Below are 53,849 nucleotides of genomic sequence, written 5' to 3'. Positions count from 1 at the left end.
AACATTATTTTATATAAACCAAAAAATGGAAATAATGTTTTAAATTCCGTAATTATACCTATAAATTAAGGATATTAAACATCCTTTCAGGACATGATATAAGCACTAAATATTGTTTAAGATCATCTACTTGTGTTTTTATCGCTTATATTGTTCTTATATTTAAATTATATCGTTTCAAACTCTTATTTTGAACAATCGTTTCGAATAATATTTTAAATTCTCAAAAATTAAACTCAAAATGCTTAGTCCTCACATCCAACGAGGACAACATCCCCTTGGACATATGAGACAAAAAAAATAAATAAAAAAAAATAAAAAAAGAAGAGGATCATATTTCCTTAAAATCTTATCAAAGTGCTCACGCTTATATTATTTAGGTGGGATATGAACGTGGGTGTATTATTTCCATATTTTAATTTTAAGATTCTTTACCAATACAAATGTACAATATATAAAGATGAAATTATTATTTCTTATGTTAAAATCTAGAAGCCAAGACTATGTTGGTTGTATATGGAAAACGAGAGTCGGGCCAATTTTGCTCGCTTCATCACTCATCACATCTCCAACTCCAATCTATATGAATAACCAATTACTTTATACTTTATGTCATGTCACGTAAAACGAGAGTATGACATTTCAGAGAAAAACAAATAAAGTTGACAATGAACTTATAGCAAACATCTTCCCAAGTATAACTTGAGGTAGTAAAACCTTCCATATTTAAACCAGTATAGAAACGTACACGTAACGAGTGTTATACTTTCTCTCGTGTGACTTTTTAGCATGCGAACAATTACTATGTGAGGGAAGTCGGTGCATTCACTGTCACAAATTCATAATGCTAAAAGCATTACCTTACCTCCCTCACTTTTTAACCTACCTAGGCTTGTTAGTTGTTACTAATAACTAATAAGTTTTACATGTTCGTCATCGTATTCTTTCTTTTCGATCGTATGAAAGGATCCATTTGGTATCCTGCTCATAAGGATAGTCTCAACCAACGCAAGTTTCTCGCTTAGGTCTATGGCTTGAAACCCTCAAGTTGAGCCTAAAATTAAAACATATGGTGATTTTACACCCGATAAATCGGTCAATCAACGTCAATATCTCCATGATAAGAGAATGCAATTTAATTGGGCCTGGATCCGGAACTTTTAATAATTATTGGGTCCATTGTTTGGGCCGTGGCTTGATCTACTGAAGCACTCATGGCGGGAAAGTAAAAGCCGAACGTGTACATTTGTTGGCCAGAAAAACCCAATGATAGGGGTAATTACGTCATTCCAAATATCCAAATAAATAAAAAACCCAATCATAACCGGAAGAAAGAGCGTGTGAAAGTAGACTTTAATGGAGTCACCGACCTTTTGTTCAATCTCAATCTTGCCCTCGGGAAGTTCAGTTTTGTCCTCGCACTCTTTCGCTTCACCTCCTCCACTCTGCTTCGTCCCTCGGATCCGCCGGAAGCCCTGCACTCTCCTCTCCGGCGCCCACAGAAGGGCTCGCCACCGACGTAGAGCCCGCCGGAAGCCTCCTCCGGAGAACGACATGTCCGTCGCCGTCCCCATGCCCTCGCCCACTCGCCGGCTCGACTTGGACGACGAGCCGTTCCTCAATTCCAGGATTAGTATGTCTCTCTGTTTCGTAAAATTTTATTCCGTTTATTGAAACGTTACAGCGATTATTCAGCAATTAAAGTGTAATTATGAATATCTATGTATGTTTTTACAATTGGGTTTTAGCTAAATGTGATAAAAATTGAAGCTTTACTTAGTTTTGGTTCAATACGATGAGGTGCAGGAGAAATGGATGTGTTGATAACTGATAGGGAAAGGGCGGCAAGCATGCCTTCTCCAAGCAAGAACAAACATAGAAAGAGCAGTGTGAAAATTTTCGGGGTCGAATTGTGCCCTGACAATGTGGCTGTTGCCATGGTGTACTTTGTTCAAGGTGTTCTAGGCCTTGCAAGGCTTGCTGTCAGTTTTTATTTAAAAGACGATTTGCATCTTGACCCGGCTGAGGTACATTTACAATCACACTTTCCGTTGTTTTTCGGAACTGGTTTGCTCTATATCTGTAGCTCTAGTTATTAAAAGTGGCATGCTTGATTAACTGTGAACTTAAGAGGACATTGGGATGCACTGATTGGTAAAGAATTTATATTGAGGATTCTGATTAGCATGAAAAAGGTGCTAACCCTGTTACGGATAATGGGATTCTAGTACGTCTCTGGTGTTTATAGTTTTGGTTTTTGACAAATTTATATGTGTTTGACTAGACAGCTGTGATTAGCGGCTTTTCTGCGTTGCCATGGCTGATTAAACCTGTATACGGTTTTATTAGGTGTGAATCTATTTGCTATCTCTATCTCATTTTGTGATCCCTTAGTTAACTTACTGCATTCTGCTAATTGTTGTTTTTGAACAATTTTTTGGTCCTGGCAGCGATTCTGTGCCACTATTTGGTTACCGAAGGAGGTCGTACTTGATTTTGTCAGGGCTTCTTGGTGCAGTATCCTGGAGCTTGATGGCCACTGTTGTTGATAGCAAATTCAGCGTTGCTTTCTGCATAATTCTTGGATCACTTTCTGTTGCCTTCTCAGACGTGGTAAGTATCTACTAGCTAGTGTCTTATAGGTTTGATGAGATGGAAGGTATATCTTCTTACGTGTCACAATACGTGCCTAACTTAGTTTTTTCTGCCAGAATTTGAAGTTGACCATTTATTTAGATTGTTTTCTACATGGAAAGTCCTCTGACAAAATTAGATTATGTTATGAAATAAAAAAAATAAAAAAAATAAAAATCTATATTATATGTATATATATGAAAAATATGGAGAGAATTAGAGATATTAGGAAATAAAAACATTGAAATGCTCCCTAAGTGAATATATTTTAGGAGGTTTTGATCCTTAGTTCTCTCCCTTGAGATACAAATAATACAACATTTTTAAAATTGGGGAGAAAAAAAATCCCTAAAATGATTCCAGAGGAGGAAAGAGTCTAGACTCAAGAGTAACTGGTTTAATTTTAGGAATGAATTTAGGCAAATTGTCTTCATTTTTCAGAAGTTTCAATTTCAGAATCACAACCTCTAGTTTGAAATGATGATTGCCTCTTTTTTAAGTTCAGTTTCTTGATTCTGTGACATACTTTATAAACCATGTCAAAACTGATGTATGGTGTAGGTTGTAGATTCCATGGTTGTGGAGAGGGCTCGTGGTGAGTCACAAAGCATGTCAGGTTCTCTTCAGTCTTTGTGTTGGGGATCTTCTGCTTTTGGTGGAATTGTGAGTTCTTATTTTAGTGGCTCCTTGGTGGATGCTTACGGTGTAAGGTACACAAAGTTGCTGTTGAGAATGCAGTTTCCTATTGCTGAATCATCTGAATCAGTCTTTTGTTTCTTTCTTTTTTCAAATTTTTATATTTCAGGTTTGTTTTTGGTGTCACGGCTTTGCTACCACTGATGACATCTGCAGTTGCTATTATTGTGAATGAGCAGCCTGTAATTGATGCAGCAAAGGAGCAAAATTTTCCTCTGGCTGGTCAAAACTTGCTTGAAAGCTGGAAACAGAATGTTCTTCAGTTAAGGGATGCTGTTAGGCAACCCAATGTATTTTTTCCGACGCTGTTTATTTTCCTTTGGCAGGCAACCCCTCACTCAGAGTCTGCCATGTTTTACTTCACGTACGTGCAACTTATGAGCGCAGTCATTGTTCTTTATTTTGTAAAGGTGTTGGTGTTTCATGGTTACGTGCAATTTGTTTCAATAAATGCTAACAAGGGTTTTTCTCTATTTGTTTTCAGCACAAATAAACTTGGTTTTACCCCAGAATTCCTTGGACGTGTCAAGCTTGTTACCTCAATAGCGTCATTGCTTGGTGTTGGACTGTATAATGGATTTTTGAAAACTGTTCCACTGCAGAAGACTTTTCTAGTAACAACTGTTTTTGGTTCAGCTATTGGGTTGACTCAGGTTTGTTATACGAGTTAATTTCTTTAGACTTCCTGTATTAACTGTGCCTAATGTAATTAATGTGTAATTGTTATTGATCTTATGTCTCAGGTTCTCCTTGTTACGGGATTAAACCGAAAATTTGGTATAAGTAATGAGTGGTTTGCAATGGGGGATTCATTGGTTATAACAGTTCTTAGTCAGGTACACTATCAAAACAGGTGTAGTGGTGATTTTTTTCTGTGCCCTGTAATTTGTTAGAAATTGTTTCATTTCCTTGGATGCTTGCATTCTGATTATGCCATGACAATTTGGTTGAATGCAGCTTCAAGCCTTGGAAATAGAAAGACAAATAAATCAAACTGATGAAATCACTCTTAGAAAGATTTAAGCCTGCAACTTCTATACGTGGTTCCGTTGTCTTTAACAATGTTTCATTCTTGATATATTCAATCTAATTGTAACGACATGCATGATAGGAGATATATTTATTTCTCGTTGTGTGCAGAACTGATTTTGATATATTCATACTAATCACAATATTTCGTTGCAGGCTTCTTTCATGCCTGTTCTTGTGCTGGCTGCTAGATTATGTCCAGAGGGAGTAGAAGCAACACTTTTCGCAACCCTCATGTCCATATCAAATGCAGGGAGTGTTCTTGGGGGGCTGATGGGTGCTGGTCTGACCCAGCTCTTGGGTGTAACCAAGGACCAATATGATAACTTATCCCTTTTGATCATCTTGTGCAATCTCAGCTCCTTGTTGCCTTTACCACTCCTTGGCCTCCTTCCTCGGGATCAACCTGATGTGAAGCCGGAGGAGAGTGGATCAGATATTGAGATGAAATCTAGTTGAGTTTTGGTTGTTTGCCGCTACCTCATCCAGTCAGCGGTTGCATTTCCCCTTTGATGTGCTCCTTGATCCCTAAGCTAACTTGTAAGTTTTTGCCACGTACTGTAGCGTACACATAAACAGGAAAAAAACTATAGGGTTTTGTAAATATGACATGTTAGTAGTATAGATCGATCATTGCTTCTCTGTTTGAAATGATTTAATTCGTGATAACTTTTAAGCGCTCGTATAATTTTTCAATTGAATTGGTTAGTTGAATTCTGTTCTCTCGAATCTAAAATTGTAAGCAGAAATATCCTTATCAGGGTTGGAGTTTAGATATCATCCTTATATAAGACTCACAAGGCAGCAGAATAAAACACAAACTCAAGTGGAGTTCGCACAGACCTCTTAATCGATTACTCAAAAGTTTAAAGAGAAAACTGTAGCAAAAAGTGAACGGTTTCGCTATCTTTGGCGATAAGTGTATGAATCTAATGGTCTTTGCTAAATAGGTCAAAGACAGTATATGGAGTGCAAGTTTAGTTGGAATGATGTTTCAAATGAGATAGAGGTGAGGATTGAAGATTAAGAAGTGCCAAAAAGTGAATGGTTTCGCTATCTTTGATTTATTTTGCAAAAGAGCGGAAAATTAGTTGAAGATCTCGGCCATAAAATACAAATTTGATGAACGCTAAAATTTGAGAAAGAAAAGCAAGGGAATGACTCTGATGATGAGAGGAGAGGCATAAATTAGTTTGGTATTCTGTTTGGGTTCTTAATTATATGAGCCACTAAAGAATTAAAAATAATTATGACTATATGATCAAATATAATATATAAGTTTGAAATCTGAAATCTGAATAATATATGGCTTATGCATTTGGAGTGTCCCATAAAATTGAAGGGTGAGAAGTAGGTTGTTCAGCCTAAAAAACTAGAGCTGCAAGTGCCTTTACCAGAAAAAGAATTGCAATTGCCAAATGATTGATCTGATCAGGCATTGGGTGAGCGGACAAGAATTCTAGGTATAAATGTGACTGCCATGTGAAGCAAATTAATTTTTGAACTAAACTCCACCTCCCCCTATGAAATATACTCTTAACCATATATATAAGGCTTTCAGGCAAGGGATTTCCATTTTTTTTAAAATGAGGATTACTTGTGAGTCTCACATTACATCGAACTTCAACGATCTGAATCATTTATTTTTCAAGTTGTACCTCTTAGATCATCCTTACAAAATATTAGGCAAATCAAAAATATCTTAGACATTTAATTGAGTTCAAAGAAATTGATGAACACTTTGTTCTATAAGAAACAATAAAATTTCATTGTAATAATTAAATACGAAAATGGTTTCGGATTTAATTGAATTTTTGCAAAGATGATCTAGGAATCAAGATTTACAAAATAGATGGTTCAGATTGTTAAAGTTTATTAAGTACTAGGTTTAATATTTGGCTTCCCTTGTCAAAAATTGTAAATGTTACCACACATGCTCATAATTTAGAGTTAGGATATAATGCTGATATGAGATTTTTACTGGGATTGAACTTGTTAAAGCACCAGACTTATACACTACAAAAGTTTGAATCATACATTTGCATTTGCATATCAAGCATATTTTTCTAGATTCCTTTTGTTTAGTGCAGTTGTCTAGTCAGAAATTTCATCAGTTATCCAGATGTATAGGCACACAAATTAAGACAGCTCACATAGGCCATCTAATACTTTTTCCCGAAAATGGATTTGCAGCCTTAGATCTTTCCAGATTAGTTTTACACATGACACGTGGCTTTTCATCCCCTCTCTTGGTTTGAAACTCAGCCCTCTTTATAAAGTCATGCTAGGGTTCATTTGTTGTTGGAGTTTGAGATTGTAAAAGTTTTTGAGAGTTTTATTTTCATCTCCATCTTAGATCTCCTAGGAGCATCAAGCATATTTCATGAGTAATGTTCTTCATTGAATATTTCTAAACCTATCTTTGAATTTGCTTGCTTAAATTCTTTTTATATGCTCATTTGTTTTGGCTAGGAGTTTTACATTTTAGAAAATAGTTGATTTTAGCTTTAAGCTACCTTTTGTATTCTTACTTGAAAACCTTAGCCACAAAATCACACTCATGCACTAAATACCCACATCATTGCATATTAGGGTAGCATTGTTTTGTGATTTTGATTTCTGTTTTAGGTCAAGTTTTTCCAAGTTTCAAATCTATAAATTGACATGTTTTGGATTCTCATCAGTTTCATCTTTCAAGTGTTTGACTGGTGAAAGTGACTAGACATCGAATCCAGATTTGCATATCATTGTCATATCATTATATGCATAGTTTGTGTGTTGGTCTCGGTGACACAAGGTGAAGAGTTCAGGATGAGCTGCCATTTTGTGAAGACTGAAGACAACACTATGTGAAGAGATCAAGAGGAGCTCACACTTCATAAATACCGAAGGAATTCATCTCGTGTAAGGCAAAATTGCACAAAGGTAAAGCTGCTCCGTAGATAGGGATCTAGGAATTGAGCTTGTGTGGTCTTTGTATGAACCTTGATTATATTAGTTGAACTCAGTGGAGAGTCCTCGGTTTTTTAACCCAGAGGTGGCTATTCTATACTATGCATAACATTCTTTATGAACAAATAACCATTGCTAGAGATAAACGGTGTACAGTTTGCTAGTATTGACATGTTGGTAACCAAGTAAACATAACTCAAGAATCAAGGTTAAAACATAACCGAAGATCACATTGTCTTGTTTTAGCTTTATAAGTTTGCTTGGTTTATATGCTTGTGGACACCTAACAATTTGTACTCAGTTGAATAGTATGTTTGACTAGTCAGTACAGTTGATTTCAAAGTTTACACTACATATTATGAGCAATGAATTGAATTGTTGTTGACTAGGATAACTTGTAGTGAACTAAGTTTGATTCGTAGATTTGCATTTGTTTAACTGATACGAATCTATACTTAGTTGATTGGTGAGCTTGGCTAGTCAATCTAGCATGTTTTAATTCATAATTGCTTTGTCATTGTTGTTTGCATAATGAGCTAATATGTAAATGTGTTCAAGCATATGAATTATTGTCGTGAAACTAATCTGGGCAGACTCTGATTAGTTGAACCTATTGGCCAATTAGGTTTTGCTCCTGTAACTACACTTTTTATCACTGACTAACCTGTAACTAGTTGACTAGTCTACTTTGCAAAGTTAAATTTTTATTTGCAACAGATTCCGCCTAGTACCCGATTTCAAAGTTCAATGTGGAATGGGTCTCACAATTAATCCTCAATTTTTTTTTCAAAAAATAGGGATTAGTTATGAGACCCACATTACATCGAACTTCAACAATCTGAATCATCTATTTCTTGAGTTGCAATTTATAGACCATCCTTACAAAATATAAGCCGAATCGGAAATGTTTGAGACAACTACCTGAGTTCAAAGAAATTGACGAATATTATGTTCTAAGAAACATCGAGATTTCATTATGACAATCAAAGGAGTAAATGGTTTCGGATTGAATTGAATTGAATTTTTGCATAAATGATCTATGAATCGAGACTTACAAAATAGATGGTTTGACTCGTTGAAGTTTGACATATAATGGGTCCCACAACTAGTCCCTATTTTTAGCAAAAAATGAGGATCGGATAAAGACAATGGGAAACCAAACAAGAACCCCCATGTGATTACTCATTGACCTCAAAACAATGTGTATATATATAGGCATATATAATCCCTAATTAAGTAGGAATATTTATGCACAATAAGTTAATACAACTTGTTAAAATAATGTACTAAGGGTATCTAAAACCCAATACAAAGGACATGTTAAGGTTATGCCTTGAGATAAACAAGACAAATTGATCAAGGTAAAACATCCTCCACTCCTAAGTGGCTTGTCTACTTTGTGAAGCTAACACTTAGCCGAGAAGCCATGACTTATATTAGGATATCATACTAAAATGAAACCTTACGAAGAATCTAGGCCATCATTATTATATATTAATTGATGAAATACTCGTTGGACCGTATACATAAAAGGTTTTCAATTCATGGATCTCTTGGTTTGAGAAATAAAATCAATGGACCGGTCATAGTACACAATATAGCATTCGGTCTTGCCTTCGTATATGCATACTCGAATTTGTCACAGTACTCCATGTCAAGCACTTCCTTTGACTCTTTTTCAAAGTTAAGGGATATTGTATGATCACATATTATTACAATCAATCCTACATTCATTAAAAAAAAAAACACTTAATTCGAGTGCATGCTCTTAATCATTCACTCAAATACTTTGAGCTATAACCTCTTTGTGTGCAGAGAAAAAATACTGATTTAGGACATTAACCAATCACTCCACATATATTTGTATTACCTAAACCATATAAAGGTCACATTCAACTAATCTGAAACTCATGAATGAAGTGATCAGTTGGTCATATATGTACAGAAAGAGTCAGTTATAACCCAAATGCATGGCTATATATATCCACTAATTCCTTCTTGCTCAACCAACAGTTAGGATATTCGGTACTAGAAATTATCATTTGCCCAACGAATTATATTTCGTTAGACAAAGCAATTTTATCTGACAGAGTAAAGCAGTTCATCGAGCAAAAGTAACCAACGTTTTAGTTTTTCAAGCCCTTTCCCCGATGAACATAGTTCGATGGGCAAACTTTTCTTTGTTGGACAAAGTTTTTCACACCAAGGGAAAAAATTAATGCGTAATATGCCACCATTTGTGCAACAAACCCTTCAAGGTTCGTCGCGCTAAGGTATATTTTATGATCTAAGGTTTAGGGTTTACTTTTCGTCGGGCAAATGTGAGGGACATTTTGCAAAATCAATTTCAGCAGTCCAACTGTCAATGTAGTTGGTATACACTTCGAGATGGCATATGCCAAAGGTACCTAAATGAAGGTTTTCAGGATTATGTAACGAGATGAAATCCTTCAATGGTTGAAAAGGTATCATCATGATGTAACTGTTAATTTAGTTCCAATTTTGATGATTTTTTTAGAACTACACTCCTCGATCCCAAAAGAATACAATGAACGAATACGATCATCAATTTAGAATATTTAAACTAGCGGTTACCACAAAATCTTATGTCTACTTAATAGAAGTATAGAATAAACTCTAAGCATTTTTTGAATCCATTGTTATCACGGGATACACAGTCTACAAAACTAATTTCCATGATCCAACAATCAAACTTGTTTGAATATAGTACGAGATCGCATAGCCAAAAATCACCAAAAACAAACTTTCAAGGATTAGGTAAGGAGACAAAATTATTTGATGGTTAAAAATGTATCATCACGATTTAACGGCAATACGACCTTTGATTTTGATGACTTTTTTTTCAAGGACGCTAATTGAGAGTAAAACCACACTGAATTGACCTGATCATCAAATTTGATGATAGTTTAATCGTTTAAAATTAAACAAAAAATAAGGAAAATAAATAATTTTTTTATGTTTGCCCGGCGAGCTATGTACCTAATTTCATCGGGCAAAAGTAATTTCTCCCCAAATTAAAGAATTTGCTCGACGAAATATTTTAAACTTTCGTCGAGCAAAAGCAATTTCCCACCATGTTTCCGTCAAAAATTAAGTTAGGCGTACATTTTTAAGTGACATGTTCTCTCTCTGTCTCTCCGTGCTCTCTCTCACCGTGCTTGCTTTCTCACCGTGCTCTCACTCTCTCTCTTCCCCAATAACCAAAGGTATGCTTGCTCATATGTTTCATTTATATCATTTGCATGTGTGAGATCTTGGGTTTTGATGAAATATGTGAAAATTGTAGGAATATGTGAAATATGTAAAAATTGTAGGAACATTATGAAATGTTGTGAAATTGAAGGAAATTTATGAAATATTTTAGAAAATAAATGAAATTTGTAGGAGAGAAATGAAATTTGCAGTAAATGAATGAATTTTATGAAATAATGTCATGTTATGAAATATTATTTGTAAAATCGTGGTCGATTGTAGCCCACTGCACCAGCGAGCAAACTTGAAAGTCAACACCTTGTTGACTCATGACATAGTTGCCATTATTTGCACCAAGTGCCCCATGCTCACCCCAGGTGCGAGAGGAGATTGTGAGACAGATCTCAGTAAGTGTGAATTTTTTAAAATTTTTAATTTTTTTAATTTCTTTTACTTATTTAATTTATTATTTTAAACCAATACACTTTTTTTTTCTTCTCTATTTCAGGTCAACTTCTCCATTGGCATGGAACACCAGGGTATGTTCAAGTACATAAACAAGGTGTGGATTGGATGGTACAAGGAGTGGAAGTATGACTTGCATGTGTACTACTATACTTTTGTTAAAATTTCATTCCAATTTTATGCTTTTCAAATATTTTTTTTAATTCACAGTGAAAATCGACAGCAAATAAGGCTAATTGGGAGGCGAAGCCGTACCTTCATCACTCTGATTCTCGACCCCTCACTTATAGGGTCAAGGAACATCGTGAGAAGGGTGCGTTTTTCCTGGAAGTTGAGACTTGGAGGGATACGCATGCCAATTATGGCAACCATGTGGCTGACAACATTTACATAAATATTATGTACAAAATTGTAATTTTAAAATTCTATACTTATGATCGATACTCTTTATTTGGTAGTTTTCTACGTTGCAGAAGAAAGACAAAGTACCTCGCCAACCTCTTGAAGCAGCAACTAGACATGCCAATGTAGGAGCTGATACATGATCCAGACACTGGCGGATCCATTAAGGGGCAAGGGGGTCAGCTGACCCCCCGAACTTCGATGAACGTCCATAGATACCTTAGGTGCTGATCCTTCGAACTTCGGTGAATGTCCATGGACATCTTGAGTGTTGCCCTTTTGAAGATTAGAGTTGGCTTTCATACTTACCCTCCAACCGACTTCAGGCCTACCAAAACCCGATGAATGTCCATGAATACCTTGGGTGCTGCCCCTTGCATACATTAACATGTCTGTAGTATGCATTTTCAAATGATTTCAAGCCTACTAAGACTCGATGAAATGGCGATATGCATGCTATTTTTGGTATAAAAAAATTTGCGCCCTACGCGTGCTATTCTTACTAACCCCCCATAATATTATTTTCTGGATCCGCCACTGGATCTAGAGGTGTGTCTACAATTGCCAATGGACGGGGTTTGGCGACGGAAGGGCAAAAGAGATATGCGACTTAAAAGCGGGTTTGGTTGGAGACTTGGGGGGATCTTCTACATCTAGCTTTTAGACTCCAAGCCGGACGCTTTCCAGACTCCAACAGCAGGAGATGGAGTTAGTAGACCAGTGCAAGCGAAAAGAAGCTTAGCGCCAACAGGAGGAGTTTCGATGGTAGGTGGCCATCCCACCAGCCTTGTGGTTAGTTTATCATATTTTACTGCGAATAATTTAGTTTTAATATAACTAAATATATATTTTTAATATTGTAATTTTATTTTTAATATAATTAAAACTAAATAATTAATTTAAATTTCAAATTTTTGTATTGAAAAATTAAAACGTTTGCCCGACAATTTTTTTCGTTGAGCATGTATTTTGTATTGTTTATTTTTTTTTCTTTAAAGTAATTGCCTGTTAACTTTTTCTTTGGGCAAAATAGTTTTTAATTTTTTTATGTCTGGATAAATGACGTCGTTAGGCAAGTTTCATTCGTCGGGCTAAAGGTCAGCGCACTGCACTCGACGAATATATTTCATCGGGCAACGTGTATTGTCCGATCGAGTACTATAATTTGTTGAGCAAACGCTTTAGTGATTGGTTTTACGTGATGGACATTGCACGATATTGCACGATGAAATGTTGTTAGGTAAATAAAAAGGTGACAAAACCTTATTTAGCCCAACAAAACTATTTCGTCTGGAAAGAAATTTTTTATAGTGATTGGAATTGGGTCATATCTTGTGATCAACCCGACAAACAAATCAGTTGCGGTTGGAAAAACTATGGTGGCCATTAGAATTGCCGGACATCTACCGGACAAGTACTCAAACGTCGGGTTTCCATGACTAGGACTAGTCTTTCTCTGGCCACGGTTTTATGGCAAACTGAGGCTCTTCATTTGGGCAACCCCACATGCTTGGCCATGGCTTGTCCATCCACCTTCGGTTTCGTAGGACCATGGGACCTATAATATAGACATAGAATACATTTTTTTTTTTAAACAAAAAAGGGGACTAGCTGGTGGCTTCGCCATAACAATCCACATTTTCGAAGGCTGGGAAAGACTCACAAAGACGTTTTAGCCTTTCTCTGGTTTCCATCATGTGATTTATCAGCACCAGGAAATAGGCACGTCGGCCCTACAGGATATGGGCCTAAAATTTGTTCCCAACTACTGGGCTACCCCGTGATAGTTATAGACCAAGAATACTTGGCTCTATATTGAATGCAGTCATCTTATTCTAGTCTCTTTTTAATGATTAAATGTGTTTTACTATGTGAGAAAAATTCTCTCTCAAAGGTTTGAGAGATATTGCAAACCCTAAGTTTTGTATTTTTCTTAGGGAAAAAATCCTACTTCCTCAAGAGATAATTGGAGCAACAACCATTGAATTTTAATTCAATTGGAGCTTTGTTTTGGTCCTTGAACTAAAATCCCGTGAGTGATGGTCATTGAACTTAATGTAGAGCAATGGCTAATTTGGCTAACTCCTTTAAAATTTTCATCTACTTTTATCATTTTAAACTCTTTATTTTGGATGAAATTTCTAATGGTATTATCATTGTTGTGACAAGCTCAGAGAGCAAGACTCATGATTTTAGAAACAAAACTCTAATTGAGCCAAAATTCAAGAACCATTGCTCTAATTTTCTCTTGTTTCAAGAATAGAACGTTCCAAAACTATTGTGAGCAATGTGGGCTCTCTCAAGCCTCTCGTGGATGTATTGTGAAGATGCATTGTCAAGGACGAGATGTGAAATTCATGTATTTGGAAAGAAATTGAAATATCTGGATTAATTCAGTGAGATAGCATGTGAACACTTATGCAGATGGATTTCATCCGATGAAAGAAATAGATTAATTGGATGAAATCAACACTAAGCGTAGATAAAGACTTCTCTTGCCATAAAGTTAGATACCACTGTGTCATGGGATAACTTTATTTACAACACTCATCAAGATCATATTGTTCTAATTCTCTTAGGTACATACGTAAGTTTTCCCTCATACAGAGTTAAATATAAGTTGTAAGTCAATAATGATTGATGGATGAAATTGACGCAAATCTACATATTTAAATCACGTCGTGACAACATGGTACGTCCCATATGAAGAATAGATACTTTTACGATACTTTTAGTGAAAAATGTATTATAAAAGTCCAGATGCAGGTTATGTACTATGTATCTATCAGTTGAAGGACAAGACGTATACGTACATACGTACATGTCACCGACGTTGCAATCATTATACTGTAGAAATGTACAAATCAAAATTAAAAGTTATTAATTGTGACGTTTTCCTTTATAATTAAAACATGTGCATATTCTTTTTTTTTTTTTTTTTGGAAACGGTTGAGGCTTTTAGGCTTAGCTTGGATATATGAAAAAAACCTATCTGGCTCACCAGTCAAATCTTCAGTTGCGTGGCGGTTCAGTGTGCTTATTGCTAACATTGCTTAAGATGCACTAGTCCATGATTAAGTCGTAAGATTTCTGGGCAGACACTTGCACGTAAGTAGGTGTTTTTATTCAATGATTCCAATTATTGATATGGTTTTTTTCTTGTGGACTATTATTACGATCTAAATCCAATTGATTAGTTGTATGTGGTCCATATCACTTGATAATATATCTTTACATGGTAACTTATTAGAGGATAAGATGATCATATGCGATTAAGATTAGAAATTATTACTGATCTGCTTTGCATTTTCATATAAATAGGGTCATGTTTCAGTACTTAATTATATATCATTACCTTACAACCACTCAAATTAATCAAAATATGATAATAAAAAAGATGGTCAGTAAGGATCTGATTTGATCATTTATGCACAAATGCAAAATTTGGTGTGCGGGAATAACAAAAGAAAACCCTTTTGAAAAGTTTTTCTTAATTTCATTGGACGGAATGATGAAAGTAACGGTCTTTGTAAATAGTATGGATAAAGATGGCTGCCAGAATTTGCAAACTTGCAAGGATGAGCTGTTTTGGATGTTAATTATGTCATAGAACCGAGTTTTAGTTTTATTGATGTTACTATATAATTACAAAACGTTTGCCATATATTTAAAAATACACTGACTATCAATTGAATGATTGTCATGTGGTGAGATTGTGACATAAGAAAATATCTCATGTGCGTAGAATGAGGGCAAATGAAACTAGCACCTAAGTTGGCTGAGTATTTCCCTCTAAGGTCACTCACTTTTCTCACCTTTGTATAGTTTGGGATTCATAACTTTTGATGGTTATAGTTTATGAAATTAATAAAAACGATCTTAAAGTTGCAGATTACATGATGAAAAAAAAAATTTGGCATGGAAGCTTGTAGTGCTCATTTTTATACCCTTAAAGAATTTGACATTAAAAAGGTCGAAAAATTTATTATTTGATTTTGTGGTTCCACATTACATTGATATGACGCTCATATAGTAAATTACGTACCCACCGAGAGCCACACAAAAAAACAAGAGTATTTGCCTCCACAGTTTGACAAACAGTTACCCTATTATATTAACGATTTGTAACTTTGTGGTTGCCTTTTTCTTTCGAGAAAATGACCAAAAATTCATGAACTCTATACCAAAAAGAGTGCAAAATGCACTTAACCTTTAATTTGTTATTGCATTATTATTTCGTAGTTTTATTCTATTGGTGACGTAGGTTTAAATTGTATCTTGACTTTCATAAATGGAGGCCATCGTATTTCTCTAATTTTTAAGTTGCAACAAATTTGATCGTATCCAACTCATAATGTTCAAGCTCAGATTTAATTTATAAAATCTTCGCTTTGATAAATTTTCAGTCTCAAAGCGATGACAATTACAAATTACAAATTATGCGACTTTCGATACTGAAAAACTTTTATCCAATAAATAAATAAACGTTTGAACATATGAGGTATGCAATACGCATCTACAGATTTGCTTTCATGTTACTATATACTCTCCAGTTAAAATGTTAACATCACTTTCCTTTTGTAATTAAACTCTGCAAATTAATAATTCATGCTACTATAAAATCGACCAATTATTAACCGCTACGTACGTGGCTACGTTAGTGAACCCTAAAGCCAAATCAAGTCCACATTACACGACGTGACAAAAATCATCTACTACAACAGAAGTGATGGCAGCTTTGGAGCATGCCAAGAACGCATCTTCAGAACCACCAGAATACGACGTTAACAAATCTTGATCATAGACATTGCTTCCTTCTCAATGATGCCATGACACAGTTGCATTGCATCACCAACCCCAGAAAAATAAAAACAAATTGTTGACAAAGATTTGCAGTGCAGATTGGCCAATGAGCATGTCAACAATGCATCACAAATGTTATACATTTTACAAAAAAAATAAATAACTAAATAAATAAATAAATTTCTTTAGGTGAGATTTGTTGGAGGAAACACAACAGCGTACGTACTTGTAAATTTTGGCTAGAGCAAATGATCATTACCTTCTCTCTTGAAGAAACAAAAAAAAGGAGGAAAAGGTTGTTTTAATTATTGCAATAATGGCTGAATACTGATCACGAATGATCAAGTTTCATGTCATGATCACATTCAATTCTGACGGCCAAAGGATGAAGGGTAATTTTTTGTCAAGAATACTGGAAATCATTAGGAACGGGTTAGAAAGAGAGGTCCGGCTACAATACTACATCTTACTTAGTGATACGAATTTTATGCAAATTCCAACTGTTGCAAGATCCATTAGAACCTTATATTGAAGATTTTAAATCATATGACATAGTACTTTAAATTTTTTAAGTAAAATTTTCTGTGTGACATGTACCCTTTTCATGAAGTATGATACGACCTATCACATGTCAGGTACTTATTGGTGCCCATAGTACATAGGATATTACAAAACCAAATACATGAATTTTGAATGTAGTTAATAACCTAAATTCGCAACATCTCACCTACTGCTATGTTAGCTTCACGAAACACATGTTGTAACTGTTGAACAATAAATTTCTTAGCAATATGCAAATGTTAAATATTGGTGTAAGCAGCCCTCCAAGTAGGTGGATCATTTGTTTATAACAAATTGATTAAAACTTGTGAATCTCCTCTAGTACAAAGAGAAGAAATTTCTAACCTTTTGGCTCAAAATTGTTGGTGAGAGGCTCTTCACATAACTCTTGATGGTAAAATTCTTCCAATAAAAAAGTTGTCTTATATTATTGTAAAGGAGAGAGTCATCGTGAAAGAACTTATGTATGCGATAGTCTTTTCTAAAAATGTCTCCTCACCAGTTGAGAGGAGGAAGGATGTACACATGCACAGTGAGCAGACGCACAATCATAAACCCCAATAATGCACATCTTCATCAAATCATTGGCCGTTGAACAACCCATGGCCTCTTGGTCAACAAAGCATGGTGATGTTGGCCTTATTACTATAGTAAGCTCTAAATTCACACATGAAAGTCAGATGGTCAGCAGTCAACAAGTTCATGGAACCAAGATAACCAAACAAACTACCAAAAGTAATAATTCCAAGCCTGACTCGTCAGCCACAAGTTTAGGGAGCTAAGTGAAGCCACATCCATACAAGGCAAATATTTCAACCCATTTCAACCGAAAGTAACTGTCAAACTATCAAAAAGCTACAAATATATTTTTATACACAACCCCAAAACCCACAAATTAACATTGTTTATTTCTGGGGAGGATAAGAATAAGTATTTGGATATGATAGAAAGGGCCAGGTTTGAGGACCCCTCCGACCACTCTTGTCTTATTTCCCACTGCCCCATGTTCCTTTGAACATGGAGGAAATTATGGCAGTTTTCCCTACCCTGGTCTTATAAGAGCTCTCTCCCCCGCCCCCCACCGGCCCCCCTCTTTCCCCTCTCCGTCTCTCTCATCTCCTGAATTCCTAATAACCAATAGAAAAGGAAAATCCCAACCATAAAAGCTCTTGTAAATCAAACACTTCACAGTTTCTTAAGCAACCAAGTGAGCAACACCAGCAACACATCTCAAGAGAGAACAAATGAAAAGAAATCCCACTTTCTACCCCATCATTGCAATCCAATCCAACAAATAAAAACATCTCACTTTTCTCTTGAATCCCTTCACAATTCATCAGAGCTTTGCTACTCAGCTAAGCAGAAAACAAAGGAAAAAAGAAAAAGAATGGAGATTGAGATGGTGAGGTGTGAGTGTTGTGGACTAAAAGAGGATTGCACGCAAGACTACATCACACAAGTGAAGGCAAAGTTTGATGGGAAATGGCTGTGTGGGTTGTGCTCAGAAGCAGTGAGAGATGAGGTTGGCAAGGGCAGCAAGCAGCCATTTGGCATGGAGGAAGCTGTGAGGGCACACATGTCATTTTGTGGTAAATTTAAATCCAACCCTGCAGTGAGAGTGGCAGATGGGATGAGGCAGATGCTTAGGAGAAGGTCAGACATGTCATCTTCTTCTTCATCGCCAAAAAAGTACACAAGATCAGCAAGCACATCCCAAGTGGGCGATTCATCATCTTTCTCATGAGCTAATTGCAACCATACTTCTTGCTGGGTTGGAATAATTAATATAATATGAAGGTAGTGGAATTTTGATATATTATGTTCCATTTGATATGGGATATGTTTTACTCTTCTTTCCTTGGTTGGAAAGACAAATTGTCAGTAAAAATCTTTACGTTTTAACTTTAATTTTTTTAAAATTCACGAGGAACGTAATTAAAACTATCTTCATTCTTTTTTCTTTTAATAAAATAATTTCTGAAAAGCTGTAAATGTTGATTAGGCTCGTTAGCTGAGATACTGTGTGCACCTCCTTCCACTCGAGTTCAAATCACCCTCTCTATAAACTTAGTAGTTTAAGATATCACTTGTACAAAATGCTTTACAAGATTGAATCCATCCTCATTTTGCTTTTGTTACAGAACAAGTCTAGTGATATTATTTTGACGAGAAAAAAGTTGCTTCAATAAATCCTGCAGTAAATTTTCATTCACTATTTTTTAGAAAGCTTGTTTTACTTGGCCAGTCAAATTGCTAATATGCTTCAAGTGTATAGCACCCGAAAAGAATAAAGAGAGAAAGGGCATGAAGTATTTGGAAGAATGCAGAATGATTGGGATTATTTTTTTTCCTGGGTTGGCATTGATTTATTAAATCAAACACTCAGGAACATCATATCTGGTATTCCCATTGTATATAACTTAATTGCAATAAATATGTGTCAACTTCCAACTCCACTTGAAAGGACTAATAAATAAGACTCAACATGTATTACCTACTGCATGACTTTTCCCACTACAATATTCAGCGATTGGGGAAGAAAATTTCAACAATCTTTTATCATCAAGAGTACCATAATGTTGCTAAAGCTACACTTGGCACGTATGAATACCACTTGAGTCCTTCCTTGATTAAAAATGCAAGAAGCCATCTCAAAAACATGCTAGGATAAGTTATTCACGAGCATCAATCCAATTAACCGTTGTAGATCATCTATTTTTAGATAGAACATAATTTTTCTTCTATAACATTATGTTTAACTCATCTCTTATACATATTCCTCAAGTTTTGTACGAAGAAGAATTGTGTGGGACAGTAAATTGATTAAGACCGTGAATATTATATGAACGATGATGCCATGCACATATATATGTAACATATATAGAGGTGGATTTTTTGCCAAATTACCGTGCACACTGAATTGCCAACTGTACCATACCGATTTTGTACCAATTGGTAATGGCACGATAATGTACCGAACCAAAGTTTTTTGGCATCGTATTGGTATTCGATATATATTATTATTATATATATATTATTATTATATATTTAGGATATAGTACATGAAATATATATAAAATTATATATATTTAAGGAGTGTCAATTACATGAAATATGCAGGGATTTGTGTTGGTGTGTTGCCGCCTGTGCTTGTTGGCCTATAGTTTTTTACTATCTGTGCTTGCTATCAGCTGCTTGCATATGAACGTTTAAAGTTTACCCAGTTTCTGACGAGTTTTCCAGTTTTTTCGCAGACCAGTCACTTTTTGGGCTATTTTCCGGCCAAACCATGAGAAATTAGCCATCACGAAACATATCATTATCTTTGTCTCATCGAGAAGTATGATTTTCATTTTTGAATCACTCAATTTTGTTGAGTATTGAAGAAGTTATGAATGTTTAAAGTTTATCTAGTTTCCGGAGAGTTTTCCAGTTTTTCCAATGACCAGTCACCTTTCAGGCTATTTTCCGGCCAAACCAAGGTGAATTAGCCAAAAAAAGAGATACCATTCTCTTCATCTTGTCGAGAAGTACGATTTTCATTTTTGAATCACTTAATTTCGTTGAGTATTGAAGAAGTTATGAACGTTTAAAGTTTACCTAGTTTTCGGCAAGTTTTCCGGTTTTCCCGTGGACCAGTCACCTTTTAGGTTATTTTCTGGCATCTCTAGCAACCATTGGGCTTCCAAATAGGTGTAATCTTATTCAACACTTTACTATCTTCATTTTGATATATTATGAGTCGAATTTGGTTAAGAAACAATTGAGTTATGAAACTTTGAAAATTGCCCAAACTTTCGGCAAAAAATCTCAGTTTCCAGTATGAACTATGGAACAACTTACCGGAATGACCAAAATAATGGAGGATGAATAATCTCAGAGACTATTTCTATTGATTTTCAATCTCAGGGACCAAAGTGATGTGTTATACAAATCTCAGGGGTCATTTAACAAACATGTTACACCTTGTCACACCAATATAGAATGAGTTAGGGGCTCTTTGATATCTTAAATAATGAATGCAAGGCACACCTCAATTCGGAAAACTATAGCTAAGTCTTGAATTAAGGTGTGAAACGCGTCTCAAATATAGAATATGCAATTTTCATAATTCAGACGTGACAAAAATAAAATAATAAGAGAATGAACCCAGAGAAACTAACAACAAACAAACTAAACTTGAGTTTGTCTTTACTTTACAATTCATCCTTTGTCTTTCCAGAATACAAAAGGCAACCAACTCTAGTATGGAACTCTTGTTCCTTATTTAAACAAACCTTAATTTACATCATAAGGTTTCACAAAAACATAAGAGAACACTCGAATTTTCATAATAAAATTTCCTTAAGACTTTCAGTGAAAGTCGACTACTTTTCAAGCCTCACTTGTTAATAATTTATAAGGGGTGAGCTACTAGCTCAATAGGACAATAACTACAATGCATTTTAACACAACGGAATCAATGATGATGCATGAATATAATATTTCCTCTGCGTCCTAATTTTGTTAAGCTAGTTAACAAATAATCTCATTTCTTAGGGCTAGTTTGGTATTGATGTGTTTTGAATAAAAAAATAAAAAATAAACTTATATTGTGTTGTGAAAATAAGCAACTGTGCAATAAAACAATAAAGCAATCAATTGTTAAATATGGAAGATTGCTATGAGAATCTTGAGCCAGGAGAGAAAGAGAGGGGAAGGAGTTCAGGAATGGTGGCAACCAGTTGGAGAGGAGTTACGGCGAGAAGCATATTTGCTCACCATCATAAACTTTAATGTATATTCATTATATACTTAATCATCTGTCATATGTTTTTTTACTTAACTTTGATTAATTTCTTACAAAATTGAAAAAGTAACATGTGAAAGTTAACTAGAGTTAGCTGAACAGACACATGACAAATATTTAAGTGTATGATGAGCATACACCATAGTTATAATAGTGACAAAAATGCTCATGTTACCACTTGTGGCGGTTGATGAAGTTGTCTAGTTGTGTGACTTAGCATCTGCGAATTTCTTTGTTTATTCTTTTTTTGGTAGTATTTATTTGTTAATTTAATAAAAGTTAATAGAGTTGAGTTGAAGTAAGGGGGTTGTACACATGTCAACAAATGAGAGGAGAGACATGTAGGAGACACCAAATTTGGAGACAGCAGCAAACGCTTGACCATGGGGTGGGTTTAACAAATTAACTCCCACCCGATCATGCCATATATGACCGTTGGGGATTCGAATTTTAAAAACCATATCTCTCCCCACACAGCATAGTTGTGAACGCTTCAAAGACCATGTCAACGAAACAAAGCCTTTCTCCTAAACCCCGAAACGCTCAAGCAGCCATGAAATCCGCCCTCTCATCGTCGCCGTCGATGACAACGACATCATCCTCAGTGAAATCGAGCACCACCACCGCCATGGATGACGACAGATCTGAAAACCGCGACAGCTGCTACTACCCAGGATGCCGAAAAGATGCCAACTGCAACTGCGAAATGTGCTTGGCCAGCATCAATGCCACTCTCGATCTCATGCCTTTCAGCATCCAAAAAACCTCGCTCACCAAGTTCTCATCTTCAAGGCCCAAGAACAAGCCAAGTGTCAAACGCACTCCCATCTCTTTCGATGCTTCGATTTTGTCTACACCCACTTCGGGCTCTCCTCCGATTCCTATGTCTCCGGATCTTAAACCGGCTGCAAGATTGAAATCGAAGGAGAAGATTAAGAAGAGGGAGAGAAAAAGGGGTTTTGGGTGTGAAATTTGGAGATTGATTTTGGGTTTAAGCTTGGTTTATGTGGCGAGGTGCGGGTTTTCTAATATGGTTTCGGGGGCTTTAAAACCTATTCTCTCGCCGGAGATTGTGAGAAATGTTGGTGAAAAATCTTGGGTTATGGATGATTTGAATGGCAGGCTGAGGTTCTTGCAGAAAGAGATGCAGGGTCTTGTTCCGGGCAGGGTTTCGAATTGCAGCTATCCTAATTCTATTTGGGATATTAGTCAGGTACTAGTTATCAAACATTTCCTTTGAAAGTTCAATCAGCATTATTTGGTAACGAACTTGAAATTTCTGTTTTAAAACTCACAGACTGGTTATATGATGAAATGTTAGGATGGTTTGCTTCTGAGCTCACATTGCACGTTGTACAAATCTGCCATCGAGGAGGTGAGAATATGGGGATGGCCTTTGCAGACAGCTGGGTTGCTCACGAGTGGGTTTTCTTCCCGGTCTTTCACAATCTTATCCGGCAAAGTCACGGAGGTAAAGCTAAAAACTTTTGAGGTAGATGAAATTTCTATTAGCATCATATTGTCATGATGTACAAATATATGCCACTTCCTTACCCTTTTTTGGTTGTTGATGAGAAGTGGTCGGATGGAAAGGTTGGCGGCTATGTGATTCGGGAGCCAAACACTTCGTGGGTGCAGAGAACTTGGGGTGCCTCAGCTGTGAAGCTAGATCCGAATACATGGATTCTTGAGTATCGGTGGAGCACGACGTTTGATAACCAAAGATTGGTTTCAGCAGCAATAGCCTTCTTTAAGAATATGATCTCCAGGAAGCTTGGAAAGATGCAGCAGAAGTTTTGGATCTTATCTACTTTTGGCAACAACCAGTACCTTGAAAGTTCTGCAAACTACAACATCAAAATCCCAACCTAAGGAGACTCAGGGGACATCATCAGAGGTGCACTGTCTTCTCTCAGCAGATATCCGGATCTCATGTCTTGTGAGAAGCTTCGAAAAAATGTTCCCTTCATTAGGTGGTACTGTGTAACCTGTTGAGCTTAATCGTTAATCTGATCTCGAGCTGTATATGTACTAATTGGGAAATTGTTGTTTTCCTGATTTTGATTAACTAGCAACAAACTAGGTTCTGTTTGGCTATAGGAATCCAGATAGATAGCATCTCAAACTGTTCTAAATGAAAAGCTTCTTTCGTGTTTCGGCAAACAAAATCTCTTTTTCAACATGGCTCCAAATGACATTGCAGCTGAAGAGTTTTTACCTTACTACGTCCTTCCTCTTGAAATACTGCATTTGAGTTTTTCTCCGTTCGACCTGCAAATTTCCAGAAAATACAATTCCCGGGAAGTGTCTGTAAATATTAGAGGCCACACATGATTTGTTTAAGCGAATAATTTCGTATTCACATTTTAATAAATAGTTGTACAATGATATTTAATCTCAGACAGAATACAGTTACCAATAGTCTTTACAAGAGCATAAACCATGTTTGTAGTGATGAAACCTAGTCCTATCTCTGACAATAATCTCTCTCTCATACACCTTTGAAGCCAACTTCATGAAAGTATGGCAGTCTTCGCAAATTCGGAGATTCTTAACTATGTGAATGCTTGAACCTTGCTTCTTACTTATCAAACCGTAAGAAAGAGCCAACTTCTCACTGTGCAAGAGAATCGCTTCCTTCTTTTCTTCCTCTTCTAAATCAAACAAAACGCAACTCGTGTTGGGAGTATAACCAACCAACTTCACCTCACTAACTACCTCGTCTAATTTTTCATAGATCTGATCTGCTTGTTTATGACTTCTATCCGCCATTAAAAACTCGTGTACCTTGTTGTTTAGTTCTATCCTGCTATACCCCCTCTCCTTAGATATACCACTGCTTTTCATTGTTTTCCTCACAATGCCAACATCTTCCCATCTTCCTTGTTTTGCGTAAATGTTTGATAATGACACAAGGGCTCCATCATGGTCTGGTTCCAGCTCAAGAAGCTGTCTTGCAGCATATTCTCCTAATTCAGTCTCACCATGAATCTGACAAGCAGCCATCAAAGAACTCCAAATGACAACATTCGGTGCAAAGGGCATTGCCTCTATAACCTCAAGAGCTTCTCTCAAAAGACCGGCACGACCAAAGAGGTCAACCATGCATCCATAGTGCTCATGTTTCGGAGTGATGTTGTATTCATCGATCATCGATTCAAAGACTCTTCTACCCTCCTCAACTAACCCCGCATGGCTACAAGCATAAAGCACACCCACAAATGTAACCCCATTCGGCTCAAAGTTTTCATCTTTCATTTGATTGAAGAAGTTTAGTGCATTACTAGCCTCCCCATGTATCGCAAAGGCGCTAATCATAGTGGTCCAAGATATCACATTTCTTCTTCTCATGTTGTCAAACACCTCTGTTGCTTTTTCCAGGTTCCCGCATTTGGCATACATATCAATCAGCGCATTGTTGACAGACAAAACTCTGCCAAATCCATTCTTGTCAACATATAAATGAACCCACTTAGCTTGATCCAGTGCACCAAGATGACCGCAAGCTGAAACGACACTCAACATGGTCACTGGATCAGGTCTTAACCCCGAAGCTTCCATTTCAGCAAACAATCTAAGAGCCTCTTGAGGTCGATCACTTTCTGCATAACCAGATATCATGGCGCTCCAGCAGACCAGGTCCTTCTCAACAATTTGGTCAAAAATCAAACGCGCATCTTCAACCCGTCCCAGTTTTGAATACCCAGAAACCATTGCGGTTGCAACTACGAAATTTTTTTGTGATGTCTTGTCAAACAACTGCTGAGCCAAGTCCATAGAGCCACTACCTGCATACATGGCGATAAGTGCGCTCCGTAAATGAGAGTCAACCACAATATCATTCTCCATAATGAAGTCATGGATTGCTTTCCCATAAGCCAACTTTCCAGCATGACCACAAGCTGAAAGAATGGCAGAAAGTATCATCTCATCTGGATCTGGCTCCGCATTAGAGTTCTTCATCTCTTCAAACAGGCGGAATGCGGTGTCGAAATGGCCACTCTGACAGTACCTGTTTGCGAAATTTCCCGGGTTACAATTTTAACAAATTGTTGTAATAATATACAGCTGAAAATCCTTCAAAAAAATTGTTTTCCCGAGTAAATTAAAGCCATAATTCTTGGGATTCTCAAAACCATTAATAAGATAATCACATTATTTAACTTGAAAACATCAGACCAAATCATACCCGTTAATCATAATACTCCACGCAACCACATCTCTGCGAGACATTTTATCAAACACCAACCGTGCATCCATGATCCTCCCACAAGCGGCATACATTCTGACCAACCCGGTCTCCACAAACGGGTCCGAATGAAAACCCAACTTCCAAGCTACACCGTGAATCTCCATCCCTTCACTCAAAGCCGAAGCTCTGGCCACCGCCTTCAGCAGCGGCGGAATGCTGAACCTGTCCACCCCCACATCCTCCCTCCTCATCCTCTCATACACCAAAAGGGCCTTATCGGGCTCAGCGCGTCGTGAGAACTCGCGCAAGAGCTTGTTGCACAAATGGATTTGGGGTTTGGGGATTTGGTTGAAGATGGAAAGAGGGTAGTGGAGGCTCGGCGAGAGGGTGCAGGAGGAGAGGAGGAGATTGAAAAGGAGGGAGTCGGGGCGGTCGAGGTTGGATTTTAGGATTTGAGCGTGGACTTGTCTGAGGTGGGTGAGGCTTCTGGCGGAGGATACGGCGGTGGAGAGGGTTGCGGGTGTGTTAGGGTACGGGTTCGGGTGGGGAGGGAGGGCTAGGGTGGTGTGGGGAAGGCTGGACATTGTGTTTGGGAGGTGAGAAAGTGAAGGGAAATGGTTGGTTTGAGTGGTTTCTCACTTCTCAGGACTTCTTCGCCATTGAAATTTGTTGAAAGTTCTGGGTTTGGAGGTGGGGATGCAAGAAATGGAGGGAAAAACAGCCGCAGAGGTACTTCTCTGTTAAAATTAAATACAGGGAAATTGCATTAACATCCCTGTATTCGCTCGAATTTTAACTCTAGATCATGTAGCTTATTTGTTTTTCATTTTCAACACAATAGCATTCAGTTAACACCGTTAGTCTAATCCGTTGAATAAACGCTTCCTAGTCACAGAAAATTTTAGTTTTCGTGCCAATGCAGTGATGTTTGGGTGTAGTTTTGGCTCAAGAAAACTATGTTTTGAGAAACAAAGCTACTTCTCAAAGTTTATAACAATTAAATGGTACAAAATTTTTGATGATGGATAACATGTAAAAAAAATGAAGCGGGGAGTGATGGTTTTTCAATTTATTTAGTTATTGGTAAATGTAAAAAAATGGTGTGATCATAGTGTTGCAAGAGAATCCCATTTTATATGTAAGTAGTTAAAATGTAAAACAAAAACTATATTGAACAAAAGTGAAATCTAAATAAACTACAGACCCCATTACTGCAAATTGTGAAAAAAAATTAATCATACGACTACCAGGTCATTTCTATTCATGTGTGTCTTTATAAATCCGATGCCTGTATATATATATATATATATATACATACACTAGCATATGCTCACACATAAAGTGTGCGAGAAATTTTTTTATTTTTGTTTTTGAAATAGAATGAGAGAGGAAGAGAATGATAGAGAATGTGGGGATCGGAAGGTTTTTTAGTTTAAAATTAGAGATAGGTTAGGATTAGGTGATGTTTTGAAAAACAAAAAAACACAACAAAATTTGATTGTGTGAAATTACATTTCTATTCCATATTTCTTATTTATGTTATGTATCAATTAGAGGGTTAAACTGGTAATTTCATAGAGTTTTGGTCAAGAATGAGTGTTTTATTAATTAGTAGAGATATAAGAAATTGTTATTGGCACTTTAAAATTCTCATACTACCCTTTAAACTTTCTATATTTAAAAAGAAAAATATAAGGGGTAGAATTATATTTTTAAAGGGCCAATCACACTTCCGTATATAAAGGAGGAAACTTCTTGATCTGAAAGCCCAATACAGCAAAATGGGAGAAGCTTTGTTCGAGCTGGAGCAACATCTCAGGTACAAACAGGTAAAAATTTTCACTCCCATTTCACAAATCTCGCAAATTTCAGGTGCCAAAATCCTCGAAACCCTAATCCCAATTCAGGATTACCGAAATGGTACCCAAAATTACATCAATTGCTAACTTGCTGCACCAAATGTGTGTTGCAGGTCAAATTGACGCCTGAAGAAATTAAGCTTCTTTTTACGTGCAAGTCCAAAGCTGTCAGGGAGTTTACGTTCGGAGGTCTTGCTGCTGCTACTGTTGCCTGGACAGGTCTGTCTCTATCTAATTTGTCAATTTTCTTGTCTTTTTCTTTTAATTTTTTAATTTTTTTTTGTGAATTTTTATCTTCCAACTATGTGTTTCTGTATATTTCAATTCATTGGGAGGTCGGAATTTTCAATTGTATGATATTGATAATGGTACCGTCAAGACTTTTTCGATACTTTATCCAATTCCACACACATTTTGGATTCACATTCGGCAAAAGCTGCAAACCCCCACTTTTTAATTTTCAATTGTATGATAGTGATAATGGTACAGTCAAGGCTTTTTTGATATTAACCAATTCAACACACATTTCGGATTCACATTCAGTAAAAGCTGCAAACCCCACTTTTGATTTGGTGATTTTATGTGACGAGAGTTTGTATTGGTTTCGGATAGAGAAACGTGGGTTTCTCATTATTTGGATTGAGAGTTTACATTGGGTCATTTTCAGTTACAACAATGTGGATTGGTTTTGGATAGAGAAACATTGGTTCTCTGGTATTTCGAGTTTTCATTGTTCCATGGTTTTAAGGTGGTTATCATGAGGCGCGTTTACAGATTGCTGCATTATTTGGATTGAGAGTTTGCATTGGGTCATTTTCAGTTACAACAATGTGGATTGGTTTTGGATAGAGAAACATTGGTTCTCTGGTATTTCGAGTTTTCATTGTTCCATGGTTTTAAGGTGGTTATCATGAGGCGTTTACAGATTGCCGCATTATTTGGATTGAGAATTTACATTGGGTCATTTTCAGTTACAACAATGTGGATTGGTTTTGGATAGAGAAACATTGGTTCTCTGGTATTTCGAGTTTTCATTGTTCCATGGTTTTAAGGTGGTTATCATGAGGCGTTTACAGATTGCCGCACGTATGTTCAAATGAAAAAGGATATGTACTGCGTACACTGTACAAATATGTTGGCTTTCGCTGCTTGGAAAATAACAATCCATAGCATTAAAGTTAATACATTTTTCTGTCCTGTTCTTTTTTCTTCTTTTCTTAATTATGCACTTTTTGAAACAGTGCAAGGGAAAGGATATCAGCTGTGCAATTGATATTATATGATTCACAGAATTGTAATCTTACACGTTTCCTGGAGCTTTTATGAATATTTACCGTATGCAAATCACTTTTATACTCATTTATAATCATTCGAGTGAGTAAGCTGGTGAAAAGTTGTAGGATTCTTTAATAAACAGTTATCTTAATTTTTTTGTTCCATTTAATTTACATTTAGAGGTTCTTCTTTTGGGGTCCAATAACGATTCAAGTTTTGTTTATTGTAAGTTTGGATGGTTATTATATATGTTTCATTCTTTTAACAATCTCAATGTTTTTATCCAGCATCAAAGAAGCTAAATAAGTTTGTTCGACTTAACCTTTCAGGAGGTGAGTTAAACTCTCTCTCTCTCTCTCTCTCTCTCTCTCTCTCTCTCTCTCTCTCTCTATATATATATATATATATATATATATATATATATATATACGAATCATAGCTACCTATCAAATTCTCCTATGAACAAGTTTTATGCTTCTGCAGGAGCTGCTGCTATATTTGGACTATGGAGCTTCTCGAGGTCTTTAAACTCATGTGTTGACCATATTCTTTCTCAGGATGGAAGTCGTTTGCAGGCAGAGTTAGCAACTATGTATGTCACCTTACTTCTTTTTACGATTTTTGATGAATTCACTCTGCAATTTTCTAGAAACACTGATTTTCTTCTGGTATGCATGAATAAAACAAGTTAGCTGCCCATGGTTGCTGATGTCAGATATCCAAAGATCTTTAGCCATCTTGGTGTGGATCTATTCTTCATGAGTTGTAATTAGGAGTTATTAATTTGAAAATTTTAGGTTCATTGTCTTTCGTCCGACAAAAAAAAAGTTCATTATCTTTCTTACACTTATCGAATTGAAGTCAGATGTCAGAGTACATTTATCCATTCATGAAAACTTCACTTCTGTATATGACTAGTGTCTGCCCTTTCTTCACATCTCTGGCATGCCCTTGTTTACTTGGATGGTTGGATTTTGTATGTAATTATCTGAATATATATGGGACACGTACTGTACATCTATTTATCCAGGAAAAATAAATGCACTTTAATATATGACCAATATCTGCTATTCAACTAACTTTAATTGGAATTCTTGAATTATTGAACTATGAACTGTGATTCAAATAACAGAATGGTGAAAAAGTATCAGAATGATCCTTCTATGATGCGGCTTATCTCTAAACAGTTCTACTCTGAGAAAGTTTTTGATGATGCGAACTCAGATCAGCCAACACTGAGGTGGCGTTATCGGAATTATTTTAGTGATAACATTACCCATGGTCGAAGAACAGATTACAGTGATTCTCAAGGTGGTTCAGAACAGGCTTCCCATGGTGACCATCAGAGTGCTTCTGACAGTGATTCCCGGAACACCCAGAATGACTCTGACATAAAACGTTTTGCTCCTAAACAAGTTCCTGTAAGAATGCTTATCTAGTAATTTCTTTTCTTAGAAATGGTTGCATTAAATTACTGATGAGTTAAGTTTTAGGGTAGTGCTATTCACACACCCATTTTTACCTCCTATACACCCTTGTTAATTTTTGTCCATTGATCTTCTTCAATTCTTTTAGAGGTCGCACTTGGTGCGATGGCAAGTGCCTTCGCCCATGAGCGGTAGGTCTCGGGTTCGAGACTTGGGAGCAGCCTCTCCATAAATGGGGGTAAGGCTAGCCGACATTCACCTCTCCCAGACCTTGCGTAAAGCGGGAGCCTTGTGCACTGGGTACGACCTTTATCTTCTTCAATTCTTTTGATCCGACGGCAAGAAATTGAGAGGGGTGTGTGAGAGGTAAAAATGGGTGTGTGGATAGCACCATCCCAGTTTTATAAGTAGCCATAGTAGTGCAGAAGAAGATTTTGGAATTTAGATATAGCAGAAACCTGTCACTGTTGAGAAATGTCTACGTAAAATAGTTTGTAAATTATAAACTTTACTGTTCATATAGTTGAACATTATACCCACCAAATGCATGTGAATATGGTACAGAAAACCTATCCTACCCAGATCAAATTTGCATGCCAAAGAAAGTATCATGCCCTGTGCCTATACCGGTATCAAACCTAACTTCTTAGGTGATATAGATTTAGATCTTTTTTGCAGGCTTGTCTTGAGAAAAGTTACATGATGAAATCAACAGTGAATAGTACTATTGTAGGGGATCATTTGTACTCTGCACCTCCTGACAGGATTCTCGCTCTTACGCGTTGTCTATGTAGATACCTTAATAATGATGAGGACGTTACTCTATACTTTCATGGCAACTCTTCCATTCTGACGCCATCTCTTTTTGTAGATGAACACTAATGTTGATTCAATGGTCGACCCTTTTGATTGCGTGTTTGGTAATGCAACAAGTGAGGAGATTCTTCTTCCGAGTACCTCTAGCACTGACAGTCCCCCAAAAGTACATACTCATAAACATAGAAGATCTCACCGTAGGCGTCGTATGCACCATGAGGAAGAAGTACCAAAAATGCAACACATGTAACAGTAAGTTTAACGTGGTTGAGCATCGGAGAAGATGAAGGGTGAAAGGTGAGAGCTTAATTGCTCTTACAGTTGTTTTGTGTTTGTCAAACTTCTCCAGGAAGAGAGCGTATCTGTCTGAATTTACAACAGTCTCAGGCAAGTTTACTGTGATCTACTTTTCACCGCTGTTTAATTATCGATGAATCATTAGTTAAGTTCCATTTGGGCTCCTTATGCACTTGAACAACAATAATAAGTGGCGAGTTTTTTTTCTTTTAGTACAAGCGATATTAAAATACGTGGTTAGTTTTATCATTTGGTTGGAAAGACGTTTTATTCACAAGCGAAAGAAGCGCCACAAGATCACACAACGCATAGTCAAGGAGAAATGTTTTGTGCATCCACCATCTTTAAGTGGATTGCTGGTAAGAAGATCTTGAATTTTTTAGTCAACAAATGTCCCCAAAAATACTCTCCAATCTCTGGAGTAATTTCAAAGATAAAAACAAATCTATGCGTGCTGGTTTAGAGTTTCAATAGCCAATGGTGGTTTTGTTTGTCACCGAGCACCATGTCTCCGTCTGCATATGGTCCAAAACTTTATAGGGACGATAAATTAAGATTGTTTTGTTTTAGTCGGCCACCTCTTCTGCGAAGGGTCGAGGAACCTTCATTCTGTCTTTATACAATGCGAATGGTTTTGCTCACCACCTCATCTTTTAATTGAGTTTAAATTTCGAGAATTGTTTAGTAGATTAATTAAACCATATTTATCTAACGACAATTATTGCAGTGGCGATGCTCAAAACCGCTTTAAGTCGATGAACAAATATACACCCTTATATAATTACATAGAATATGCACATATCTAAAATGTCTTGTATTTTCTAATTTCTTTGATAAAAGAGCTCATGCAAAGTTGTTCGATTTTAAATTTGTATAAAGCCATATTAGACAAGGGTGGAGGAGGGAAGGTAACTTCTAAGAAGTTGCCAACGAATATTGGAGAGGGAATGTCCCTTTCTTCCTTGTCTTATAAATAAGAAGATTGCATGATATATGGAATCACTTGTTTTTTGTCAATTTTGTTTTCTCAATTATATATTGTATTGTTGTTGTTATAAATTATAATAGATCCTAGGTTTAGGATTTGGAGTGAGGAATTAGAGATCTTATCTACGAGCTTGAACAAAAAAAGATAATGATGGGAGATTGTTGTTTTTTTCTTTTTGTCGAAACTTGAAACGTGAGGTATCCTGTGTCTTGAAGGATAAGACTAATTGTCAGCGGTACCTAATCATAGTCAAATGACACAAGTCATTTCAAAGCTTTTAACTAGGAAATCATCTGTGTTTTTACTAGCTTTGTGCTTTTTTAAAAATTGTGTCATGACATTGTTAAATTATGGTGGAAATTGTGTTAAATATTAGGTTGAATATTATGATGGGAGATTATTATATTGAATATCATGATTTTTTATTTTTATTTTTAAATTGTGTCACCATCGTTATATTAATAAATAAAAAAGTAGTAGCAAAGAATATATAACTCATGTGGTTAACATTCTTGATTCTTTTACTTAAAAGGAAGGAGATAAATGACTGATAGTTAGAGCATTAACACGGAATGTCATAATCACATTATAATGGCTGCATGTTTGTTACTTTCCCTCCTTGAACAGATTCCTCCTTTTGCTCCTCAATCTAGAAAATAACAGCAATCAGTCATTTCCAGTTGTTGTTCTTCTCACAAAGATATGTTGGTACACATAAATCACTCGTTCTTCACTAAAAATAAATCATAAGAAATCCCAAAACATGTTCACAAAGTTAGTTATGAAAAAAACAAACAAACAAACAAACATGTTTACGAAGTTGTGACATAATAAAACGAAAACATGCAAACAAAAGGATTTCACAAATTGGGTCATGAGTCAAGAGCTTAGAGGGTGACTTGCAATTACTAAGAAATTACACCCTATGCATCTGTATTATTATATAATTACAGAAAGAATAGTTTTTTTTTCTTTTTTTTTTACTTTGGTCATATCACACCAAAAAAGCTATAAATAGTTTGAATGGTCCAAAATAATTGAAAAAAAAAGGACCAAAATTGGGATTATAGTAAAACTCCAAGGATGAAACCGAAACCATCATGGCTTTTATATATTTTGCTGTGATTCGCACCCCCTCCAATGGGCTCTGAAGCCACTTTGCTTCCCCAGAAAGGGAGATTTCCATAACACCCTTTTGCAATTTCAATCCCCATTTTCTCATTATCAGGGAGAAATTGGGAAAATCCAATTCAATCCAATCCAATTCAATTTCAATTCTATCCAATTTCTAGGGTTAGGGTATTTCTCACCAAGCAAAACCCAAGAAATTCCCAAATCAAATTTCCCACCAATCCTTTATGATTCGTCCTTTTGGTAAAAACAACCACCCAATCAGGATTCTGATTCCCACCCAAGGTTGGACTGCCTTTTCCAGAAGAAGGGCATCTTTCATCTTTCTATTAATCTTGTGCCAATCCCTCTATTTCTTCTGCACAACCACCACCACTGCCTCCGCCGCCGCCGTAGCTGCCACTGAAACAGCCCAAACCATGAAGGTCCACCCCATGCCCAGGAAGCGCAACATCACCGTCCAATACAGCTCAAGAAACTCACTTTCTGAAGCGCAGGCACTTTTGGGTCCGAACCACAAGAAGCTCCGTCGTCTCCCCCATGTCTTCAGCCGGGTCCTGGAGCTCCCCTTTCGATCCGACGCCGACGTTCTGGTCCAGGAGAACCCCGATTGCTTCCGATTTGTCGCCGAAGCCGATAATATCGGCGACGACGTCAGGGCCCATACCGTCGAAATCCATCCCGGGGTGACCAAAATCGTCGTTCGGGAAAGTGGGTCGGTGGAATTAACGTTGGACGAGCTGGAACTCGATATGTGGAGGTTTAGGCTGCCGGAATCGACTCGGCCCGAGCTGGCCAGCGCGGTTTTTGTTGGCGGGGAGCTTATCGTGACGGTGCCGAAGGCCGAGGGGTTGGGGAATTCGGACGGTGGTGATGGTGGCGGAGAGGTTTGGGGCGGTGGCGACGGGAATGGGGGCGGGGGTTTCCGAGGAGGTATGGGTAACCGCCTTGTGCTTGTACAGTAATTATCTCTGTTTTTTTTTTAACCTTTTTACTTCCTTGGGCTATAATTTTAGTTGTTCCAATTAAATTGGATTTAGCTTGCAACCCTTTTGAGGCTGTTGTTGGTGGAACTAGTTGTTATATGCTGCTTGTTGAATGAAAGAAATGTTGGTTTTGGCGACGATGATGCAATGGTGTTCTTATTGGTATTTTTTTGGCATGTGGTTTTACGCCGTTGTGATTTTCACACTCCCGTTTTCTCCGTTTGACACTGCTCTCCTTGTTTCTGTTCCTTGATTCTCGTTTGATTTAATGCAAGAGGAGCGCAGGTGCGAAAAGGGGAGTACGGAACTCACTTCCCTTTTTTCTGCTGATCATGTTGGTTGTACGATTGAATTTTTGATTCTAAATTATGGTCATGAGATATGTGTGCTTTTGTAGTTCATTGTGCTCGTCCTTTTTTTCTTCTCCTTTAGTTGTTCTTACTTGGCTATTTGCTTTCCCCTAGTATTATATGAATGCTGTGTAACCGAACTAGACAGTGTTGCAAACTTAAAATCAAATCTCCTTTTGTGTTTCCTGTGAAGAGATTATTCGTTTAGCTAGAGATCGAAACATTATTCATGTCCCATGTTGTCTATACTCACTCTTTCAACTTAAAAATTCAACCATGTCCGTTGTTTAGCTGGAATTGTTCTGTAGTTCTCTTAAGCGGGGTTTAGCTAGTCGACCTTAGTTCTGGAGATTCTTTTATTCAATTTCAACTGCTTGTGAAAACTAATTTTGGAAATTTTGATGGAAGGTACTGCCTTTATTCCATTACCAAGAGCCAGGCAATTACTCGATGGTTATAAAATGAACATCTCTCTGCTTTTCTTAGTTCTTCTCTGATGTTTCTTTTGTGACGAGGTCTCTTATTTTCCTGATGATCATCGGCTGAGCCTCAGCTAGTATGGATTTGGCATAATGTCGGATTTCCTGGCTGAGGTATTCCCTGATTGTGGGACAACGGTGATGTCTCGGTCGGAGATTGAAAACTGGGTTGTTGTTTGTCACCTTCTTCTAAGAGTTGCATGGCTACGGCATTGTGTGATATGTTTGCCCATTGGTTCCACTATATGTTATCCGGTAACTTTGTACTCCCGGTCAGTAAAATAAAAATGATGAAAAAAGTAAGGATTTGAAGTAATATGTGGATGCAGAATCACCCTTTTACTATGTCCTCAAGTAAATATATGCAGCTGTTAATTTATCAATATACTAGCACAGTGTTTACAGGGAACTTCATAACCTCACAGAAGTTGAATGCCCTCCTCACGGCGAATACTATCGTCCTTTCTGGTTCGCAGAATTAAACAATCGTCCTCATTCGCAGGAGATGGTGATTGGATCCCGTGTTTGAAAACGCCGGAAAACGGTATTTGGGAAATTACCTTTTTCATTCTTTTGGTTGGTTTATACATTAAAGATTAATGTAAATCAAAATTTTTTAAAAGTCGAAGATATGTCCTACGAGTATTAATCAACTGAATGTATACCCAAGTCATCATCTAGGGGTCATTTAAGTAGCAAAAATACCCAAGGAAAAAGGTTCAATGTTGCATATGGTATGTTTTGACTAAATTTTAACGAAAAAACTGGGGCCGTCTAATAAAAACAATTTTAGTTTGGATGGTATTTGCACACCTAGTTATTCAAAACTTTGGGCCAAATCTAGTGCATCTTGTCGTTGAGTAGCTGGTAATAAACAAGTAAATTGGGAATGCGATCATACCAACTCACATACATCGGATCTTATCAGAACTCCGAAGTTAAACGATTTTGGACGAGAGTAGTATTAGAATGTGTGACATTCTAAAAAGTTCTCGTGTTGCATCCCCCACACAAATGTTCACCAAAAAATAAAAAAACAAGTAAATTGGAAAGAGAGATGAGGTTAAAGAATTTGGTAACCCAAGGCATTCCAAAGAAGGGAAATGAAAATGAAGCTTGGGTAGTTAACCGTAAAGAGGAAAGTTATGGGATGCCATTTGTGCAATTTTTTCTTGAAAAATTGATCCTTCATCCTTGTGAGATCTTTTTTAATACAAATTCATGTGAGGATTAAATTAACCATGAGATCTCATGAGGTGGTGCCATGGTCTAAAATATCTATAATATCCCGATATTTTCATCGAAATTTCCGTGTTTTTGGACTACCGATATTTCCGATATCATTGATATTTTAGACCTTGCTAAGTCACACATGTATCTTACCATGCAATGTATAAAGTGTAAAATATTGTACTAATTCATTATATATAAATGATTATGGTGTGTTTAAACTTCTTTCATTAATTACTACATATTTTCTACACTCACAATGTTTGCCAGCTCGCTATATAATCAACTTAAATCAGTTATATCTATCATGCAATGCATTTTCTTCCAATTTTTTGTGATAAACTAATAGATAATTGACTAAATAAACATCCTGCAAAGTTTCAATAAAAATTTCCAAGTTTTTCTTACAATTTCCGTGGTTTTTATTTAATTTTTATCGATATCGATAATATCCCGATATTTCCATAGAAATTTCCGTGTTTTTGGACTACTGATATTTCCGATATCATCGATATTTTATACCTTGGGTGGTGCTAGGCTGCTAGCATATGATAACGACGATAGATTATTTGCAGGCTAATTATGGCTAATAATTCATTATTTGTGTGCAGTTTGTTAACTGAACTTTAATGCTTTTGTGATTAAGAGTCAAATTTGACTCTAACGCCCAATTTTTTTATATTAATTTTAATGGTAGGTCGCTTATTCCACTAGTATTTAAGCAAATAAAAATTTGTTTCAATAATTTTTTTTAAATAAATACAATAATTTAAGGGAACTTTAACAAAAATCTTTTGGTACTGTTCACTTTAACGAAAAATCACATTTTTACACTAAAAAGTCAATTATGGTACTATTCAATTTACCCTTTATTTTTTCATTTTCGTTAAAACTCAAAGTTTTCAAGCTATTTTCATTAGTTTTCATATAATTTAAAGCTCTACATTTATAAGAAAATAATATTTGACAATTTAATTGGAGAAACAAAAAATTTGATATAAGACTTCAGATTGCCACATCAGCTATCAATTGTAATTGATTGTTATAATTTGACATTTCCATTGGAGATGACCTAATGGTTTCCATGCAAGTATTCGTCATGTACAATCATCAATTGTTCTGCCACCTGCTAGACCAAATTAATTCCAAAAAATGATAATTAAAATAATAATAATACTTAAGTATTTATTAGTGAATGCTCTATATATCTTACTTTTGATTTTAGTCCAACGTAAGTTTAACTTATGTTTTACTGTTTTAAAAATAATAGACATGGTATTTAATTTTTCTTATGAATATTTCTGCTCACCACTCTCAAGTGATGGTGATGCTCACCACCCTATTTATTACGTTAGATAAGTTTAAATTTTAAAATATGTGTACTAGATATACATAAATCTCAAAATTTATATTCATACAACAATGATAAATAAAATAAGGGTGGTGAGCAAAAATGCACCCAATTTTCTTGGACTTTAAAAAACAAGAAACTCGTGACATTTTTTGATCGAGTCACAATAAAAGTGAGTATATAAGGTACTTATTAGTGAGTACCTAATATTATTTGATAAGATTTGAGTCTAGTTAGATATAAATGGAAATATTAAAAGGAAATCACATCCCTACGGATGATCATGATCATATACAGGAACATATATTACTTATGTAATGCTATCTCAACATTAATCAAAGCCTATCTATTCTAATTAAGTAGTGTAATTATTTACAAATCATATGAGATAGTAGTATTGTAGTACATATAAATGATTCATATATACCTCCTCGATGCTTCCATCCTCAATATCTGTGTTGAAAGAGAGAAGCATACGTTCGTGGAGCAAATTTTCTAAATCTTCCACGTACCGTGGCGCTGCACATTAACACGTATATTGTGGAAATATTCTATTCTCAGACAATCTAACTCTACAGCGATAATAACCATAAAGATTTAAGTTATACGTAAGTGATGCATCGGATAAAATGAATAAAAAGAAAGAACCTTTAGATTGAGAGAACCAAGAGAGAATATCGGCAGAGAGTTGTTGAGCCTTGTGGGTGGAGTCCCAGCCACCCCATTGGTTCTGGACGGCCATTTCTAGGCCATTCCATTGTGACAAAACCATCGACACGCCTTCTCGCAAACGATCATGTTCATGGGACCTTTCTACGATAGATGATGATGAAGTTGTTATCACACGTCCACCGTTGATGGATCCCATGGCATTAAGTACTAGGCCGTCTCCACCCTGCTCGATCAAAATAACCTAACAAAACTTTCTCTCTTTATCTGGACGATGATCGAGGAGTGCAAAGAGAGAAAAAAAGGAAGAGGCTTGTAATTGAGTTTTTAGAATGAGAGAGAGAGAGAGCGAAATGCGTGGAGTGAAGAGAGAGACTCGGAAAAAGTGTGTGAGATGTCGGAAACGGAACAACTTAGACATAGTTTGGCATTTTTTTGTCTGAGGCCTTTGTGAGCATATTACTCACATGGATTTTTCATGTGTGATGCTTTGTAATAATACAGAGCTTATTAAGTCGATTTTTATTTAAATAAGGAAATTTGTTTGTGTGCATGAGTTGGCCTTAACCAGCCTGGTTAATTAATTGATTGATTATTCATGTCCAAATCTGATGATAGGTGCGTTGTATTATGCTAACTAATTAGCTTTTCTTTTCATTTAGGCCAAACTGAAACTCTGTATGATCTCCTTTGTGAAAGTTTAACAGATATGACAACAATTTAGTGTTGAAAAATTAAAAGATAACATGTGTTTCTTATTTTCAAAGTTGAAGAAAAATTAAATAACATATGCAATATCATTTTACAACAATAAAACATTATGTGTTAGTATATCATCGGCCAAATTTAAAAAAATAAGTATATAAAGTATTCACTAATAAGTATCTCAATATTATTCAACAATTTATAAAGAGAAAATGACAAAAGTTAGATTCACAATGATGTAAACAATTAGGTTGATGAAGTGGCCAATGAAGTTGTATGTAGCTGTACTAGGAGTAAAGCTTGGGATTGGATGCTGGTATCGATGAGGCGAGGCTTAATTAGGGGCAAGAATTTGTGTGGATAGACATGCATGGCTGCTGTTTTGGTGATTGCAATGGTGGTTATGGCGGAGGATGCAGCGGAACCGGCTGTTTTGAGATTTCATTTGTTTCGGTCTTAACTTTTGGTCGGACCATTGTTGTTTGTTTGTGTATTTTGTGTTTGGTCCTTTTTGTTGTAAAATTTGGTCCTCTGTGTTGTAAAGTTTGTTGTTGGTAATGTATGTTACCTTTGATAAAAAAAAAAAAAATTATAACTTTAAGGGTTTGTTTGGAATTCCATCTAGAAAAGGCTAAATTGTTATAAACATTGTATTAAAGTGTGACTGTGTAAACCCTAAATTAGATTTGATACTAGTTATTCTTCCCTATCAGGACTTGTATTCCTTAGAGAAGAAGGATTCTTCCTTCCCTTATTACTATAAATAAAGGCACTGCATAGGGGGAATAACACATCCTCTTACAGCTGTGTTTAGGAATTTGACGTGGAAGTTTTCTGCATCAAACCAATTTATCAATATCATCATGCAATCAGGTTCTTCAAAAATAACGGTTTTTATGTTGATATTTTTGCAGCTCTGATAGTGTAAACATTCACCATAATGCATGACCCAACTTTACATTTTTCGAATTTTAGATTCTACATAAATTGTGTATGCATTATATCCATAATTATTGAATTATGTGAATTGATATTGCCATGAATTGTATCAAATACATGTACAAGCATTGAATTATATGTTGAATATTCATGAAATTATATTAATCTATAATCTGGAAATTGAAAAAAAAAATTAAAAATTAGGATTCCAAGAAACCCATCATGCCGCTACCATACTGCGAGCCGCTGCTTTCCAACCGCACCGCGTCGAGCCACTAACACTAGGACTGCAGCCTACGTGGCTGTGTCATGCTGCGAAACCACAAGCCAGAGCCAAGGGCGCCAAGTTTAAAACCCAGAACCCTGACGCCTTCCATGGCCTCTCCACCGTTGCAGGTTGGCATGCAGTTAAAACTTGCCCATGGGTCATTATCCCTCGACAAATTTTTGACCAAGATTCTTTCGAATCTCATTGGATTTTTTGAAATTCCGGTTTAAATACTCTATGGTTTTGGTTGAAATGTGGAGATTTCCCTATCTCTGTTTATATTCATGGTCCCCATTGATTCACAAACTCGCCCCCGAGGTTTTTGTCCCAAAACATGATCGCCTGAAGCAATGGCACCAATCATCTTCTTCGGTGAATAAACCCAATAGCGGTTAGGATGTTCCATGGACACCCAAGGCCCTTGGGCCAACCCATGACCTTGGCCTAACAATGTAAAACGAAAAAAAAAAAGTTTTTTTTTTCTTTTATTGGGCTTGCCTGCAATGGCCCATTGTATTGGCTTGGCCTATATAACATTAACCCGTTGGGCTATGGTGTCCCACTACATGGCACCACTCCATATCCCAGCCCGCAGTTAGTGACTCGGTGCATTTGCACTGCGATGCACCTTATTACATCCTCGCATGGTTGTGGTGTTCCCATGTATCGTTATGCACAAGATTGCGTCCCCCGGGTAAACGTACACTGTGAAGCACCAAATCACACCTCTGTATAGGCCCTGCAGCCCTAGCCTGCTCCTCGCTGCACCAGATCAGAGCTCATTTTGAGCCTCTGTTCTTGGGTATGCTTCCCGTACCTATACCAACCCAGTTTTTGGGCTTGGGCCACACAACCATAACTAATCAACCTACATGTGGCCTTTGGGCTTTGGTTCATATTTTTGGTCCTCGAGTTTAATTGCCTACTTGTATATATATGCATTTGTTTGCAGGCACTATGAACTTGAAGTTCATAAACTTTTCTAAAAAAAAAAAAAATTAATTGAATGGATTTAAGTTTTTGAACTTTTATGCATGTGACTAGTTTAATTAATTTTATTCTGGGTATGACTAGTGAGAAAGTTAGTTGTCCACCAGATAATGCAACCACGCTTACCGTTTTGCGTCAACGCATTTATGTCACTAACTTCATACCTAAGAATGCACCCCTGACAACCCTCCCAAGTCCATCAACCTGATCAAAGTATACGAAAAGACTCATATAATGTTGTCCAATGACACTATTTTGACCATTCAAGAGGCACTTTATTCTTCACATTCCGGAAGAACATTGTTGAGCGTTAAAGATATTTGAGACAATAATTAGACAATAACTACAATGCTGAAAGCTATGTAGAAAACCCAGTTGAATTTTTATGCATCCCTTCCTATGAATATGGCTAGAAGCATATTTTAGAAAAGATGAAGCGTATCCCAAGTGGTCTGTATACTACAACCACACACCCTATAGAGAGCCACTATGTGGCCGACCCTACCTCAGGGATTGCATAAGAAATTACACTTTGGCATGATCGTTTGGGACACCATGGACGAACAGCGATGCGTCGTATCCTCAAATCTTCACACGGGTATCCACTAACCCAAACTTTAGGTTCAATTCAAGGAATCACATGTCAAACCTGCTCCATGGGAAAACTTGTTATTAAGCCTTCTTATGACAAGATTCGCTCGAATCCTTTTCCTTTTCTACAAAGGATTCAAGGGGACATTTGTGGACTAATTCAACCTCCTTGTAGACCATTTAGATATTTATGGTATTGATTGATGCTTCCACTTGTTGGTCACATGTGTGCTTGTTGTCCACAAAATGCTATCTTTTCCATACTGGTGGCTCATGTTAACAAGCTCAAGGTTCACCACCTTGATTATCCAATCAAATCTATTCGATTGGATAATGTTAGAGAAATCATATCTAAAATTTTTGATGACTATTGCATGTTGGTTGGGGTTGAAGTTGAACATCATGTATCGCATGTTCACACCCAGAACGGCCTGGCAAAGGCATTCATTAAGTGCTTAGAAATGATTGCTCGATCATTGGTCATATATACTAAGCTCTCGATCGTTGCTTGGGCCCATGCAATATTGCACGCAGTCATATTGGTTCGCCTGATGCCTGTTACGACCCAATCATATAGCGCCCTTCAGTTGGTTACCAGATACGAACACGACATATCACATCTGTACATTTTTTGTTGTGCGGTCTATGTAACGATTTCGCCGCCTTTACGTACAAAAATGCGGCCTTAGCGAATGGTGGGAATCTATGTCTGATATGATTCTCCTTCAAATTATTTGTTACTTAGAACCTTTGGCAGTCAATATTTTTACCGCTCGTTTCGCGGATTGTCACTTCTATGAGATAGTCTTCCAGTCATTAAGGGGAGATAAAAACGTTTCCATTCTTGAAGAATGACGCGAATTATCATGGATGACTCCCACTTTGTCTCATTTAGATCATCGCACGGCTTAGTTTGAAATTGAAGTGCAACGCATAATTGTTCTTTGTATTGTAGCTTAGAGTATGCCAGATGCTTTCATAGATCAAGTGCGAGTGACAAGATCACATATTCCAGCTGCAAATGTGCTTGCAAAGATGGATGTACCTAATGTACAACGGACTTTCCACCTAGAGGCCTGCGACTTCACTTGGACTAGTCCACGTACATTAACGGCTAACCAATCCTCTGCCCCTAGACAAAAACGTGGCAGACCTCTTAGTTCAAATGATTCTACCCCCGAAAGAGGAAACGCACGACACAGGCCACTGAGCCTACTATGAATCCAAATATCGCCTATTCATTCTATCCAACTCATGAGGAAATTCTAGATTATGGAAGCTTCCTTAAAAAGACGAATCCACCTCTCGAGAATTGAGAGATTTTGGTTCATTATGCTAGCTTGGATGATGTTTGGTGTAGAAATGAGATGATAATCAACGATACATTAACATATGCAGTAGCTATTGAGATTATGTTGTGCGATGACATTCAACCCTATTATGTTGATGAATGTCGACGTAGAACTGATTGGTCAAATTGGAAACAAGCAATCGAAGTCGAACTCGTTTCATTTGCAAAATGTAAGGTGTTTGGACATGTAGCTCCTACTCCTCCACATGTGAAGCTCGTTGACTACAAGTAGGTTTTCGTTCAGAAGCGTACCGAGAGGAACGAAATTGTGCATTACAAAGCTTGTTTTGTTGTGCAAGGCTTCTCATAACCCTGACATTGACTATAACGAAACTTTTCACCTGTTATGGATGTGATTACTTTTCGTTGCCTTATTAGTTTAGTAGTTTTCGAAAAACTGAGTATGAAACTTATGTCATGTAGTAACTGCATATCTCTATGGGGATCTTCATACAAAAATTTATATAAAGTTCTCGAATGACCTACTTTGACTGGCGTAACACGCTCTCAATTTGGCTGAGGCGTTTACTATACAGTTTGAAGCAATCCATAAGAATGTGGTATAATCATTTGAGTGAGTATTTGACTAGTCATGGATATGTGAACAACAAAATATGCCCTTACATGTTTATTAAGAAGTCAAATTCTAGTTTTGCAATTGTTGCAGTTTATGTTTACAACATGAACCTCATTGGAACTCCTGAAGAGCTCAAGAAAACTACCGTGCACCTGAAGTTAGAATTTGAGATGAAATATCTAAGAAAGACTCGATACTATGTCGGTCTCAAGATAGACCATTGTTCGGATGAAATCTTAGTACATCAATCGAACTATACCCAAAAAATGTTGAGCCGCTTTAATAAGGATAAAGTTAAGCCTTCGAGTACTCCTATGGTCGTACAATTGCTACATGCAAAATGAGATCCATTCGATCTGAATGAGGATGAAGAAGAGATTTTGGAACCTGAAGTTCCTAACTCAGTGCAATAGGCACTTTATTGTACTTAAGTTAATGCACTAGAGCTGACATCTTCTTCTCGGTTAATCTTTTGGCAAGATATAGTAATACATCGATATGCAGACATTGAACCGGTGTTAATGACATCTTCCGTTACCTTAAGGGTACTACGGAGCTGGGCTTGTTCTATCCCTATGGATCTTCGAGTGATGTCACAACCCTTCTCAGTTCTCGAGTCGATTCTTGCCTTGTTAGTTATGCCGATGCAGGTTACTTATTTGACCCACATAAGGCACGCCCTCAAACGAGTTATGTCTTTACCATTGGAGGCACTGCAATATATTGGAGGTCAACTAAACAGACCTTAGTTGCCACTTCATCTAACCATGCTAAAATACTCGCCTTACACGAAGTTACTCGGGAACATTTTTGGCTGAGAGTAGTTATGAGCCATATTCAAAGCTTCTACAATCTTTACCCTGTCGTTGACGTCCTATGATGATCTATGAAGATAACGCAACATACATTGAACAACTCAAGAAGGGTTACATCAAAAGAGACAACACTAATTACATTGAGTCGAAGTTCTTATTCTAACATCAACAGCAAGAGCATTAGAAGATTAAAGTCACACAAATCCGTTCACAAGACAACCTGTCGGATCTCATCATCAACATCTTGAATTTAAGGGTTCTACTGTAAGAGCAACTCCACCCGTTTTAGGAAGGCAAGGGCAAGGGCAAGGGCAAGGAACTTGCCCTTAGTATTCTGTCATTTGCACAAGTCCACCTGTTTGAGAAGAGGAAAGGCTAGGGTAAGGACTATAACTAATTAAAAATAAAGGCAAATGAAGAAGATGGTTGAACTTTGTAAGTTTGTTACAACAACAACAACAACAACAACAACAAAGCCTTTTCCCACTAAGTGGGGTTGGCTATATGAATCCTAGAACGCCATTGCGCTCGGTTTTGTGTCATGTCCTCCGTTTGATCCAAGTACTCAAGTCTTTTCTTAGGGTCTCTTCCAAAGTTTTCCTAGGTCTTCCTCTACCCCTTCGGCCCTGAACCTCTGTCCCGTAGTCACATTTTCGAACCGGAGCGTCAGTAGGCCTTCTTTGCACATGTCCAAACCACCGGAACCGATTTTCTCTCATATTTCCTTCAATTTTGGCTACTCCTACTTTACCTCGGATATCCTCATTCCCAATCTTATCCTTTCTCGTGTGCCCATACATCCCACGAAGCATCCTCATCTCCGCTACACCCATTTTGTGTACGTGTTGATGCTTCACCGCCCAACATTCTGTGCCATACAACATCGCTGGCCTTATTGCCATCCTATAAAATTTTCCCTTGAGCTTCAGTGGCCTACGACGGTCACACAACACGCCGGATGCACTCTTACACTTCATCCATCCAGCTTGTATTCTATGGTTGAGATCTCCATCTAATTCTCCGTTCTCTAGCAAGATAGATCTTAGGTAGCGAAAACGGTCACTTTTTGTGATCTTCACTAGATTGCTCCGGTCATTAGTGTGGATAAGTATATAGATGGATAGAGATAGGAAAGCAAACACAAGATGTACGTGGTTCACCCAGATTGGCTACATCCACGGAATAGAGGAGTTCTCATTAATTGTGAACGGTTTACACAAGTACATAGGTTCAAGCTCTCCTTTAGTGAGTACAAGTGAATGATTTAGTACAAATGACATTAGGAAATATTGTGGGAGAATGATCTCTTAACCACGAAACTTTTAAGTACCGGAGTGTGGTATCGTCTTGACTTGCCTTATCTGTCTCATAGGTAGATGTGGCATCTTCTCTGGAAGTACTCTTCCTCCATCCAGGGGTGGTATCTGTAACTGGTGGAGATGCACAAGGTAATGTATCAATTTCACTTGAAGCTTACTTGTACTTTCAGGCTTGGTCAAGCGCGATACAAACCATGTAGTAGGAGTCCCCCAAGTCGCCGAGCTAGGGGATCTGCTGAAAGAGGTGACATACAAGGTAAGCAATTAGAGCTCCGGCTGATTGTTCACATTCTCCCTATCTTGCAGGCAGCATGAAGGATAAAAAGAAGAAAAATGAGAAGAGATGATATGGAATACTTTTGCTTTTGAAGAAGTAACTTTCCACAGGCTTATTCTTGAACTGGGCTGGAGGGTTTTCTGGTTTCCTCCAGAGTATAAGGCCGACTGAAGAATTTGAGGGTCAAAACAAGTCCATCAAATCTAGAGTACGTTCGACCCTGCTGATATGAGATACTTTTGCTTTTGACAGAGTAGTGGATGTATCGGCACGTGTGCTGTTACGCTTGTCTCCACATGCTTCCTTGTATCCTTCTCACTTGCCCTATATGTTCCTCAGGCAGATGCGGTATCTTCCCTGGAAGCATAAGATGTTGAAGATGAGTACTCGAGAGCAATGCCAGGTAAGTAATCAGGTAAGGGGTTCCAGGCAGTCAGTTCCTGGTTGGAAGCTTGATTCCAAGTGCTGACTGATTGCTCTCTTTCTCCTTGTCTTGCAGGTAAGAACAAGGCCAAAGGAAAAGACAGGGAAAAAGCATGATATGGGATACTCTTGCTTTTAACCCTGATGATATGAGATATTCTTGCTCTAGTATAGCTTGTTTACAGAGGTATTATCGGGGGGAAAGAAAGCTGAATATTTCGAAAGGCTTCGTTGGGAGTGCCCTTTCAGATAAGAGGAAGGGTTGAGCATTTTTGCAGGTCTGCCTGTCCGTTGGGGATGGAGGTCAACATATATAGGAGTCTCCCTAACATCAAGTAATAATGCTATTCCTTTACCCTGCTTGGTCATAGCACGGTAGTGGGAGCTGCCAGCTTCACATGTTTTAACTCTGTCAGAGCACTTTGAAAAAGTGGTCTATGGTATCTGGAAAGCTGATGTTGCGTGTGAAGATTACAGACAAGCTTTATCCAAGGAGATCCAGCTCTTGAAGTTGGGAAAGTGGTGCCTCTTCGGTTTTCGAACAAGCACTCCTGTCGGGGATCTGGCTCTCGAGATTCGGAGAACGATGCCTCTTCGATTTTTGAGAAAGCAATCCTGCTGGGGGTCTGGCTCTCGAGATTCAGGGAGCGGTGTCTCTTCGATTTTTGAGAAAGTAATCATGTTGGAAGTCTGGCTCTTGAGATTCGAAGGGCGGTGCCTCTTCGATTTTGGAGCAAGCAATCTTGTTGGGAATGTTTTCTCGAATGTGAGTAAAGGTTGGGCATGTTTGCTAGTTTACCTTGCCACGAAGCACAGAGGTTGACACACAGGGACTTTCCAATTATCCAGCAGTGGTACTGTTCCTTTACCCTCTCTTCGATTTTTGAGAAAGTAATCATGTTGGGAGTCTGGCTCTCGAGATTCGGAGGGCGGTGCTTCTTCAATTTTGGAGCAAGCAATCTTGTTGGGAGTGTTTTCTCGAATGTGAGTAAAGGTTGGGCATGTTTGCTAGTCTACCTTGCCACGAAGCACAGAGGTTGACACACAGGGACTTTCCAATTATCCAGCAGTGGTACTGTTCCTGTACCCTTGTGGGTAATAATATGGTAGCTAGACCTTCAAAATTTATGTGTCTAAACTTTGTTAGTGTTGTTTCTTTGCTATTCTTTTACCCTTCTTGGTCAGAGCGATGTAGTGGGAGCTGCAAGCTTCACGTGTCTCAACTTTGTCAGAGAACTTTGGCAAAGTTATCTGTGGTACCCATGAGCTACTGTTGCGTGTGGGAAGTGGGTGATTGAACAGTACGATTCATGTGCTTTCTACTTCGCCAGAAATCTTTGACAGAATGCCCATAATTTCCGCAAAGCTGAGTGTGCGTGTGACAGGTGCTGACAAGGCTGGAAAAGTAGGTGCCTCTTCGATTTCTGAGATCGGCCCTCGTGGTCTCTGAGCAGCCCAGCTTTTGAGAAAGCAAGCCTCTTCGATTTCTGAGATCGGCATTCATGGTCTTTGAGCAGCCCAGCTTTTGAGAAAGCAAACGCCTCTTCGATTTCTGAGCAGGCGCCTCTTCGATTTCTGAAGCTTCGTCGAGTGCAGATTTTTATAGGGGCTGACATTAAGTTCCAAAGCACACTTGAATATCCACCAGTAGAAGCTCCATTCTTGCACTTCTAAGATCTTGATTTGTCCGACCTCTTCTCTCTTCAACACCTTTGAAAATGTCTGGCCCCTCCGACCGTCGTTTTGACTTGAACCTTGTTGAAGAGGTAGCCCCGCCTTCTCCAGACAACATATGGCGCCCATCCTTCGTCTCCCCTACTGGTCCTCTTACCGTTGGGGATTCCGTGATGAAGAATGATATGACCGCTGAGGTAGTGGCCAGGAACCTTCTCACTCCCAAAGATAACAGACTACTTTCCAAACGGTCTGATGAGTTGGCTGTTAAGGATTCTCTGGCTCTCAGTGTTTAGTGTGCAGGTTCTGTGTCTAATATGGCCCAACGCCTATTTGCTCGAACCCGCCAAGTTGAATCATTGGCGGCTGAAGTGATGAGTCTCAAACAGGAGATTAGAGGGCTCAAGCATGAGAATAAACAGTTGCACCGGCTCGCACATGACTATGCTACAAACATGAAGATGAAGCTTGACCAGATGAAGGAATTTGATGGTCAGGTTTTACTTGATCATCAGAGATTTGTGGGTTTGTTCCAAAGGCATTTATTGCCTTCGTCTTCTGGGGCTGTACCGCGTAATGAAGCTCCAAATGATCAACCTCTGATGCCTCCTCCTTCTAGGGTTCTATCCAATACTGAGGCTCCGAATGATCCCCCTCCGGTGCCTTCTCTTTCTGGGGCTCTACCGACTGCTGAGACTTCTCCTAAGCAACCTTTGTGAAGGCTCCCTCTTGTTTGTTTATTTTGACTCAAGTATATGTACATATTTGTAACTTATCGGGGATATCAATAAATAAGCTTTCCTTCATTTCAACGTATTGTGTTAAATACACCAAAGCCTTCTTCGCTAAGTTCTTTGAATTTTCTTTTGTTGAAGCTTGTAAGTTGAAGCTTTGTGAGTGGAGCATGTAGGTTGAGGTAGTGTTCCCTTAATTTCCCGAGTGAGGAAAACTTCTCGGTTGGAGACTTGGAAAATCCAAGTCACTGAGTGGGATTGGCTATATGAATCTTAGAACGCCATTGTGTTCTGTCCTGTGTCATGTCCTCCGTTAGATCCAAGTACTCTAAGTCTTTTCTTAGGGGCTCTTCCAAAGTTTTCCTAGGTCTTCCTCTACCCCTTCGGCCCTGAACCTCTGTCCCATAGTCGCATCTTCTAATCGGAGCGTCAGTAGGCCTTCTTTGCACATGTCCAAACCACCGTAACCGATTTTCTCTCATCTTTCCTTCAATTTCAGCTACTCCTACTTTACCCCGGATATCCTCATTCCTAATCTTATCCTTTCTCGTGTGCCCACACATCCAACGAAGCATCCTCATCTCCGCTACACCCATTTTGTGTACGTGTTGATGCTTCACCGCCCAACATTCTGTGCCATACAGCATCGCCGGCCTTATTGCCATCCTATAAAATTTTCCCTTGAGCTTCAGTGGCATACGGCGGTCACACAACACGCCGGATGCACTCTTCCACTTCATCCATCCAGCTTGTATTCTATGGTTGAGATCTCCATCTAATTCTCCGTTTTTTTGCAAGATAGATCCTAGGTAACGAAAACGGTCGCTCTTTGGTATTTCTTGATCTCCGATCCTCACCCCTAACTCGTTTTGGCCTCCATTTGCACTGAACTTGCACTCCATATATTCTGTCTTTGATCAGCTTAGGCGAAGACTTTTAGATTCCAACACTTCTCTCCAAAGGTTAAGCTTTGCATTTACCCCTTCCTGAGTTTCATCTATCAACACTATATCGTCTGCGAAAAGCATACACCAAGGAATATCATCTTGAATATGTCCTGTTAACTCATCCATTACCAACGTAAAAAGGTAAGGACTTAAGGATGAGCCTTGATGTAATCCTACAGTTATGGGAAAGCTTTCGGTTTGTCCTTCATGAGTTCTTACGGCAGTCTTTGCTCCTTCATACATATCCTGTATAGCTTGGATATATGCTACTCGTACTCCTTTCTTCTCCAAAATCCTCCAAAGAATGTCTCTTGGGACCCTATCATATGCTTTTTCCAAATCTATAAAGACCATGTGATTAGTGCGTACGCACCTCAAGTAGGGTTGGATACGAGTTCGAAGGAGAAATTTTGGGAAGACCCACACCCAAAATTTTGGAGAACAAAGGTTATGATCATGCAGGATTTTGGATGACTCTCTCCCAGAGCTTTATTGTATGACTCATTAGCTTAATACCCCTATAGTTCATGCAATTTTGTACATCGCCCTTATTCTTGTAGATAGGCACCAAAGTGCTCGTTCGCCACTCATTTGGCATCTTCTTCGTTTTCAAAATCCTATTGAAAAGGTCAGTGAGCCATGTTATACATGTCTCTCCCAAAACTTTCCACACTTCGATTGGTATATCGTCTGGGCCTACTGCTTTTCTATGCTTCATCTTCTTCAAAGCTACAACCACTTATTCCTTCCGGATTCTACAATAAAAAGAGTAGTTTCTACACTCTTCTGAGTTACTCAACTCCCCTAAAGAAGCACTCCTTTCATGTCCTTCATTGAAAAGATTATGAAAATAACCTTTCCATCTGTCTTTAATCGCGTTCTCTGTAGCAAGAACATTTCCATCCTCATCCTTGATGCACCTCACTTGGTTTAGGTCCCTTGTCTTCTTTTCCCTTGCTCTAGCTAGTTTATAGATATCCAACTCTCATTCTTTGGTATCTAGTCGCTTATATATATCGTCATAAGCCGCTAACTTAGCTTCTCTCACAGCTTTCTTCGCCTCTTGCTTCGCTTTTCTATACCTTTCACCATTTTCATCGGTCCTATCCTTGTATAAGGCTTTACAACATTCCTTCTTAGCCTTCACCTTTGTTTGTACCTCCTCATTCCACCACCAAGATTCCTTTTGGTGTGGGGCAAAGCCCTTGGACTCTCCTAATACCTCTTTTGCTACTTTTCGGATACAACTAGCCATGGAATCCCACATTTGGTTAGCTTCCCCCTCTATATCCCACACACACTGGGTGATTACTTTCTCTTTGAAAATGGCTTGTTTTTCTTCTTTTAGATTCCACCATCTAGTCCTTGGGCACTTCCAAGTCTTGTTCTTTTTTCTCACTCTTTTGATATGTACATCCATCACCAACAAGCGATGTTGATTAGCCACGCTCTCTCCTGGTATAACTTTGCAATCCTTACAAGTTATACGATCCCCTTTCCTCATTAGAAGAAAATTTATTTGTGTTTTTGACGACCCACTCTTGTAGGTGATCACGTGTTCTTCTCTCTTCTTAAAGAAGGTGTTGGCTAAGAAGAGATTATATGCCATTGCAAAATCCAAGATAGCTTCCCCATCCTCGTTTCTCTCCCCAAAACCATGGCCACCATGAAAACCTCCATAGTTGCCTGTCTCCCTGCCCACGTGTCCATTTAAATCTCCTCCTATAAATAACTTCTCCGTCTGAGCAATTCCTTGCACCAAGTCTCCAAGGTCTTCCCAAAATTTCTCCTTCGAACTCGTATCCAACCCTACTTGAGGTGCGTACGCACTAATCACATTGATAAGTTCTTATCCTATTACAATCTTGGAGAAGAAAGGAGTACGAGTAGGGTCCCAATCTTGGATACGGGTTGGATACGAGTTCTTATCCTATTACAATCTTGGAGAACAAAGGTTATGATCATGCAGGATTTTGGAGGATGTTGACGACCCACACCCATCATTCCTCTCCAACCACCTCGTCAACATGTACTCTAAGCACCTTGTAAACATGTACTCCAAACTCGACCTCCTCGACACAGCCCAACTCGTCCTCCAACTCAACCCCTCTCGCCCCGTCGTCACCTGGTTCTCCCTCGTCGCCAGTTCCGTCTAAAACGATCATTTCACTTCCACTATTCTTTACTTCAGTAACATGCACCGCGAGTCAATCCAATCCAATGACTTCACTTTCCTGTGCACTTTCAAGGCCTCGGGGTTGCTGCGGTTATATGTCATCGGAAAACATCTCCACGCGCTTGCTGTCAAGGCGGGGCAGATATGCGATGTATTTGTTGGGTGCAGTGTTTTTGATATGTACTACAAGATTGGTCTACGAGATGAGGCTCGGAAGATGTTTGATGAAATGCCCAATAGAAACCTTGCAACATGAAATGCGTACATGTCGAATGCTGTGCTTGATGGGCAGCCCCTAAGTGCAGATTACAAGTTTATTGAGTTTCTGTGGGCAGACGGGAAGCCTAATTCGATTACGTTCTGTGCGTTTCTCAATGCATGCTTGGATATGTAGAATTTGGAGCTCGAGAGACAGTTACATGGGTTTGTTATGCGATGTGGTTTTGGAAAAGATGTGTCAATTTTAAATGGGCTTGTTGACTTTTATGGGAAGTGATGGGAGGTTGGGTGTTCAATGATGGTTTTTGATGGAATTGGTTAGCGGAACGATGTTTCTTAGTGCTCTATGGTGGCTGCGTGTGTGTAGAATGATGAGGAGGAGAAGGCATGCGAGTTATTTTACGGGTAAGGGAATAAGGTGTTAAGCCAACTGATTTCATGGTTTCGAGTGTTCTAAGCGCTTGTGTTGGGGTTGTGTGGATTGAACAGGGTAGGTTAATTCACGCAGTTGCAGTGAAGGCATGTGTGGAGGGAAATGTATTTGTTGGGAGTCCACTTGTTGACATGTATGGAAAATATGAGAGCATAGAAGATGCCCATCGTGCCTTTGATGAGATGCCTTTGTGGAACTTGATCACTTGGAACGCAATGGTAAGTGCATATGCACATCAAGGGCATGCTAACATGGCTTTGGCGTTGTTTGAGGAAATGTGCGCCTGAAGTCATGAGGTTAAACCAAATTATGTTACATTGGTCTGTGTATTATCAGCATGTAGTAGAGTAGGGACAGTGTAAATGGGGATGCAGATTTTTTTAGTCAATGACAGCTAAGTATGGAATTAAACCAGGGGCAGAGCATTATACTTGTGTTGTGGACTTGCTAGGCCAAGCTGGTATGGTAGAACGAGCTTATGAGTTTATTCTAAAGATGCCAATTTGTCCAACGGTTTCCATTTAGGGGGCTCCTAGAGGCTTGCGCACTTTGATATTCAATTGCCTCAACCTTTGTGGGAGTGAAGGTGTTATATCTCATGGTCCCTGGAAATTTAGCTTTTCACTTCATTGAGAAAAACCTTAGTTTTAACCTTCCAGAAGGGCCATTTACCGCCAAGTTACCTGAAGGTAATCCGGTCCATCTCGGCAGAGGCCAACATATCTGCTTCACTGTCTCCAATCTTCCGTCATTAGTCCAAACCCTCAAGGTATATATGCAATGCATTATGTATTTTATTGTTGTTGGTTGATTTTTG

The 53,849-nt window shown here is 37.9% G+C and overlaps 7 protein-coding genes and 2 pseudogenes across 9 annotated transcripts; 7 read left to right on the top strand and 2 right to left on the bottom strand.

The window, feature by feature from the left end:
• Nucleotides 1–1,324: 1,324 nt before the first annotated feature.
• Nucleotides 1,325–5,010, top strand: LOC126606198 (folate-biopterin transporter 1, chloroplastic-like). Of its 2 annotated transcripts, none has more exons than XM_050273555.1 (9): nt 1,325–1,633; nt 1,807–2,027; nt 2,285–2,349; nt 2,451–2,613; nt 3,196–3,344; nt 3,440–3,694; nt 3,815–3,983; nt 4,074–4,166; nt 4,516–5,010. In XM_050273555.1, the coding sequence occupies exons 1-9, from the start codon at nt 1,357–1,359 to the stop codon at nt 4,816–4,818; spliced, it is 1,695 nt and encodes a 564-aa protein (XP_050129512.1). In that variant the 5' UTR covers nt 1,325–1,356; the 3' UTR covers nt 4,819–5,010. The 2 variants fall into 2 exon arrangements, with proteins under 2 accessions (XP_050129512.1, XP_050129511.1); XM_050273554.1 differs by having other exon boundaries at nt 1,801–2,027.
• Nucleotides 5,011–17,690: 12,680 nt separating this feature from the next.
• Nucleotides 17,691–18,663, top strand: LOC126606207 (uncharacterized). Its single transcript, XM_050273562.1, has one exon. It carries the CDS (start codon nt 18,143–18,145, stop codon nt 18,497–18,499), a length of 357 nt encoding a protein of 118 aa, XP_050129519.1. The 5' UTR covers nt 17,691–18,142; the 3' UTR covers nt 18,500–18,663.
• A 3,310-nt stretch (nt 18,664–21,973) lies between these two features.
• LOC126606199 (uncharacterized) lies at nt 21,974–23,712 on the top strand. Of its 2 annotated transcripts, none has more exons than XM_050273556.1 (3): nt 21,974–22,757; nt 22,866–23,036; nt 23,123–23,712. In XM_050273556.1, the coding sequence occupies exons 1-3, from the start codon at nt 22,047–22,049 to the stop codon at nt 23,414–23,416; spliced, it is 1,176 nt and encodes a 391-aa protein (XP_050129513.1). In that variant the 5' UTR covers nt 21,974–22,046; the 3' UTR covers nt 23,417–23,712. The 2 variants fall into 2 exon arrangements, with proteins under 2 accessions (XP_050129513.1, XP_050129514.1); XM_050273557.1 differs by having other exon boundaries at nt 21,975–22,757; nt 22,866–23,015.
• Nucleotides 23,713–23,878: 166 nt separating this feature from the next.
• On the bottom strand, nt 23,879–26,476 carry LOC126606197 (pentatricopeptide repeat-containing protein At4g14820). The gene is made up of 2 exons (XM_050273553.1): nt 25,734–26,476; nt 23,879–25,556 (listed from the first exon to the last, which is right to left on the bottom strand). The coding sequence occupies exons 1-2, from the start codon at nt 26,318–26,320 to the stop codon at nt 23,957–23,959; spliced, it is 2,187 nt and encodes a 728-aa protein (XP_050129510.1). The 5' UTR covers nt 26,321–26,476; the 3' UTR covers nt 23,879–23,956.
• A 940-nt stretch (nt 26,477–27,416) lies between these two features.
• LOC126606202 (uncharacterized) lies at nt 27,417–31,622 on the top strand. The gene is made up of 6 exons (XM_050273559.1): nt 27,417–27,565; nt 27,709–27,814; nt 29,158–29,202; nt 29,354–29,462; nt 30,003–30,291; nt 31,169–31,622. Exons 1-6 carry the CDS (start codon nt 27,518–27,520, stop codon nt 31,361–31,363), a joined length of 792 nt encoding a protein of 263 aa, XP_050129516.1. The 5' UTR covers nt 27,417–27,517; the 3' UTR covers nt 31,364–31,622.
• A 1,840-nt stretch (nt 31,623–33,462) lies between these two features.
• On the top strand, nt 33,463–34,658 carry LOC126606203 (uncharacterized). The gene has a single exon (XM_050273560.1). It carries the CDS (start codon nt 33,757–33,759, stop codon nt 34,492–34,494), a length of 738 nt encoding a protein of 245 aa, XP_050129517.1. The 5' UTR covers nt 33,463–33,756; the 3' UTR covers nt 34,495–34,658.
• Nucleotides 34,659–36,231: 1,573 nt separating this feature from the next.
• Nucleotides 36,232–36,350, top strand: LOC126609423 (5S ribosomal RNA; annotated as a pseudogene).
• A 1,136-nt stretch (nt 36,351–37,486) lies between these two features.
• Nucleotides 37,487–38,994, bottom strand: LOC126606206 (uncharacterized). Its single transcript, XM_050273561.1, has 3 exons — nt 38,574–38,994; nt 38,353–38,444; nt 37,487–37,700 (listed from the first exon to the last, which is right to left on the bottom strand). The coding sequence occupies exons 1-3, from the start codon at nt 38,791–38,793 to the stop codon at nt 37,647–37,649; spliced, it is 366 nt and encodes a 121-aa protein (XP_050129518.1). The 5' UTR covers nt 38,794–38,994; the 3' UTR covers nt 37,487–37,646.
• A 13,237-nt stretch (nt 38,995–52,231) lies between these two features.
• LOC126609158 (pentatricopeptide repeat-containing protein At4g14850-like) overlaps nt 52,232–53,849 on the top strand; it is a 4,510-nt pseudogene continuing 2,892 nt past the window's right edge.

The sequence above is a fragment of the Malus sylvestris genome, chromosome 16 (assembly GCF_916048215.2).
Source record: "Malus sylvestris chromosome 16, drMalSylv7.2, whole genome shotgun sequence".
NCBI lineage: Eukaryota > Viridiplantae > Streptophyta > Magnoliopsida > Rosales > Rosaceae > Malus > Malus sylvestris.
Note: the sequence above shows the minus strand (reverse complement) of the source record. Positions and strands in the feature narration are given on the sequence as shown.

Excerpts from the sequence above, each read along its gene's own strand:
- LOC126606206 (XM_050273561.1), bottom strand. The coding sequence starts at position 38,793 with ATGGGATCCATCAACGGTGGACGTGTGATAACAACTTCATCATCATCT. Across the intron at positions 38,445-38,573 it reads TTGGTTCTCTCAATCTAAAG|CGCCACGGTACGTGGAAGAT; the intron begins GTTCTTTCTTTT and ends GTTAATGTGCAG. Across the intron at positions 37,701-38,352 it reads AGGATGGAAGCATCGAGGAG|GTGGCAGAACAATTGATGAT; the intron begins GTATATATGAAT and ends TTGGTCTAGCAG.
- LOC126606198 (XM_050273554.1), top strand. The coding sequence starts at position 1,357 with ATGGAGTCACCGACCTTTTGTTCAATCTCAATCTTGCCCTCGGGAAGT. Across the intron at positions 2,350-2,450 it reads CCTGTATACGGTTTTATTAG|CGATTCTGTGCCACTATTTG; the intron begins GTGTGAATCTAT and ends TGGTCCTGGCAG. Across the intron at positions 3,695-3,814 it reads TCTGCCATGTTTTACTTCAC|CACAAATAAACTTGGTTTTA; the intron begins GTACGTGCAACT and ends ATTTGTTTTCAG.
- LOC126606197 (XM_050273553.1), bottom strand. The coding sequence starts at position 26,320 with ATGTCCAGCCTTCCCCACACCACCCTAGCCCTCCCTCCCCACCCGAAC. Across the intron at positions 25,557-25,733 it reads TGGAGTATTATGATTAACGG|GTACTGTCAGAGTGGCCATT; the intron begins GTATGATTTGGT and ends TTTCGCAAACAG.
- LOC126606203 (XM_050273560.1), top strand. The coding sequence starts at position 33,757 with ATGATTCGTCCTTTTGGTAAAAACAACCACCCAATCAGGATTCTGATT.
- LOC126606202 (XM_050273559.1), top strand. The coding sequence starts at position 27,518 with ATGGGAGAAGCTTTGTTCGAGCTGGAGCAACATCTCAGGTACAAACAG. Across the intron at positions 27,815-29,157 it reads TGCTACTGTTGCCTGGACAG|CATCAAAGAAGCTAAATAAG; the intron begins GTCTGTCTCTAT and ends GTTTTTATCCAG. Across the intron at positions 30,292-31,168 it reads TTGCTCCTAAACAAGTTCCT|ATGAACACTAATGTTGATTC; the intron begins GTAAGAATGCTT and ends CTCTTTTTGTAG.
- LOC126606207 (XM_050273562.1), top strand. The coding sequence starts at position 18,143 with ATGGAGATTGAGATGGTGAGGTGTGAGTGTTGTGGACTAAAAGAGGAT.
- LOC126606199 (XM_050273556.1), top strand. The coding sequence starts at position 22,047 with ATGTCAACGAAACAAAGCCTTTCTCCTAAACCCCGAAACGCTCAAGCA. Across the intron at positions 22,758-22,865 it reads CTATTTGGGATATTAGTCAG|GATGGTTTGCTTCTGAGCTC; the intron begins GTACTAGTTATC and ends ATGAAATGTTAG. Across the intron at positions 23,037-23,122 it reads TAAAGCTAAAAACTTTTGAG|TGGTCGGATGGAAAGGTTGG; the intron begins GTAGATGAAATT and ends GTTGATGAGAAG.